At 31.6% G+C, this 60,948-nt stretch overlaps 2 protein-coding genes across 4 annotated transcripts in view; one reads left to right on the top strand and one right to left on the bottom strand.

Annotated features, from left to right (window-relative positions):
• Positions 1 to 23,311: 23,311 nt before the first annotated feature.
• LOC126888351 (uncharacterized) lies at positions 23,312 to 47,271 on the top strand. The gene is made up of 6 exons (XM_050656524.1): positions 23,312 to 23,510; positions 23,565 to 23,622; positions 23,707 to 23,862; positions 34,665 to 35,024; positions 42,173 to 42,579; positions 46,754 to 47,271. Exons 1-6 carry the CDS (start codon positions 23,394 to 23,396, stop codon positions 47,174 to 47,176), a joined length of 1,521 nt encoding a protein of 506 aa, XP_050512481.1. The 5' UTR covers positions 23,312 to 23,393; the 3' UTR covers positions 47,177 to 47,271.
• A 10,238-nt stretch (positions 47,272 to 57,509) lies between these two features.
• The window catches only part of LOC126888350 (hippocampus abundant transcript 1 protein), an 89,355-nt gene continuing 85,916 nt past the window's right edge, over positions 57,510 to 60,948 (bottom strand). For all 3 annotated transcript variants that reach the window (XM_050656520.1, XM_050656522.1, XM_050656521.1), the window contains exon 7: positions 57,510 to 60,948. This exon is cut by the window's right edge and continues 12,654 nt beyond it. The gene's annotated coding sequence lies outside the window, so the exon portion shown is untranslated.

The raw sequence follows: 60,948 nt of genomic DNA, 5'->3' as shown, positions 1-60,948 counted from the left end.
ACAATTTTAACATTTGTTTTCGATGCAGATTTCAATCCTCTACAAATAGTTTTTCATGTCTTTTGATGTAAAATAACTAGCGATGCAGGCATTCAACAGTTTAGAATTTTACATTGAGTTTCCTATGGCCCGTTCTCCAATTCACCACCCCTTATATGTGGATTGCAGAATAGGGGTATCCCGGTTTTTGTACAATTTGTACATTATACAATGTACCGGGTGTCCCAATAAGAATGGCTCTCGGCCATATCTCAGGAACCGTTATAGTACAGCTTTGAGATAAAAATATATTTAACAAAAGTTGCCTCGGGAAAAGCCTGGAAATTATTTTCATAATTGTAGGTCCTCCGCCAGAGGGCGTAATTGAATATCAAAGATAAAAAATCTAAATTTTCCAAAATTTACCTAATGAAAGGGCACTGAAAATCCAATTATCGTATTTTTCATATAATTCTGCGCATATTTGATTTGACAAGTTTTAGTCTAACTTTGCAAATAAGAGGTGGGGGTGAGTGGGAACCTTCTTATGAAAAAATGGCTGTAAGTCCGGTTCTGCTAAATCGAATTTTGCATACTTGGTCTTGTTGAAAACAGCTCTTTTTCGTCAATGTAAGTGTCTTATTTTCGAAATAATCTAATAACTAATATGCAAGCTAGGAGGCGATATTTAATTATTTTCAGAAATCTAGTTTTCTTTGGAAAATATTAAATACAAGTATGCAATTCTAAACCTGCATTACAAAATTAGACCAAATTAGCAACATAATACCGAAATCTGCATGTCGATACCTTTTTTCTATCTCGAGATATCTTAAGAAATGTGTACATTTTAAACATAACTGTTACTGTCACCGGTAAACGAGGTTAAGGAAAAGTAGTGTGCTGTGGAAAAAACAAATAAACATTTTCCAGATGTAAACGTATTTAATTAATGAAAACAACAATAAGACAAACAACACTATAAAATATAACAAAGAAATAAAAGGAACTACTTACTTAGTCTTAGTGACTGCCTAAATGTTCAAATTGTTACCCATCATTGTCGATGCAAGCATTTACTCTTTCAAGAGTAGATTAAATAGCAACAGATTTAACTGTTTTAGACTTATATTTATGGGGACGGATTAAAAACCTTGTTTTTCCCGCTAGGCCCACTACTCGAGAAAACATGATCTAGAATCTAGAGAATACGAAAAGTCATTCAAACCATTGCGAAAGCAGAAATTGAGACAGCTGTTCAATCTACTCTTGAAAGAGTAAATGGTTGCATCGAAAATGATTGGCAACAATTTAAACATTTAGGTCGTCACTAAGTAAGTACCTAGTTGCTTTTATTTCTTTTTTATATTTTATAGTGTTGTTTAAATTAATTATATACGTTTACACCTGGAAAAAAATGTTCTTTGTTTTTTCCATAGCACACTACTTTTCCTTAACTTCAGTTACCGGTAACATTAACAGTTGTTTAAAATTTACACGTTTCTTAAGATATCTCGAGATAAAAAAAAGGTATCGACATGTGGTTTTCGGTATTATGTTGCTAATTTGGTCTAATTTTGTAATACAGGATTAAAAATGCATACTTGTATTTAATATTCTCCAAGGAAAACTAGATTTCCGAAAATAATTAAATAACGCCTACTAGCTGACATATTACTTATTAGTCTATTTCGAAAATAAGACTCTTACATTGACGAAAAAGAGCTGTTTTCAACAAGATCAAGTATGCAAAATTCGATTCAGCAGAACCGAACTTACAGCCATTTTTTGATAAGATGATTCCCACTCACCCCTACCTCTTATTTGCAAATGTAGACTTAAACTTGTGAAGTCAAATATGCGCAGAATTTTATGAAGAATACGAGGATTGGATTTCCAGTGCCCTTTCATTAGGTAAATTTTGAATTTTTTAATTTTTGATATTCAATTACGCCCTCTAGCGGTGGACCTACAATTATGAAAATAATTTACAGGCTTTTCCCGAGGCAACTTTTTTTATAAATATTTTTTTCTCAAAGCTGTACTATAAACGATTCCTCAGATATGGCCGAGAGCCATTTTTATTGGGACACCCGGTACAAGATCTCATTGTAATATTATTGACGCCTGCGTTTGGTCGACTAGATTGACAATGCTATAGTAATTCTTGAAAAGGCTCCGTCCAGGAATAATTTACAACAAACTACATGATTATACTAGATAATGTAATTTAATGGAAATAATGTTCACAATATTTTCTAAAAAAAACTATAAAATCGTCACTTTAGTAAATTTAACTGTCAAAAATACTAGAGAAATTGCAAAGAATGGGCATTGATTTGGTACTTGATTTCAGGAATTAAACAGTATTTAAGAAAAAGTGGAAAAAGCTACATTTAAATACAAATATGTACTTGAAAAACCTCACAAACAAGAAATCTTTTAGTTGTTATATGATTCCTCATGGGATTGCTATTTTGAAGTGGCATCTTAATGCAAATTACTATTTTTGTTGGGATAAGCCACAAATTTACTATAAAATTAAGTTTATTTGTCATTTCGATTTCCACTTCGGAAATCGATAACGATTTCTGAAGGCTAAATCGAAAAGTCAAATAGACTTAATTTTAAAGTAAAATTATGGCTTATTGCCAACAAATAAAGTAATTTTTTCTTGAAATTACTTTATAATAGTGATATACCTTGAATTTAATTCAAAAAGGACTATTATTAAATGGTTTAAGATATTTCTTACAATATGCCAAATGTTTTAGCAATACAAATCAAACGTTTTTCGTAAAAATATACAAATTTATAATAGGAATAGCTTTATTTAAAAAAATTACTTGCTTAATAAACCAAATCAAATAACTAGTCTATAAAAATTTTCATCTTCCAATCACAAAATGTACAAAAAACTTTAAAATAAAGTTTGTATTTTTTTCTAATTAAGCTATTTAAAATTTTTATGTAGTATAAAAACGAAGTTGTATTTTAAATGCATTCTTAAATATGTATGACCCTAATTTAAGTTACTTTTCTACTACCACCTCACAGAAATAGTGACCATGACCGAGCATGAAGTGCCTCTTCCCTGGAGGGGTCAATGTTGCCATCCATATTATGTTTTCTATTTCACTTCTTTTAATTAATATGTGTAAAAAGTAAAAAATACAAACAATCCGGTGAAACCATAATAATCAAATACAGAAATCTGTAATCACAATAGAAATGGGTCTAATTATCTTTAACAATATATGTAAATAATGTTCCTATTATAAATCAAAAAGGTTTTCTCATAAAATATATGGGTTTTGCTATAATTCTGTATTGTCTATTAAAACAGATCAGATGTATTTAGGACTACAGCAAAATACTAATGAGCCAAAACAATGTTGTCGGTTATATACTTTTTGTTTTTAATAAGAAAAAACTTGTTATACGTACTAAATATACAAAAAAATAATATATTTACAAAACTTTAGGATTTCAGCAAAAGCTAGAACCTCCAAAAAGTGCGAAGAGGAATCAATCTTCAGAAAGAAGAAGTCCAAATATCGACAAAAAAAACTCGTTCACCAAAAAGTGATAATCTAGGACTAAAAGGTACACATATATATTTTCATGACTTTTTGGAGGACGAGTTTCTTTGTCGATGTGTGGAGGTCTTCTTCTTTCTGCCTCTGACTGTTCATTCTTTCCGCACTTTGTGGAGGTTCTACATTTGAGAATCTCGTTTGGACCTCTTAGTGTAGGAAACGGAGGTTGAACCTCGCAAAATGGACACAGTTTTATTTTTTTTTTCTGGTATATCGAGGGGTGCTTATTTAAGACTAACTTTTTCTTAAAAAATTTCGCCCCGGAACCCCCCTTTTCATCCCTTTAAAGGGAATAATTTGTGGTTTTTGCGAAACGTAGCCCTTCCTGTACGTTTTGCAAAAAATTTACTTAATAGTAAAATGAAGAGGACTATATTTCCTACTATTTATTTCCCAACAGCATATGTCTATCACCCACCGTTTAGCGGGGGTGGCGCCCCAAAGTTGACAAGTTTTTAAAAAAGATGTTTTTAAAAAAATATATATTTCCCGAACTGTAATGAAAATTAAGAAGAAACACTGGGGAGATTAATCACAAATAAGTGGCTGATTTTTTGGTATAGGTTTCATTTAAAGGCAATTGCCCATTTCTTTATTACAGAGTGTTATATTTTAAAAAACCCCTTTTTATACCATCTGAACCGCCTATGCTAGAGTAAAAAAACTTTCGGCGATTATCCATGTACTGGTGTTATTTACAAATTTCTATAATGCACCCCCATTGTTTTCCGGAACCACCCCAAAAAAGGAGAATTAATAAAGAGAATGATTTTCTTGGAATCCTTCACACACCATGCCATTTATTAAAATGCTTCACATATCATTTTGTGCATGTTCTTATTACCCATGCATGGACACCAAAAGCGATTTCTTGATGAACCCCTGTAGCAAAAAAAATAAATAAAGGGAGGGGTTGAAAAAAAATTTTTTTTTTTTGCTTTTTGACCCATATGGACATATGCTCCATCAATAGGGTTTTTCATAAATATATATGATTATTGCAACATCCATGCGGAAACTACCCCTATCCCTTGGAGAGCATGTTTTGCCGATTTTCTTATTACCTATACATTTTTTTAAAACAAAACTTATACAGAATTAAAGACCACTATTTTCTCTACAAATAAGGTCCTATGCATTTTTTTTTGTATAAGCAACCGTTACGGCACAGAGGCGCCGTAAACCTCAGAAATGCTTTGGCGGGCTCCAGTTTTTGTTTTTTTTTTTCGTCGCCTATTTATTTTATAGATAACGTACTTATGAAAAATAAAAGAACACACTATCTGCTACACATTATGACCTATGCATATTTTATTTTCTTTGCACCCTAAAGCCACAGTGGTGGCCCAAAATTAATTTTTGATTATTTTCTTTATTAATTCTCCTTTTTTTAGGGTGGTTCCGGGGAAATATGGGGGTGCATTATACAAATTTATAAATAACACTAGTATATGGATAATCGCTGAAAGTTTTTTTACTCTAGCATAGGCGGTTCAGATGGTATAAAAAGGGGTTTTTTTTAAATGTAACACCCTGTAATTTAAAAATTTGTAATTTCCCTTAAATGAAACCTACACCAAAAATCAGCCACTTATTTGTGATTAATAGCCGCAGGGTTTCTTCTTAATTTTCATTACAGTTTGGGAACAATAATTTTTTTTAAAACGTCATTTTTAAAAATTTGGAAAATTTGGGGCGCCACCCCCGCTAAACGGTGGGTGATAGACATATGCTGTCGGAAAATAAATAGTAGGAGATATGGTCCTCCTTATTTTACTATTAAGTAATTTTTGCAAAACGTACAGGAAGGGCTACGTTTCGCAAAAACCACAAATTGCCCCCTTAAAGGGATGAAAAGGGGGCTTACGGGGCGAAATTTTTTAAGAAAAAGTTAGTCTCATAATAGGCACCCCTTGACTTACCAGAAAAAAAAAATAAAACCGGACTTGTGTCCATTTTGCGAGGTTCAACCTCTGTTTCCTACAGTATCTGTATACTTTAATCCTAGATTATTATTAACACTTTTTGGCGGACGAGTTTTTTTTTGTTGATATTTGGAGGCCTTCTGCTTTCTGCCTCTGATTGTTCATTACTTGGACTCCACAAAGTGCGTAAGGCTGTCTCGAGATAAATCTCGGGATAGCTAATTTTAGATTTTAGGATTCTGACTACAAATACTGAAAATACTAAAAGTGCGAAATTTGGTATGTGAGGTTTTAATAATAGTTGGAACAACTTTTGAAGCAAAATACTGAAAATTAACCCTGTTTGTGGATTCGCAGTAGGCCGCATTTAAAATTTAAATTTCAGTTGACTATCTTAAAAAATGTGAATCATCAACCTGTGTGACTGTGCAAAATTTCAAATCTGTATTTATTTTGTTAGCTGAAATAAATAGTCGGAAAAATGAAAGATTACCCATGAACGATCACATGAATCACTTATTTTGTATTTGCTGTCTTTTTCTATAACAAACGTTTGTTATTGATAGAAAAAGACAGCAAATACAAAATAAGTGATTCATGTGATCGTTCATGGGTAATCTTTCATTTTTCCGACTGTAGGGGCGTCTTCATCTTAAACGCGACACACTGTATAATGTTCTTACGATCTTTAAAAAATTTCAGAAATTAATTTGGTATCTGTAACCGACCACATTGATCCCTAAAACTTAAGATCTAATAATTAAAACTAAAGCAAATGAGATTATTAATGGTAAGGTCTTGGTAAGTTTTAATTCCAATATTATGCCACAGTTTAATGCTAAATAATCAGTAGGGTCACTCCGTGACGGCGCATCAAAAATTTTAGTCCTACGCGCAGATGAATGACGGCTAACGGCATCCTACGTGTACCGTGATTGGCCCATAGACATATTAGGGGTAGACAAGGCATACTGAGCAAAATACCGTAACGCGCGGGCAGTCGATCGCTGATCTGTCTATCTCTTTTTACAAAGCGATCCTGCGCGTGTGACAGACAAAGATGGCTAGACCACTCAATAGAATACATATTGTCCATTGATGGGGCTTTTCATCGATTGTCATTTGTTTCGAGCTTCTGTCATATGTTGAATAATCTGTGTACATTAATATTATGCACCGATTATACAACATATTATATGACAGAAGCTCGAAAGCTCGCTATTCGCTGTGTGCAAGCAGTTGGAGAGGATACGAGAAACGATCGTGCGCTTATAGCGGACAAATTTTGCAACTTTCTTTACATAATACTTCTTAAATAATTCATATTGTTAATTGAAATTGTCAAATTGACGTATATTTCATACCTACTGACATTGAAGAAAATGGGATTTCGCAAATGATGTATTATAAATTGTAAAAATTATATGTTGCTCCACAATATTGATATGATATGCAATTATTAAAGTGAATTTAATTAATGGTATTTTGCTTGTACATAGTACAATGTTTACCTTTTAATAACGTAACCTTAATCTTATTTTTTCTTCTTATTCTTTTTTGGGCTATGGCCTTGACAATGGACAGCCTAAGTCTGACGTCACAAATGTCACAAAATTGGGAGGAGCTTATATTGACTCCAAACAATTTTGTTTGTAACGTTAAATGGTCATAAGGAATTTTTCATTTATGTGCTTTGTGTGGCAAAATAAGACTTCATTTAGGTATTTCGTTAAAGAAACGTGTTAATTAACGAGATTTTTATTCGTTTTTGCTCAGGTGGTTTTTATTCCTTAGTGGTTGAAAATAAACATAACCTCAAAACTGTTTACGTTCTAATCATTGCATTAAATTAACTCACCTGGGCAAAAACGAATAAAAATCTCTTAATTGACACGTTTCTTTAACTAAATACCTAAATGAAAAGTCTTATTTTGTCACACAAACCACGTAAACAACAAATTAAAAATTCCTTATGAGTGTTTAACATTATAAACAAAATTGTTTGGAGTCAAATATAAGCTCCTCCCAATGTTGTGACGTCAAGACTTAGAATGTCCATTATCCAGGAACCAGGACTAATATAATTGGCCAATATAATTAAAAGTGCTAAAAATGTTGCCGAGCTATGAAACCAGGTGTCGCTCTTCCTAACTTGCACGGTCCCAATATTGGCGTTACACTTCAATGCACAGAGCGGTCCATACCTTGTCTGGTCTACCATTTATTATGTCTATGGATTGGTCGTTATCGTCGACCATTCAAAATTTTGTCTCAGCAGTGGATTACAAGAATTAACTGATTCTTTAGCATTAAACTGTGATTATGCTCTGTAATATTAACAATGAAACTGATTTCATCTTTTAACGGCTATTTTAAGGGACCATAAGGTTTATAAATGAACTTCAAGAAACATATCGTATGCTAAAAAAAGTATTTATAAAATCGGAACCACTATCGACCAAATTATTATAAAATACGAATTTTACTGCTTTAAATAAATTGGTTATCAATTTTGTTTACCGTTTGACATCACTTAACAAAAATATGAAGGGTGAACTTTGATAGAAATAGTGTTATTCTGAACGCCACCAAATTTACTTCACTTTAAGCGTTTTATTAGCCGCAAATATATTTTGGAATTAATTTTTGGATGTTTCCCTAATAATTGATGATTATCTAAATGTATAATTAGATAATTAATAGTTAACTGCCAATATTTTTGCTTTTTAATATATCTACGAGCTTTTTATATCGAACCTTATCGAATGCCTTTTCAAAGTCTACAAAACATAAGTAAATGTCCTCGATGCATGTCCATATTTCTCTGGACCAGTACATTCAAGCCAAATATAGCATATCTTCTGCCCATACCTGTTGCTCCTTCCACCTTGTTGAAGATGTCTTTTTTGTGTCACTAATTTCACATTCAACAGTTTAACGATTCTGCTGTATATTATTTTCAAAAATGCTTTAATGTGTGACTTATTAAAGCTATTGTTCTTTATCTAAGCAGGTTGTTGCACTTGACTTTTTGGGAATTGCTACAAAGGTCGATTGCAACCGATGTCTGGTGATTGTGGCAGTCTGATAATAATATATCAGATTAAAGAGTTCGACCATTATATCAATAACATCTTCTTCAATGAGTTTTAATAAATCGATAGGTATATCATCCGTTCCATCAGCTTTACCCTATTTTGTGTTTTTAATGGCATAAATGACTTCTTGTAATATTGGTGGTCCGGTTTCCTCTGTGGTTTCGAATGACAGTTCTTTTATTATTAAATAGTTGTTGGATGTAATTGGTCCAGTGACACAATTTCTCCTTCACATCAGTAATAATATCCCCTTTATCATTTTTAATGATATTCGTTCTTGTGCTTTTTTATAGAACCTGTCATTTCTTTGATTTTTTTTTGTTTAATATTGCTCTGAAGCTACTTCTTTGTGGCATATAGGTAATTTATTATTCTAATTGAAAAATATGTAAGCCACAATTTAAGTTGGAAAAATGATTTTATTGGCGTTTCGACTTCCACTTCGGCGGTCGTTAAGTTTTTTGTTTAAATTTTGATCTTCTATTTCCTTGCGTTTTTCAGAGAGCCACTTCTATTTTGCTTCTCTAATTTTCTTGCTGGTGCTTTTCTGAATTGCTCTGCATTTATTCAAGTCTTTTTCTTTATCCATACTTTTCTGTTTTATAGATTTTTTTGTCTTTTATTTGATTTTTATAGGATTTTATTCTAGCGTTTGACCATTATTTTTTACTTTGTTAACATATATTATACTTACAGTAAATTTTAGTTTATTTTCTTCAAATATATCCCCACTACAACAAATATCCAAGGTATTTATTGCAGGCCTAAAAACCGTTTATTACAATATAATTAGCCGTTTTATTTTATTTATTAAAATCTACAGAGCCAATGTGTATTTATATTCCTCATATTGAGAAATATTTCCGTAAAACAGACTATTTGGAGCTGTTTGTTATTCATATTTATACTGTCATTAGAAATTTGTTTCATTGTTGCGAAAACTTGAATCAGAATAAGTTGTAAACGATACGTAACATTGTAAAATATTTAGAACTGTGTTTTAGAATGCAATATTTTCAAAATCTGTTTTGAAATTAGGATATTTTTACTTTCGCAATTATAAATTGTGAAATATCACTTTTATCATTCAAGCGTTGGTATGACAAAAGTTAATGTGTCACAAATTTGTGACAGAATGTGTTTTTTGCTAATTATGCCGTTTAGTAATTATTAAGTAAAATGAATCTAAGAAACTTACTTTTTAAATTCTTGTGTTTGTCGGTTTGTTATAAATAAATCACTTTATTATTGCTTAAACGTTTCGGCTATTTGCCTTTATCAGTAAACACTATTTTACAAAATAAATTAAATTTATTAAGTTGTATATATTGGAGAGATCCTGGATATCGGTCTTGTTATTGATACAATTTTGATCTTTCTTCATGTGAATCATCTCCAAGATACATCTTTTGTTGTAGTATATAACACTATTCAAAATTAGGCTAACTTGACATATTAACAGTTGTTGTCATACCACTAGAAATTTATTCCTATTTTATTTTTATAACAAAGTTCTGCCAAATTTTGGTGAAATTCTTTAAAATTGATGTATTTGCAAAAGTAGAAGTATCTCTTAAATATTGTTTTGGCGCACTTTTAAGAATTAGAAATTATTGTGCATTTTATAGAGATTGGATATTAATTACTGGTTATGATTTTTTATATTATATATTTTTTTAAAAGTGTGTCACAATTTTGTAGTATAAAAATTTTGCAAACTTAAGTGACAATTTACAATACACGATACATGATAATAATAAAGCATCATTCTCTTTGCCTATATATTTATGAGGATCAGATTTTCTAACCATGTGTTTTCATGATTCTATCTTGGATCATACATATATTAGTTTTCTTCACAGACATAATCGTGTTTACCATCCCCACCATATTTTTTTGGCATTCTGCTATTCTTTTAAAAAATATAACGTCTAGTGATTCTTTGTATTGGATGTATATTCTTTTGAACGTTGAGAGGTTCCCTAACCATCGTAATCAATGATGTATCATTTTGACATCAACTGATGCCCACGCCTAGACTTTTCCTAATTTATTTCTTATTTAATTTAATTACATTTTTTTGTCACTCTATGCATTCATCCTTTGTTTTTTACTGTTTCTCCTACTTCAGTCGATACACATAGGTCGCAGTTGTCACATGCAGTGGCGATATTATCACATCCCGAAAGCCTCTATACGTTTACATATTGATTCCGAAATTATCCATGCTTCCATGCCATACAGCAGTTTTAAAAAACTATCAGCTTTTTCCTCTTGATGTGCCTATCCGTAGGTAGCTGTAGTGCGTGGGTCTTTCTTCTGGAGCTTCGTTGTCCATTAGTTTGAGTAGTTCTGGGGGTTTATTATCCTAGACTGCTGCTTTACCATCCTATTGGCCCATCCCGTATTCTTGGTCTAGCATTTACCTCCTCTTCTAGATCAAATCATTATCTCTTTGGCCTTCAAACAGGTTCTCTTCCCAGAGAAATCTCATTTCTTTATTGCCATAGCAATTTCAATCAACAAGTTCTTTGAACTTTCCATAAATATAACTCTTATTATAATTCATTTTTAGAGCTTTTAATTTATTTTTATTTTGAATTTAATGTTTCCATTATCTTTTTCTGATTTTGTAAACTTTTTAATTTTTTTATAACGGTCGGTGTTTATTCTCTCACTTAACTGTACAAGGTTTAGATTGATATATTCCCATGTACAGACCACTATTCGAACGATCTTGAAACTTAAGATTGAAAAATGTTTATATTTATTTATTAATTTTCTTTTAAAGTCAAATTATATGTTTTTTATCGCAAGGTACAAATAACCCAAAATACTATGATTTCCATTTTATAATATATTCGTGTTATTTTTAGCAGTTGATAGTTTTATTTATATTGAACTAAACAATGGACTGATATTTCAACTTCCGCTGTATTATACGCTTAATAAACAAATAAAAAATATTAAATTATCACGAGGAAGGATTAGTGCTGTCGCCAGGGGGTACAACGGCCTCCTTTATTTAGATGGACTTACCCAAGTTTTTATATATTTTGACCTAATTATTTGACCCGTTATTGGTAGATCACGAATTTTTTGGGTAACAGTTGATCCGGATGTCGATAAGATTGTTATACACAAAGAACTTGCAGAAAGAATTACATAACAGCGATTTTTTGCAAAACAAAATATTTTTTTGTATCTTTTGGGTCATCCAAAGAAAAAGTATTCTTACAACTTTTTTCGTAGGATGCATAGTTTTCGAGATAAACGCGGTTGAACTTTCAAAAAATCGAAAAATTGCAATTCTTGAACCCGAATAACTTTTGACAAAGAAATAAAATAGCAATTATGCTTGCAGCATTTGAAATTAATTTTTTTATTGCTAAACAAAGTTATAAACACGTAGTGCTTGAGTGATGTTTTCAATGCATCTCTCATTTAAAATCGAACGAGTAGGAACAAGTGCAAGCACCTGTAAACAGGATATTTCTACGTAGCATGCATTAAGACGCATGCATTGGATACTCGTCAAAACGCTCAAACACTACTTGTTTTTAGCTTTGTTTAACAATGAAAAAATTTATTTTTACCAATGCAAATAATGAAAACCGGTATAAATTGACTTGAACTTTCAAATGCGGTAAGCAGAATTGCTATTTTATTTCTTAGTCAAAAGTTATTCGGGTTCAAGAATTGCAATTTTTCGATTTTTTGAAAGTTCAACCGCGTTTATCTGGAAAGCTATGAATCCTACGAAAAAACTTGTAAGAATATTTTTTCTTAGATGACCCAAAAACACAAAAAAATATTTTGTTTTGCGAAAAATCGCTGTTCTGTAAGTCTGCAAGTTCTTTGTTTATAACAATCTTCTCGACATCCGGATCAACTGTTACCCAAAAAATTCGTGTTCTACGGATCAAAATATATAAAAAAAACTTGGGTAAGTCCATCTAAATAAAGGAAACCGTTGTACCCCCCTGGCGACAGCACTAGATGCTAGACGAAATGTTTTATTGTATTGGATTTTATTTAACCTCATTCTATGGTTATTTTATTAGATCTCTTAGCTTTTATTATTTAATTTTTATCATTGTACATAAGGTGTCAGTTCTACAATGTAAATATTAATGTTAAGGTGTACATACATAGTTAAATCTTTCTCTTACTGTAAATACATAAATAATCCCATATTATTTTGGGAAATATATGAAATAAAAATTAAGTATTTATGTTTTGTTTTATTGGTAGACCATCTGGAGTTTTGCTACAGTCAACCTAAGAAATCCCTTTTTTGGTATGAAGAACATCATTTTTAATATGAGGCTAATAGACAGAACAACTGCTGACAATTCAGCACTATACACACTGCATTTTCCTGACGATCAGGCGGTGCTTGCCAGGATAAAGATGATCTAATATTTATGACAAACCGGCTGTTTCTAGAATACAAAAAATTAGGCATATAGGTCAATATAGATGAAACCAAATATACTGGGTTGGGATAAAGTATGGAACCAAGCAAATATCTTTGAAACGAAAAGAACAATATTTATGAAACTTTGCATGCAAGTACAGTGACGCAAAAGACAACTGTTGCCATATTTTTTGTTACTACTCCACTTCCGGTTTTACCGGAAATACCCTTAACTTATTTAATTTAAATAAAACACCCTGTATATTTTTGCGGATTTTAAAAGAACTTGCTATTTTTAATTCATACATACCAAATTTGGTAAAAAAAATGTTAAGTGTCGTAGATAATTTTTTGTATTAATACAATGTAGTAGGAAATAAACGAGTACCATCTATACTGTAGACTAAAATTGTTGTTTACATGCACTGCATGACTTATTTGAATTTAGTATAGTAGGTCATATTGTTACTGAACTAATTGACAGAAATAAGTTATATTAAAAATAGTTCATTTAAGTGGAAAATATCGTATTGAAATATTAATGATAATAGGTTGTGGTGAATTTTTATTTTTTGGAAGTGAATTTTCCAAATCGATGGATTGGACGTAGAGGATTCATAGAGTGGCCCGCTCGTTCTCCGACAAAGAATAATTGATGAATGTGAATACGTGTAGAAATCTTTCAAAAAGTGACTCACGAATTTATTTATAGGCTTGCACGTTGTCAGGAGGTGAACAGCAAACATGTTCAAGATTTGAAATTATTTTTTTTTATTTTTAATATCATTGGTCTAACGCTAACGTAAATAAATTAACCTATTTTTTAACTGTAAAGAGATTTATTTCTTGTTTTAATAGTTTTTTCTTCCAAACTTGGTATGCATGAATTAAAAATAACAAGTTCTTTTAAAATCTGCAAAAATATACAGGGTGTCCCATTTAAAGTAAATAAGTTAGGGTATTTCCGGTAAAACCGGAAGTGGAGTAGTAACAAAAAATATGGCATCAGATGCCTTTTGCGTCACTGTAATTGCATGCAAAGTTTCATAAATTTTGTTCTTTTCGTTTCAAAGATATTTGCTTGGTTCCATACTTTATCCCAACTCTGTATGTGTATAGGAGGACAGAAAATGAGTTACAACTAGAGGATGATATGGTTATAGAGCCAAGATCTGATTATGTATACTTTGGAACGAGAATCCAACAAAGTGGAAGGGCATAATTCGAAATAGAGGAAAGAAAGTAATAAGAACTTTGAACTCACTACTTTGATCAAAAATTATATCGAAAGAAAACAGCTATATAATAGCATTTTTAAAAGCATGGTACTGTATGGATGCGAAATCTGGCAACTGAGTAAGCGAACAGAACAGAAGTTGCTCGCACTGGAAATGTACTTCTGGTGAATATCGGTCTGCATCTCTAGAATCTCCCACAATGAATGTACGAGTTATTATGAATAGGAAAACAAACATAGAAGAAATCTAAGAAAAACAACTTTGATGGTATGGCCATGTACAAAGAATAGAGGAACATCGACTCTCAAAGTTGATGATGGAATGGCAATCTCCGGAAAGAAGGAAAAGGGGGACCGGAAACTACCTGGATAAGTGGAATCCAAAAATCAATGTCTGAGAGAGCTCTACGACCAGGAGATTAGACAGATCGACACAGCTGGAAAATAAACTTACGTGCATAGAAATCGGCCAACTTAAAAATTTAGTCATTTTGATTTCTTATATTTCCTAAACCTGTTGGCCATTTAAGTGATTTTTTGAACATGTTATAGCCTGATTCTTTAACAATACCACTGTAATAGTATTGTTGCTAAACATGTAAATTTTCATTGTATACTGGATGTACCAATCAAACTGTGTTTTTTTCTCAAAGTTTGCATCACCCTGTGGAATATTCTAGCATTTATAAAATACTGAAATTAAAACCCAACTATAGCCTCAGGATTTCTTAACATTCTCTTTTTTGATTTATTCGTTTATGTTGGATAATAAAAAAGTTAGGTACTTTAACAACTAGACATGTTCTTTATCAATACACGATGTTTCTAAATAAGTACGACAAACTTTAAGGGATAATTGTGCATGAAAAATAATGACAGTTGGCTTTATAAACGTATGTCCGCAAATATTTCGTTTCCGAGATACGGGATGTTGAATTTTTTCTTACAAGCTGAAAATTTATTTATGGCTTTAAAACCAGTTAAGATATGCAAATGAAATTTGGTAGGTTTTAAGAGATAGTTATTATTGGGGATTTTTTAACATAAAATTAAGAATTTTATATTCACCATTAGCGTGTATACGGGTAATATGATCGGTCATATTACACGTATGCGCGTTAGTGGTGAATATTAAATTCTTAGTTGTATGTCAAAAAATGTGCAACAACTACGTCTTAAAACCCACCAAATTTCATTGGCATATCTTAACCGGTTTTAAAGCAATAAAATAAATCGTGAGTTTGTAAGAAAAAATTCAACATCCCGTATCTCGGAAACGGAACATTTGCGGACATACGTTTATAAAACCAACTTTCATTATTTTTTCATACAGAATTATCCCTCGAAGTTTGTCGCACTTATTTAGAAACACCGTGTATTGATGAAGAACATGTCTAGTTGTTAAAGTACCTAACTTTTCTATTATCCAACATAAACGAATGTATCAAGAAACAGAATGTTAAGAAAATCTGAGGCTATAGTTCGGTTTTAATTTTAGTATTTTATAAATGCTAGAATATTCCACAGGATGATGCAAACTTTGAGAAGAAAAACACAGTTTGATTGGTACACCCGGTATACAATGAAAATTTACCTGTTTAGCAACAATATTATTACAGGCATTTTGGCATATATAGGATATTAAAAGAATTTCCATGTCGGGAAAGATATACCTACAATATAAACCAAAAATGTGCATGCTGAAAGCATAAAAATCTCACCAGGGTCAAAAATTTTTCGTTTATTATAAATTAATAGATTAATTAATTTCTGTCCTTGTGGGATCGGTACTCACCGGAGGGACCGCAGACGTTCGGATACAATTGGCGTCTCTTTGCAAAGACAATGACGTCGACTTTGCAAAGTATCAAGACACTTACTCAACACACACACATGACACTAGCGTACCTAACTGCAAAAATTCACCTTACCTACAATGCCAATGGCCATTAGTTGTCGAGGCATTAGCTAAATGAAAAAAAGCATAAAAAAATGTTTTCAAAGAAAACGAAAAACAATAATATAGAATATACAGTAATAGGTCTGGACCCCGCGTATGAAAAAAAAAGAATGTGTGTGTACTTTGTGCGCACGAAATAAGTTATACTTCTATTATATAATTTCAACGAAATAAATATAGTTAACAGTTACAATACCAAAAATTAACAATAGTTACCAAAAATTAACCAAAACTTTTTTTTTTTTTTTTTTTTTTTTTTTATTTAATGGCATAGACATTAGTCATTCAGCCAGTTGCAATAAACAATATACAATCCTATCCCTAATACAAAATTAAACAGAAACAATATAGTAATACAATAAATAATACAATACAACAATAATACAATAAAAACAATAATGGAACTCTGATAAAGTGATAAAACATTTATGACAAAAAAAAAAAGATGCAAATCTGAACTTAAATCATAAAAAATATCATGCCAGCGTACAAATCTTATAGGACCGTGCGTGTATCTGACAAGAAAGCTATAATAATATTGTATATTTGTTGTGAGCCTGTAGCCAGCAAAGACTGTATATTGAATGGTGCATGCATATCAAGTTTAATTAAATTTTTATAGAGAGAGTTTGAATGCTGCTGAAACTTAGTACATTCAAAAAAGATATGATCAAGATCACCCTGCTTTCCGCAATGTTTGCAATTATTGTCTTCAATCACATTTATTTTATATAAATGACTTGGATAGCAAGCATGCCCAAAACGTAATCGATTTATAGTTGTTATATATTTACGTGGAGCTTTAAAACTCTTAAACCAGGTACTTTGTGGAATCACTGGTTGTAAAGTGGTGTATCTTGTGGGGTTTGTTAAGCAATAAAGATTCCATTGATCTTTCCATATCGATAGTTGGTTTCTTTTAAAAATAGTAATAACATCTGATACACATAAAGGATATGACAATAAAGTGCCTGATGTTATACTGGATTTAGCTAAGTAGTCTACATACTCATTATCTTTGAGTCCAATATGTGCCTTAACCCAAATAAATTTTATATTGAAGCCAGAGTCTTCTAACTGCTTTAACATATCCTTTATTAAAAATATGTAAGGATTACTAAATGTTTTGGGCAAAAAAGTATTTTTGATATTCTGTAAAACTGATAGGCAGTCTGAAAGAATTAACGTTTTTTTAGTATAAGAGTTTTTAATGTATTTCAACGCTTCGAGTATGGCCAATGATTCCGCAGAGAAAATTGAAAACTCATTGGGAAGTTTGTACTTGAATTCGAAACCTCCTGAGGGTAAAAAATAAGCACAGCCAGATCCTTCTCTTGATTTAGATGCATCTGTGTATATAACTGTTGCATCACTGTAGCAGTTCAAAATAGATTTCAGGATATTGTTGCTGATTATGTTGTTTTCGTTGTATGTGGGTATTATTACATCAGTTTTATGGAAGAGAGCAAAGTAGTCTAAGTTTTTGTCTACTGTGTTTAATTCATTTGAAAAAATAGGATTGTTCTGTAATGCAGTACATAAAGGCGGAGATGGTTTTTTAATCCAATACTTGTGAGTAAGATCTGATTCGTTAAGATGACATATACTGGAAAATAATTCGAAATTTGTAGTGTATGCTTTAAGTACCCATTTTTCGCTTAGTAAATTTCTTCTAATCTCTAAAGGAGGCTCAGAAGCTTCAACATGTATTGGTTGTATAGGAGTAGATCTCATAGCACCTAAACAGATTCTCAAGGCAGAATTTTGGAAAATGTCAATTTTTCTTAAAAGGTTTTTGGAAGCAGAACCGTAGAGAGTAGCACCATAATCTATAATGGATCGTATATAAGCTCTATAAAACAATAAAGATGTTTCAACATCGCAGCCCCACCACACTCTAGTTGTCATTCTAAGGAAATTAATACCTTTGCTACATCTATCCAGCATATATTGTATGTGTGGTTTCCAAGTTAGTTTTTTGTCCAGAATGAGTCCCAGATATTTGACATTATTTTTAAATGTAAAAGATTGATCACTAAGTAATACATCTTGGTTTATAGGAAGATTGTGTCTTGTAAAGACAGATACTGCTGATTTGTTAATTGATAAATTTAAGCCGTTCTCTAAGAACCATGGAAAGAGGGAACTACAAACTGTACTTAGGTTTTGCATACCGTTTTCATATTTCTTGCTTTCCATATAGACACAAAAGTCGTCTGCATATTGTATGATTTTGAATGGGATGTTGTTTATTTGCATCTTATGTATATCAGAGGTGTACAGATTAAATAAAATTGGTGATAATACTGAGCCTTGTGGTATACCGTAATAATTATGTCGAGGTCCTATTAGTTTGTTATTATGATCTCTGATGTAAATTACCCTATCTGTATAGAAACCGATTATTGTGTTAACGAAAGCAATTGGCATATGAAAAAAATTTACCATTTTATGTTTTAAGGTTGATAAACAAACTGAGTCATAAGCTCCTTCAATATCTAAGAATAGTGCTGCTAAGTAGTTATTTTTAGTTAAGTTATTCTGTACATCTACAACAAGTGTTGTTAAAGCGTCTAGAGTTCCAAAACCTCTTTTGTAACCAAACTGGTTTACTGGAAGTAAATTCTCTTTTTGTAACCACCAATCTAATCTAAATTTTATAAGCCGTTCTAAAGTTTTAAAAATACAAGACAGTAAGGATATTGGTCTATATGAACTTACGATGTTTGGGTCTTTTCCGGGTTTAAGGATAGGAACAACTAAGATGTCTTTGAAAGAATCAATAACTATATTTTTTTGGATGATATCATTGAAGACATTTAAAAGAAGTTTTTTAGCAACATCTGGTAGGTTGATTAACATGGGGTATTTTATATGATCGATACCAGGAGAAGTATTTATGCGGTTTTTAAGGGCAAAATCTAATTCAGTTTCAGTAAATGGTTTTAACAGGAAGTGATTATTTGAATGATGACTTTGTGTAGATCGTGTAGGTGAATTTTGAGCAAAAGGAGGACATACTTTATTAAAAAAGTCGTCCAATAGATTATCATTGAAGGGTTTTATACTAATAGATGCTTTTCGATTCATTTTGTTGGCCTGTGACCATATCTCCTTAGAGGAGGTATTTTTGCATAAATTAGAACACCATTTAATCCAACTAGCTTTGGCTTTTTGTTTCAACTGCTTTTTAGTATGAGCAGTAACTTTCTGACAATTTAGATAATTATCAAGGCTTGGTGAACGTTTATACAATGCTAATGCTTCTTTTCTGTCATTGATTATCAGATCGCATTCTGGGTCCCACCATGGTGGAGGCGATCGATTTTTAGATTTAAAAATTTTGTATTGAGGAATAGACCTAATTGCAGCATCATTAATGCAATCTATTAGAAAACTATAATTTTGATAAGTATTGAAAGAGTTATTGTAGTTGGAAAACATGTTTTCAATTAAGGATGTATACAGGGACCAATTGGCTTTCTTGATATTCCATTTGCTTTTTGGATAAATTATTTCTTGTGAGGTGTTGGTTATTGAAAATTTCATAGTTATAGCAAAATGATTCGAGCCTAAGGTGTCAGATAAAACTGACCAAGTAAATTTACTGGCTATATTAGCTGTGCAGAGTGAAATGTCAATCATAGATTTTTGAGTACCATATCTAGGAAGATATGTAGGTTCTCCATTATTCAAAATTACAAGATCTAGGTCTTCGATACTGCTAACAATTTGGTTACCAACTGGATCATTACGCAGTGAGCCCCATAGTGAGTGATGAGCATTCATATCTCCGCCAATTAAAAAAGGTGATTTGATTTGTGAGAAGATATTTATCCAATCGTTTTTGGATGTACTAATATTTGGAGGTCTATATATAGATAAAAAACTTAGTTCTATTGTGTTACATTTAACGATAGCACCGCAAACTAAAATTCCCTCATTAAAATTGTTTCTAATATTTATTTCACGAAATGGTATAGTTGTTTTAATTAAAATTGCAACACCTGCATACCCGTCATATCTATCTTGGCGAATTACATTATAACCTTTAAATGTATAATTTTGATTTGGTTTGAACCAGGTTTCACTTAATAATACAATATCAATATTTTCAGTTATTAAAAAATGAATTAAACTATTTTTATTCGAAACAACGGATCTACCGTTCCATTGCAAAATTTTTAATGATTTAAGTTCTGGGAACATGTTATTTATGAGTGATATCCTCTAAAATCGTTTTTATACCATGGTAAATACTATCTTGACTCATAGTTTTTATATCATCTACAGTTTGAATATTTGTAATCAAATTAAAAATATAATTGGAAATGAGTGTTTCCAATACTCTCTGATCTGATTTGTTTTGACAAATTGGGGGTTTTAAATTAGCAGGAAGGGGTTTGGAGGGCCCAAAATTAAAAGGGAACATGGGTGAATTGTTTTGTGATTGGTTTGGTGATATTTTTCGTTTTTTAGCTATATTATAGTGGCTTGAGGAGGGTTGGGATTGGGATGTATTATTTGAAATGTTTTGATTTTTATGTGTGGTAGTAGAAGGGGATGATTTTTTTGAAGATGTTGGGAGGGGAGGAAAACTGTCTTCGATATTGTCTAGTGTGGAATATCTATTCTGAATAAACAATCCCGAGAAGGACGATTCGCAGTAATTTTTTGCCTCGATAAAGGAAATTTTTTGCTCAATCATCACGTTCTTTATCTTCTTTTGATCTTCGTATTTTGGACACTTCTTGGATATGGAAACATGATCTTTACTATCACAATGTATGCATTGAACATCATTATCTTGACATGTATGATCTTCATTTTTGATTTTTCCACATTTTATGCAATGTGCTTGTGGACTGCGACACTGCTTGGAAATATGTCCAAATCTTAAGCAATTGTAACACTGTGTTACTTTGCCAATGTAGGTTTCAACAGGAAAAAATACACTATTTATTGAAATGTAGCTAGGAAGAATATTCCCTTCGAAGGTGACTATCATTGTCCTTTTGGGTACATAGTTAGTTTTTCCATCGGTGTCAACTTTTCTGTAAGTTCTTTTAAAGGCTATTATGGGGGAGGGAGATTTACTATTATCTAACAAATACTTTTCATCGTATTGAGTATCAATATCTCTTATTAGGCCTCTAATTTCTAGTAAATGGTTAGGGACATATGCTACTAAGTTTTGGTCTTTTAATTTTATATTTTTAACCAAATTATTTGCATCTACGATTGACCTTAACAAAACTTTAATTCTGTTTTTTCCAATGGCTTTTATTTCAATAATATTAGGAATGTTCAATTTTTTATGCAAGATGTCCGCAACAGTAAGTGGATGTAAACGGCCAATATCCTGATTGTTTGATTTTTCTATATATACATAAACGTTATTAAAATTGTACTTATCTGATGCAACGTTGAACAATTTTTTCTCTACAACTTTTTGCGGAGGTGGGATTTGTTGTGTCGGCACTTTAATAAAATCTCTGGTTTTAGTTGTAATTTTCGCAGTAGAATCATCCAAATTTTCGATTAAACTTGATTCAATAATATCCATTTCACTATTCTCACTAGCACCTGAAAAGTTTTCACCTAATGGTGTCCCTGGGGAAAAAGCTTCCCCCATTGGGGGTCGCTTATAGCACTGTTTATCGCACTCAATTAATATCAGTTTTTAAATCACACCAAGTGTCCTTTTTTCTACTAATTAACTCGCTAAATAGTTAATTTTATTAAGAGCAGATTTTAATGGGCACTGTCAGTTTGACGTTTTTGAAGAGGTAACCAAAACTTAACAATACCAAAAAAATGAATATGAATCGTCCGGATTTGAACCCGCGATCTCTCGATCTCTGGTCCAATGCTATACCAACCGAGCTGTCAAGCCCCGTGCTATATTGACGTGTGGGATATAATTACACATCACGGTGACAAATAGATCAAAGTGAAGTATAAAAATAGATATTTTATTATCTTACGCCCGAGGAAGACAACTCGAAAGACACAAAAATTATAATAAATAATACATTTACTAAGAACACTAATATATTCTTTTAATGACTTATTTAGTCGCTGATACATACATAATTTGAAAGATTAGCAACGAACTACATACTGTCTGTTTGCGCATGCGCCAGGTAATTATAAAATTTCACCCTCGATCGTAAAGAAGTATAACTTCAAAAAGTTGATTAATAGCAAGCTGAAAATTTGTGTTAATAGGGCTTTTCATTCACAGTCATTTGTTTCGAGCTTCTGTCATGTGTTGTCTAATATTAATATATCTATGTCATACGTTATTGGTATTGCCAATGATACAAACCAAAGACGTATGACGTAGATATATTAATATTATGTGACACATGACAGAAGCTCGAAACAAATGACAATCGATGAAAAGCCCTATAGCTTTAGTGTGTCTAGTCAGACAAACTTTGATATATGGGAACACTGGAACAGGGGAAGTTTTAATTGTGGATCAGGTTAAATATTTGGAACGGTCAGACCACGAAAACCTCACATGTATTTTGTCCGACAGAACTTCCAATTGATTTGTTACCCTTTCAGTAAACTCTCATGAAAAAATCAGGCTGCTATTTATCACCAATTGGGCATTATAATGAGTGGAACACGTAGAAAATGTCAAATGACAGGAATTATGACAGGTGATAAATAGCAGTCTAATTTTTGCATGAGAGTTTAATGAAAGGGTAACAAATCAATTGGAAGTTTTGTCGGACAAAATACATGTGACGTTTTCGTGGTCTGACCGTTCCAAATTTTTAACCTGTTCCACAATTAAAACTTCCCCTGTTCCAGTGTTCCCATATATCAAAGTTTGTCCGACTAGACACCCTTAAGCTATTTCAGCTTGCTATTAATCAACTTTTTTCATACGCGGGATCCAGACCTATAATGTGGACTGCAGACATAAATAAAATTTTACATAGTTTTTAGCTACCTTAAGCCAACCCTGTTTACAGGCAAAACGTCATTCCTTCAATTTTCTGTCTTATTTTATTTAACAAAAAAAAGTGAGACAAAACATAAAGCCAGCTGATTTTTGTACACATTTTGACAGTTGGAGTATATTTTAATTCATATAATTAAATTTTAAGTATTAAATTAATTTTAAATCTGAATTATCTTATATTGACACAAAAATCATGTATAAAGTGCGGAGAAGAACTTCTAAAAAGAAGAAGGAGAGTGTTAAAACAGTTGACGGAAATGGTGGGAAAATTAGAAAAACCGAGGGAAATATTGTCCCTAAAAGAATCACGGTGAGTTCAGTTACGAATTCTCCCGGGCTTTTCTGAGATATAACTCATTTTTAGATCCCTCCAGATTTTTTTAAAGATGAACCAGCTTTAATTTCCTCTGCTAGACGTTTAAGTAAGTTTCTTGTTTATTAACAAAATGTAAAATAAGAAATATATCCATTAGATCGCGCATAAAACATTTTCATTTTCATAATAGAAACAGATTTCCCGATAGATAATCTTCATGGTCTCTTTGATAAGTGTGTAAACATCAGAAGATCCAAAAGAGTGTACAATAAAAATCACAGGCAAAATATAGAAAGTGATTATAGTCCAATAGGTGAAAGTAGCCAGAATGGTTTAAAAAAACCGGGTAAGTCTTTATATCCATTTTAAAATTTTTCCTGAACTTCATTTCTATTTTACAATTATTCCCAAACCTCATCATTTAAAAGAAAGTCCATATCAACAGTTAGCAGAGCAACAAGACTGAAAGATCACAAGGTGCATACAAATTTTCCTTTAACCCTTCCAGCTCAGGTTACCTACTGCTGTATTTTTTGTTTTTGCTGCCCTGCCCTAATGTATAGGTTACAGTTAGTTCAGATGGTGTGCGGTGTGCCTAAACCTAATTGAGGTGCTCACAGCAACAGTGGCCTAACCCACAATCCTTGATCCACTCTGCATCTGAAAATACTTAAGTAAGGAATAACTTTGATGTAATAAAAGTGTTTTGGTAACATTGTGGATTGTGGGTTAAGCCACTGTTGCTCAGAGCACCTTAATTATCTCCTGAGTGTATCTGTAGGTACTATTGTTAAGCCGTTAATGTTGTTGTTTAATAGATCTTTAGATACTTCCATGTTTCCAGCTGCTTGGAAGAAGAGTTTTATTGTACCTGTTTTTAAGAATGGGCAAAGAGATAATAGAAAATGATCGCAGCATATCCATTCAATCTGCAATACCAAAGCTTTTCAATAGTCTTGTTGCTAAGCAGCTCTCTTGGTTGTGTAAGGGTTTAATTTCTGACTCACAGCATGGTTTTTGAATGAAAAAATCAACTGCAACAAATTTAGTTTTCTCTCACTCAAATGGAATGCCATGGACTCTGCCAAATGGAAGTTAGAAAACAAATACTTAGATCAATATACACAGATTTTTCCAAAGCATTTGATCTTGTTGACCACCAAATTCTCTTGGAAAAACTGGTATTTTCTGGTTTTCATATTAAATTTGTTGAATGGATTAAAAACTTCTCATCTGGTAGAACTCAGCGTGTAAAGATAGAGAGTTATCTATCTGACGCTATCAAAGTTAGCTCTGGTGTTGCACAGGGTGGACATACTTCTCCTCTACTTTTCAACATATTTGTTAATGATATCTATCTCTTATATAGTAGAAGTTTGATGCTAGCTGATGAATTAAATTTTTGGAGAGTTGTGGATTCAGCTTTGTTGCAAGATGAGTTAGATTAACTACATAATTGGTGCATTTAGAAGAGACTCTATTTCAATGCTAAAAGACTTCATCGTCATAATGTTTTCGTAATACCTTTTCATAACACATCCTACAGTGTACAGGGTACAGGGTGTAACAAAAATACAGGTCATAAATTAAATCACATATTCTGAGACCAGAAATAGTTCGAATGAACCTAACTTACCTTAGTACAAATATGCACATAAAAAAGTTACAGCCCTTTAAAGTTACAAAATGAAATTGATGATTCTTTATTGAAAATGAACATGTGGGATTCTTATGGCAGGAACATCTTAACGAAAAATTATAGTGAAATTTGTGCACCCCATAAAAATTATTTTATGGGGGTTTTGTTCCCTTAAACCCCTCAAACTTTTGTGTACGTTTCAATTAAATTATTATTTTAATACCATCAGTTAAATTGAATATTTTTAAACATTTTTTGCTTCTTGATATTTTTTCAATAAGGCAGTTTTTATCGAGTTGCGGCTTCTTTTTTAATATGTTTACATACAAATTTTATGGGGGTTTTGTTCCTTTGAACCCCAAATGTTTGTGTATGTTCCAATTAAACTATTACTGCGGTACCATTAGTTAAACACAGCGTTTTTAAAACTTTTTTGCCTCTGTATTTTTTCGATAAGGCACCTTTTATCGGGATATGGCTTCTTTTTTAATACGGTTCAAAAGTATTTTCGATGGGAAATAAGCCACAATTTTATCAAAAAAAATGAATTTATTAACGTTTTGACGCCCAAGTCGGGTGTCGTTGTCAAAATACAAAATAATACTAGTATAAAATAAATACAGTATTATTTAGTATTTTTACAACGACACCCGACTTGGGCGTCGAAACGTTAATAAATTCATTTTTTTGATAAAATTGTAGCTTATTTCCCATCGAAAATACTTAATTATAAAAATGCCACAAGGAAATAGCTTCAGAACAACACGGTTCAAAATATACCTAAATATGTAAATCATAAATAAATTTTCATATTATTACCAAGTCTCTATAATCGTACTCAACCATATACAAATATGTGGTGGATTTGGCAAATATTCAAAATATCTCGATAAAAACTGACTTTTCGAAAAAGTACTAAGAGGCAAAAAAGTTTTTAAAATATTTTGTTTAACTAATGGTGCTACAAGAATAATTAAATTTTAATGTACACAAAAGTTTGGGGGGTCTAAATTTCACTATAAATTTTTCTTAAGATACTACTGCCATAAGAATGCCACAGGTCTATTTTCAATAAAAAATCTCTAATAGTTTTCGATATATTGGAAAAAATCGATTTTCATTTTGTAACTTCGAAGGGCTGTAACTTTTTTTATGTGCACATTTGTACTAAGGTAAGTTCAATCGAACTATTTTTGGTCCCAGAATATGTGATTAAATTTATGACCTGTACTTTTGTTACACCCTGTATATGGGGTTCTGAAACAATTATGATATTGATTTATTCAACATAACATTAAGATGATACAGTAGTGATCAACAGGTAGTCAAAACGCGTTCCAAGATTGCGGCTGTAATTTTGAATATTTTTTCGAGATATTTGGCACACGTATTCGTAATATAATAAAGAATGGCGGTACAGAGCCCAATTTGAAAAATATATTAATATGTGGAAATTACTCTGTAATTAAATACAATATTAAAAAAAAACGAGCCTGTACCGCCATTAAGAAGAACAAAAAAATACACTTTTTTCAAATAAACTTTTTTATCCGATGCCTAGATTTTGTGTCATTTTGGAACTACTAAATGTTTTTATTTCATTAGTAGTTCCAAAATGACACAAAATCTAGGCATCGGATAAAAAAGTTTATTTGAAGAAAGTGTATTTTTTTGTTCTTCTTAATGGCGGTACAGGCTCGTTTTTTTAATATTGTATTTAATTACAGAGTAATTTGCACATATTAATATATTTTTCAAATTGGGCTCTGTACCGCCATTCTTTATTATATTACGAATACGTGTGCCAACTATCTCGAAAAAATATTCAAAATTACAGCCGCAATCTTGGAACGCGTTTTCGCTACCTGTTGATCGCTACTGTTTCCTCTTAAGACAGTTAAAAAGATCTCTTGCTTTAGGATAATTTTGTTAGTTCAAGTGTTACTTTTTATAGTCTCTGTTGTATTTACCTTTCAAATTTTTTTTCATTGCTGTTTATGTACCTGCACATTTGTTTTTATCACTATGCATTTTATATCTTTTATTGTAATTTTCCTAATTTAGTTATGTGAAATTTAATGTTTAACCTGTATTTTTTAGGCATTTTTTTATTATTGCTGTTAATGGGGATATCCCGTATAAATAACTTGATTATCCAGTTAGAGTTGACCATTCCTATTCCTATTGACATTGAAATTTCTAATTCATTACTTGTTTTATCATTTTTGGTGAATGTATTTTTAATTTCAATGTTTTGATCTTCATTACTGTTGGAGTTTTCATTTTGTGCCTTTTTGGTTCTGCATTTCATCCTATAGAAGTAAAACTCACTAACTAAACTTTTCAGCCAACCAACAGAGTAACCAGGATGATCCCAAGGGGGGAGGTTACAACTACTGGAGGGACTCTGGGGGGTATGGAACAGTAATGGTGTTAAGAGTATAGAGCTTGAAGTAGGGTTATAACCCCTAAACCCCCTCCCTGATTACGCCACTGTTTTCAGCAATTGGAGTAAAATTGATTTAAAGGAACAAATTGTTTTTTAAATTCACCTGACTTAAATATTGGAATTTTTATAATGCAACTTGAAAGAGTAAATAAAAACAAATTTTTTATGCTTGCTCCACAGGAGCCCCCCATCAAAGTTTGTCGCGGGGCCCTGTTCCACGACTGATATGGTATAGTGCCAAAAAAAATGTTCAACAAAAGCAGCAAAAACGCTTGTATAGAATAGAATAGAAATATACTTTATTGTCACTGAAAATTTTCCAATTTTATGGACAAAGCGTAGGTACATACAAAGAGTAGGAAAAAAACAACAACAAATACAGTTTACTGAAATTACACAAATCGTCAATATTATTGCAAAATAAAAGATAATGAAATAAAGCAAAACAATACAGGGTGTTTCATTAATAATTAGAAATATCTTAACTGTAGATTTCTGGGCTTAAAATATTACGGTTTAACCCAAATCACCTACTCCGAAAAGGCTGCTTAAGGGAGCTGGAGCTGTTTTAAGATGGTGCCTTTTAATTAGTTTTTTTGAAATACCTCTAGCACACATCTATTTAGAAAAATTAAAACTGGTACGGCTATTTATTTTCCGGAGATAAATCTATTTCATAAATTGCGAATTTCTAGTACCGGTCATATGCATCCTCTTTGGGTAGGGCAACTGTTATTTTATCGCATAACTTTTTTGTCTTTAACTTTTAAGCATTTTTGACACTGGATTATTAAATTGTGTGGTATTCTAGTACTAAAAGTTACTCTTACTTTAGATACACCGTTTTCTAGAAAAATCAATTTGAAATTTTTTCGTTTTTTGAATTAGACCCAATTTAAAAAAAAAAGTTAAAAAAACGGTGTATTTTAGCGACCTAAAGCAAGAGTAACTTTTAGTACTAGAATACCTCATAATTTAATAATCTAGTGTCAAAAATGTTTCAAAATTAAAGACACAAAAAATAATGCGATAAAATAACTGTTGACCTACTCAAAACGGACGCATATGACTGGTACTAGAAATTCGCAATTGATGAAATCGATTCATCTCTGGAATAAACGTACCAGTTTTCGTTTTTTGTTTCCATAGTATTTTTTTGAAAACTTTTTTCACATTAAAAAAACAAAATTTTCTAATCGACATTTCTAGAAAACGGTGTATCGTACCGACTTAAAGCAATAGTACCTTTTATTACTAGAATGCCTCATAATTTAATAATCCAGTGTCAAAAAGGCTTAAAAGTTAAAGATAAAAAGGAAGATAAATAGGCGTACCAGTTTTGGTTTCTCTAAATAGAAGCGTTCTGGAGGTATTAAAAAAAAACTAATTACAAGACGCCTTTTTCAAAGAGCTCTAGCTTCTGTAAGAAGCATTTTTAGACTAGGTGATTTGGGTTAAATCTTAATACATATTTTGAGCCTAGGAATCTACAGTTAAATTATTTCCAATTATTAATGAAACACACGGTATATTGAAATATTTAAATAAATTGCAAATTGCATAATACAACCTTAGGAACTAATAAGTTCAGCGTATAACACTCAAATATAGATAATAATAATAATAAATCTAATAAACTCTAATAATCCAAAGTCGAAAAACAGATTTGAATTGAGACTCATTGTTTTAAAACAGATTCAGTTTTTTCAAGCCAAGGGTGAATAGACATTGAAAAGTAGAGTAAACAAAGAAGTTCTGTTTTTTAACGACGAGCGACCGGCAAATAGATATACCTAAATACAATTTATAGATAAAGAACAGGTTACACGAAAATATACGCAAACAATACACAGTGCAGCGATTACAAATATTGTAATTTCGCATTATACATTATACAATGTCTAACACAGCCAACGGTGAATAAACAATAAGAAGTAGCTTGAAAACAAAAAACCTCTGTTGTTATAGAACGGCGAGAGGCAGAAAATAGATAGGTACCTGTGCAGTACATAAATATAGTTTATAATAAAGAATAAACGAATCCATTACACGAAAATGTCGATATCCCAACAATATATGTACACCTGGTTCCAAAAAAAACTGATACGACTCTTGACGCGTATTTTGTAGAAAATTGAGCAGTGTATTTTGAAGGATAAATACTTAATATTTACATACTGTCAATGTCACTGCCAAATCTTAAAATTTGTCAGATAGCTTATTCTGTTCCACGGTTATTAGACTTTATTATTAATCTTTATTATTAAGACTTTCTCCGCAACTGAGGGTATCTTATCAACTGTATTGTTTTTAAACAATAGATGATAAAATAAAAATATTGACAGTTCAAAAATGTGAACATTATCGCATTGTGTGTGGCCTAAGTTTGGGCTGAAAACTGAAACGTATTACATTTTTACAAAATTTTGGAATATGCTTAATTACGTAGAACAATTTTAACAGTTGTTTTCAATACAGATTTCAATCATCTACAAATAGTTTCTAATGTCTTTTGATGTCAAATAATTAGGGAAGCTGGAATTCAACAGTTTAAAATTTTACATTGAGTTAATGCAAAATTGTGGCGCATGTCAAAATTCTCAATGTATTTTAATTGTATTCATTTTTTTTCGAATCCTGAGAAAACTAATAAATATTTTTGAAAAATTTAAACTCAGAATGAAAGACTACATTATTACCGAGGGCTGAAAGTCCCTGAAAACTTCTATAATATTTATTTTAATAAGTTACAGGGCTGAAAATAAAAAAAAGTGTGATATTTAATTTCAAATATTTCATTCAATAGAAATTGCTTGTTTATTCTAAGGGGCTTTCCGCCCTCGGTAATAATGTAATCTTTCATCCTGCGTTTAAATTTTTCTAAAATACTTATTAGTTTTTTCATGAATCAGTTGTTTGTTGTTTGTTTATTTTATTATTTGTCTGTCATAATTAATATAATGTCAGATCAATCAAATACACTGCTCAACATGATCATATCTTACTAAGAGTCGTATCAGTTTTTTTAGGAACCGGCTGTACATTGTTTCAAAGCGTTTTAATAGTGAAATAATTGCAGAATATTTTGTTTAATTTTTTGAACGGAATTTTGTTTCGACATGCCGCGTTGGGGCCCCTGAATGTCGGGGACCCCGTATAATTGATACGGCGGTAGCTACGCCTCTGATTTTATGCCATGTTTCGTCACAGTAACTACGGTTTATTAAATATTAGATCAATTTTTGTACTTCATGATTTTTTCCATGAACAAAAGTCCCAAAATTTATATTCTCAGTAAAATTCAGCATGTTCGTATGATCTTTTTGAGATTCAGTGGCTTTTTCCTCTCAGATGACTGGACTAGTATGCAACCTAAGGCAAAAAATATATACATATCTCTATTCTCTCAACATTAGAACATCGTCAATTTGTAAATAATTACGGAGAGGTTAAAACTTTTGAAGTTTTTAATGTCGTTCTTGTCAGTAATATGCAAGTACATATATCATCTAGAAAAATATAATAATTTTACAGAAATCTGAGAAAATATCCACGTGATTTATTAAACAGAGGAATGAGGTACCCTTAAGATATTCATAATATAACAAAATCATCTTTTACTTAGTCATTAAGCTCTGTATGAGATCTCTTTTGACCATTTTGTCGCAAATCAAGATGATTTTATAAACAAAATCAACTTGGTTTTAATAAAATAATTATAGCATTCCTAAAAGTAATTGAAATGTATGATTTGATGCTTGCAATAAAATCTTTTTTCAAATTGACAAATTGAAGAGTCTCAGATGCAGAATCCACCAATTTAATAAAAATTAAAATGGTAAATAGTGATTTAAACCTGAGACTTTTCGCGTTGAAAGTTCTTACTGGTACATCCTTAATCTGCGACTTTTTCAATTAATAAGACAGCAGACGACGAATATAGAAAACGAAAGGGAAACGATCACATTTCGCCTTCATTCGTCTAGGAAAAGGAAAGCAGAGGAACTTTCAGTACTCAAACCGAGTAAAGGAAATAAAATAATAAATGATGGTTTTGCTTGTTTTCGATTCAGAGGGTTGCACACCCGCTAGACAGGCTGTTTCTACCATTTCAGGCGTCTTCAGTAGCGTTTGTTAGCGTGCACACCTCTGAATCGAAAAATAGCTCCACCATCATTTTAAAGGGAATCTGAAAAATAATTCAAATTTCCCATTAGACGCGATACAGCGACATCTCATAACAAATTGAAGAGTCTCAGATGCAGAATCCACCAATTTAATAAAAATTAAAATGGTAAATAGATTTAAATCACTATTGAACCGACTACAGAACTTGTGCGTAGTCGGTTCAGTTCGGCTATTCCTATTCCGTTCCACGGAACCTTAAGTTCGTTTTACGGCTACTGCTAGCGTAGATTTGTCGCCCGTGGAGCCTTAGCCTTAGGCAGCTAGGGTTTATTAAGAGGCATACAAGAGATTTTCATAACATTTTTTCACTGAGAATTTTATACTGTTCTCTGGTCCGATCTCAGCTTGAAAATTCCACTGTAATCTGGTCTCCCTTTGTCCAATCCTCTATTCAAAAGTTGGAGAGAGTGCAAAGACGGTTTTTTATGTACTGTGCCTAAATTACACAGACCTTATTCATATTCTGGTATGATGAGATACTTAGAACTTGATCCTCTGTCTACTAGACGAGTTAATTTCGATCTCATCTTCATTTTTAAATTGGTTAACGGAATGATACATTCACCTGAACTGCTTCAATTGGTTTGTTTCCACATTCCTTCCCGTGTCCTTCGTGAGAATACACTATTTCATATTCCTTTTCGTCGAACTAATTATTCTGCGAATATAGGTCTGGTCAGACTTCTTGTTCATGCTAATCGGTTGCCACATGAGACAGATTTTTTTAAATTGTCCTTAAGTGCCTTCAAGCAATCTCTGAAGCGTTAAAGGGTACCCCCCGTTAAGATAGGCAAAATGCCCTCACTCCCAGAATTCTATTTTATTAATTTTTTTACGTTCTATGCAACTAAAAAATGAGATAACGCGGATTTTTAGCTCGCCACCCTCCTTACCCCTCCCCCCACAGCAAAAAACGTAGATTTTTAGATTTAATTTTTTTAGTTGGGTTGCAATTGATTTAAAAATTTCAAAAAATTCACACGTGTAGCTGAGGCTTTTACAAAACATGCCCATTTTTTATGGACCCATAGATCGAGTGTACATAACCTCAATTTTTTTTAACTTTTTTAAAACCTATAACTTTTTTTTGAGAGGGCTGCAGGTCCATTTTTTTTGCATTTTATGTATCTTATCAAAAGCTATCTCTCTGATTTTTTTCAGATTTTTCCGTCAGGTGCGCCATCTTCAAAAATCAAGAAAACTGTTTTTTTTTAGGTTTTTCGATTATATTATTTTGTTAATAGATTATGTATAATTTAAAATAACTGAGTATATTAGGATATTCAAAAATTGGGCGAAACAATTTTAAACCCACCAAAAAACATGTTTTTTTAAAGTTTTGGAAGGATTATTGCGGGTCTAATTATATTTTTTGAGATCGATACAGCCTGAATATTTTTTTTTTAATTTGTTTACGTTATGTGATTAAAAAATAAGACTAATCGCATTTTTAGCCCACCACCCCTTCCCCTGCCCCCACAAAAACGTCAATTTTTCTATTTTTTTTTTGTTTAGTTAAGTTGCAATTAATTTAAAAATTTTATGAGGCTTCTACAAAACATATCTATTTTTTATAGACCCGTAGGTCGAGTGTACAATACATATAACCTCAAAATTCTTTTTTTTATTTTTTTAAAACGTATTTTTGACTTCCAATCGATATTTTTTTAAAACGTCCAATGAATTGTACATCTCTCTCGCGGACGGCCGGTTCAATACGTGCTTACCGCTCATTTTTAATTATTAAAAATAATAGTAATAAAATAATGACAAAATTTCTTCAGGCTCTTGCAGGGGGGGAGGCTTTAAACTTTGAGTTGGTCACTTTATGACTTTCATAATAATAATTATTAATCGAGTTAAGTTATTCAGAATAACATTCATAATTTAATTGCAAACCAACTTTAAAAAAAAATAAAATCGAAAAATTGACATTTTTGGCTGTGGGGGAGGGGGAATAGGGGAAGTGGGCTAAAATTGCGGTGAGTCTTAATTTTTTAAAATCATATAGAACGTAAAAAAAATAAAAAAAATATTCAGGCTGTATCGACCACAAAAAATATAATTAGACCCGCAAAAATCCTTACAAAACTTTAAAAAAACATGGTTTTTGGGGGGTTTAAAAGTGTTTCGCCCAATTTTTGAATAACCTAATATACTCAGTTATTTTAAATTATACATAATCTATTAACAAAACCTTGAGTTGATCTATGTTGCAGTCTATAAAATGGAGAAAATTCCCAAAAACCCCACAAAAAAACAGTTTTGTTGATTTTTCAAAATGGCGCACCTTATGGAAAAATCTGAAAAAATCAGAGAGATAGCTTTTGATAAAATACACAAAATGCAAAAAAAATTGGACCTGCAGCCCCCTCCAAAAAAAAGTTATAGGTTTTAAAAAAGTTAAAAAAAAATTGAGGTTATGTACACTCGACCTATGGGTCCATAAAAAATGGACTTGCTTTGTAAAAGCTTCAGCTACACGTGTGAATTTTTTGAAATTTTTAAATCGATTGCAACCCAACTAAAAAAAATTAAATCTAAAAATCTACGTTTTTGGCTGTGGGTGAGGGGTAAGGGGGTGGCGAGCTAAAAATCCGCGTTATCTCATTTTTTAGTTGCATAGAACGTAAAAAAAATTAATAAAATTGAATTCTGGGAGTGAGGGCATTTTGTCTATCTTAACGGGAGGTACCCTTTAATCGTAATTCTATATATGTACATATTTATTTTATGATTTTGTATTTTATTTAGTATTTGTTTGTAATGTTTATAAATGTTGCTTAATTGTATATTTTTTGTCAATGGGCTTGCCCCGTTTATTAACAATAAATAAATAATTTAATTTATCATATTTTTTTACCGTTTTTAGACAATCCAAAGTCACTCAGGAATGAAAGAAACCTAATTTTTAATAACTTAACAAGTTACCAGGAGAAGGATTTAAAAGAATTTGAAACTTCCAAAAGTGATAAAAAACACGAACGTAGCAAGCAAAAGCAATCAACAAAAAAATCGAAAAGTATATTCGAACAAATAAATCAATTATACGCAAGATCTAGTCAAGATTGTAATTTTGGTAATACTTCCAGAGGAGAGTCTTCCAACCAAAACTTTTGTGATAGACTAGCGAAGCAAATAGGTCATAATATTGACTTGGACCATCAGACAATAGTTGCTTGTCAATCAAGAATATTGTCGGAAATTAAAAAAGTTAACGACACACTTTCAGGTAATTTTTTTTATTTTGCAGAAATAGTCCCATCAACCTGAGTTTAATTAGCGACATAATATCTTCTTCTTCCTAACTCAGACGAGACTACTTAGTCTCTGACACTTGGTCATAAGACCTTTGTACCATACCTTATTTTTTTCCTTAAACTCTAATAAGTTTTGTGGCCTCAACGAAGGCCAACATTTTTCTTATTGGTAGCTTTAGAATCTCTTCTGGTTCAAACCTCATTTGACCAGTAAATTCCTGCTTTACATCATCTAGCACACTGCAATGGCATCAGGGGGCCAAGCTCCTTGATAGTCTGAGCCATTTTTCAAAATTCGAAATTTTTCGAGAGCCGCAATTAAACAATAATTGTCTAAAAAGTGTAAAAAAGGGTATACTCTGGGCTAATTAGCAAAATTCATGGAAAAGTTATTTACCAGCAATTTTATTACTGGAATCGAATTATAAGATCCTATATATTAATAATATAGGTATGCAAAGTCCGCAGATAGTGTGCTACTTTTTTTATAAACAAAATGGCGCCGACAAATCGTATTTTTTTCAATTATTGCTCTATAACTCCGAAGATTTTAACTTTACAACAAAAACACCCAAATAAAAATTCACCGCAATTAAATTCTGCATAGAGATATGTTTTTCACGATTTGCTCCGACGAAAATTTTCCTCGGAAAATGCGGGTTTTCCTAACAAAAACTATAATTTTCAAATAAAGTTTTAGGTAAGTAATTATTAATCAATGATTAAATAACTTAGTGACATCAAAGATTTCTTGGTATAGATTGTAATTCCAGAAGCTTGTGAAAATTAAACGAATATTTTAGCAACAATTCAATTGTTAATTAACAATTTACGATCGCAATAATAACCAAAATAATCATGATACATTGATCAAACTTATAAAGATTATAAAGATGAGATGCTTGTTTAATATTTTATCGACAAAATATAAATTTTTCTTTTTTTGCATAATCTTTAAATTTTGAAAAAAAAATAGTTATAATACGTTGGTCTAATTAGTAAAGTACAAAGAAAGGTTATTTACCAGCAATTTTATTGCTTTAATCGAATTATAAGATCCTATATATTATTAATATAGGTAAAAAAAAGTCCACAGATAGTGTGCTACTTTTTTTATAAACAAAATGGCGCCAACAAATCGTATTTTTTTCAATTATTGCTCTATAACTCCGAAGATTTTAACTTTACACCAAAAATACTCAAATAAAAATTCACCCCAATTTAATTCTACATAGAGGCATGTTTTTCCCGAGTTGCTCCGACGAAAATTTTCCTCGGAAAACGTGGGGTTTCCCAACAAAATCTCGAATTTTCAAATAAATTTTTTGGGCCAGTAATTATTTATCAATAATTATATAGCTTAGTGAAATAAAAGCTTTCTTGGTATAGATTATAAATTCAGAAGCCGGTTAAAATGAAACGAATATTTTAGCAACAATTCAATTGTTAATTAACAATTTACAGTCGCAATAACAACCAAAATAATCATGAGACATTGATCAAACTTAGAAAGATTATAAAGGTGTGATGCCTATTTAATATTTTGTCGACAAAATATAAATTTTTCATTTTTTTGCATAATCTTTAAATGTTTAAAAAAAATTGTTATAAACAAATTAACATTTCTTAGAAATTGTTTATTATATTCTAATTTTAAAAAATTACTTAAAATGCGTATTTCATAGGTCTTGAAAATGAATGCTTTAAAAAAATTTTCCAACCATTTGCAAAAAAACTAGGAAACATCAAAATAAATATACGATATCTCCATTGTTTACAATTTGTTTTAATTGTTTCAAAGCTTAAAAGTGAGTCTATGGTACAATCTAATTACTCACAAAGAATGTCAAAAATTAGTGCAATGGTTATATTTTAATCAAAGATGAAAAATACGTTTTTTTTGTAATTTTTAGCGCGAAAGTAGGCTTGATACAGAGCCGGAGAAAAAATGTTCACTCGAAGCGACTGACACGCTTAAACTCGCGCGAGTTGTGTATGTGGGCGGGTAGCTACGGTACTGTATTATTCTACTTTCGCGCGTGTAAATTACAAAAAAATATATTTATAATCTTTAATTAAAATATAACCATTAAGCTGATAATCGATATTGTTTTATAAATAATTAGCTTGTACTTTAAACTCACTTCCACGCTTTGAAAGAATTAAAAAAAAAATATTAACACCGTAGTAATCGTATGTTTACTTTGCTGTTTCATAACTTTTTTGCAAATGGTTCCAAAACAGTTTTAAAGCATTCATTTTCAAGATATTTGAAATGCGCATTTTAGCTGTTTTTTTAAATTATAATATAATAAAAACTTTCTGAGAAACGTTAATTTGTTTGTAACTATTTTTTTTAAACATTTAAAGATTATGCAAAAAAATAAAAATTTTTTATTTTGTCGACAAAATGTTAAATAGGCATCTCATCTTTATAAGATTTCAAAGTTTGATCAGTGTATCATAATTATTTTTGTTATTATTGCGACCGTAAATTATTAATTAACAATTGAATTGTTGCTAAAATATTCGTTTAATTTTCACCAGCTTCTGGAACTATAATCTAAACCAAAAAGGCTTTTAAGTCACCAAATTATTTAATTATTGGTAAATAATTACTTATCTAAAACTTTATTTGAAAATTAAAGATTTTGTTGAGAAAACCCGCATTTTTCGAGGAAAATTTTCGTCGGAGCAGATCGGGAAAAACACGTCTCTATGCAGAATTTAATCACGGTGAATTTTTATTTAAGTGTTTTTGTTGTAAAATTAAAATCTTCGGAGTTATAGAGCAATAATTGAAAAAAACACGATTTTCGGGCGCCATTTTGTTTATAAAAAAAGTAGCACACTATCTGAGGACTTTGCATACCTATATTATTAATATATAGGATCTTATAATTCGATTCCAGCAATAAAATTGCTGGTAAATAACTTTTCCCAAAAATGGCCTATTCTCCGATAATCAGCCCAGACTAGTATTACATTTTTCTCTCTGATTGAATTTCACGAATTTTATAGTGAAATAAAATGGTTCGTCACTGTTTCAAATATGCAAAAAATTATACAAGAAGCCTTTACTAATTCAGGATACTTCGACTCTTCATCATCCTTCCATCATCATCCATTTCTGGGACGACCTACTGATCTGTCGGCTTTCAAAAAACACCGTCTTTAACACTCTGTATTTCTTTGATCTACCACATGAGCTGCCCATCTTATCTTAGCTTTTATATGTCTGACAATGTTTTCAGTACCATACACAGTCACAAATTCAGCTTTGTGGCGCCTTCTCCTAGTCTAAGAGCTAGTGAACCCTCCGACTAACGGTCGTCCTGTAAGGCTAGACATTTTTCTAGTGATAATTCATAGCACACCAAGGCTAAAAACCATGACCTGGCAGGCCTCAGTGGTGCACGTGTATCTACCAGGTGAATCGAAAAGTGCAAATTTAGGGGGTAAAATAAACTCTCCTGTAAGGTTTAAATTTAAGTATGTGTTTGAGTAAGTCATTTAGAAGAAATGTGTACAATGACAGGCGATTCTGAAGAGCATAAGACCTTGCCAGGCGAGGGGAAAGATTAGGGGTTTTTCCTAAAATTATTCTTTTTGCATCGAACAATTTTTTTTTAGATTTTTTGAATCTTTCCAGACAGAAAACGTCTTTAGTGATTTTTCTCTAAGTTAATAGTTTTTGTTATATATAAGCGATTGAAAATTTTGAAAATTGCGAAATCGGCGATTTTTAACCCTAAATCGGACATTTATCTAAAAATTTCATGTTGCCAAGGTACGTAGATATTCTTTAAACATTGATTGATGAAATTCCGAAGAGTTTTTTGCAATAAAATATCGAAAACCCCTTTGTTTTTTTAAATGCTAGTCAAAGTCAAGCGGGCGCGACACTGTAGTATAAGTGAGGACGTTTGAGTTTGCATAAATTCATTATCTCGAGAATGGGCAAATTTCAAGAGAAATCCTTAGACAGGTCGATTTTTATTTTTGAATTAGGACTTTTTGGCATATATATAATACTAGTGACGTCATCCATCTGGGCATGATGACGTAATCGATGATTTTTTTAAATAAGAGTAGGGATTGTGTGATAGCTCATTTGAAAGGTTAAGTAATATAAACATTAACATAATTATTTATACAGGGTGTACAAAAAAAATTTTTCTTCTATTTGTCAAATTTAATCAAAGTTAATTTAATAAAAAAAATTTTTGTACACCCTGTATAAATAATTATGTTAATGTTTATATTAGTAAATAGATAATTAAATAACCTTTCAAATGAGCTATCACACAACCCCTACTCTCATTTAAAAAAATCATCGATTACGTCTGTTCTGAAGCTATTTTCTTGTGGCATTTTTACAATTTTAACTATTTATAATGGGAAATAAGCCACAATATTATTAAAAAATGATTTTTATTAACGTTTCGACGCCCAAATCGGGTGACGTTGTCAAAATACAAAATACATACTACTAACATAAACAAAAATGTTGTTGCTTAGTAAAAAAAATTCTTCTAATAATTTATTTAAATACAACAACATAAGCAACAACATTCAGCAAAAATCATTTTTTAATAATATTGTGGCTTATTTCCCATTATAAATAGTTAAAATCGATTACGTCATCACGCTCAGATGGATGACGTCACTACTATTATATATATGCCAAAAAGCCGTAATTTAAAAATAAAAATCGACCTGTCTGAGGATTTCTCTTGAAATTTGCCCATTCTCAAGATAATGAATTTATGCCAACTCAAACGTCCCCCCCCACTTATACTACAGTACAGTGTCGCGCCCGCTTGATTATCAATTAAAAAACAAAGGCGTTTTCGATATTTTATTGAAAAAAACTCTTAGGAATTTCATCAGTCAATGTTTAAAGAATATCTACGTACCTTGGCAACATTGAACTTTTTAGATAAATGTCCAATTTAGGGTTAAAAATGGCCGATTTGGCAATTTTCAAAATTTTCAATCGCTTATATAACAAAAACTATTAACTTAAGATAAAAATCACTAAAGACGTTTTCTGTTTAGAATGATTCAAAAAACCTAAAAAAAAATTGTTCGATGCAAATAGAATAATTTTAGGAAAAACCCCTAATCTTTCCCCTCGCCTAGCAAGGTCTTATGCTCTTCAGAATCGCCTGTCATTGTACACATTTCTTCTAAATGACTTACTCAAACACATACTTAAATTTAAACCTTACAGGAGAAAGTTTATTTTACCCCCTAAATTTGCACTTTTCGATTCACCTGGTAGATACATGTGCACCGCTGATGCCTGCCAGGTCATGGTTTTTAGCCTTGGTGTGCTATGAATTATCACTAGAAAAATTTCTAGCCTTACAGGACGACCGTTAGTCGGATGGTTCATTAGCTCTTAGACTATCTACTCTCCTATCAATTCATCTCTTTGAGGGCCAAATATTCTTAGAACTTTGCTTTCAAATAACAGCAGTTTATTTATTTCCCGCTGATGTAGAGTCCATATTTCACTTCCATATGTAACAATTGGGCGAATAATTGACTACTGTCTTAATTTAGATTATTATTGTTAATAATGATGATAGGATATAACGCTATATTCCACCCAGTTGTCCTTCCTGAAACCTCCTTTTATATATGGTTGTCATCTGTGATTACCGCCCCTAGATATTTATACTCTCTTAATACTTCGAAGTTGTGGTAATTATTAGTTATGTTCTGCCTAACTCTTGGTCTTGGATTTTTGGTTACTATCATGTATTTCGTCTTGTCTTCATTTATTCGAAGACCCAGACTACCTGTTTCTTCGTCGAGTTGTGAAAACAGCTCTTTCACATCTCTTGTAGAATGAGAGATTGGACTTATATCATCAGCAATGGCCAACAGTAGTTTTGATCCTCGATTCGCAAATCCTCCTATCAGCTCAGATGATATTTTACTTATTACATATTCTATGACCAAATTGAATAGCAACAACAGTGATAGGGGTCTACTTGTCCAAGTCTTGATGTTACACTTCCTCTTTTATATTTGTTGTTAATAATTTAAGACATTTTGAAACACAAAAATTAAAAGTAATTCAGGCACCTATATTTATTGAGAGCCACAAATAATCCTTCAAAGAGCCACATGTGGCTCGCAGGCCATAGTTTGGCCACTGCTGGATAGTATGTGTATATCATTTCGCACTTTCTTCACCATGGTTTATTCACCTTACCTAGTTTGTATAGGTGATTTCTTAAACGACAATGTCCAGTCTCCATTTTAGTGACCGTTTTGATCTCTCGTTTATTGAGGTTCATCAAACTTTCGAGAGTTTTTTATTGATATTCTTGATTATTTTTTAGTCTGGATTTGCCCTTGAGTGGTTCTCTATTTCTTTTGATGATTCTTTATCAGCCATTTCTGAACCTCGTTTTTCGTAGCATCTTTAGTGATACCACAGAAAGGTTTCTCGAGCCTTGTTTCGCTAACATATCTGCTGGTTTATTTTTATGACCCGACTAAAGACACTTAATTGTCTTTTGCCATGTTGTTGAGGAGATCTTTGCAGTTTCTCACCAGTTTTGATTTGCTGAGAGAGTTCTTTATGGCCATAATAGCCGATTGGCTATCTGTGTAAATGTTGATTCTCTTAGCTTTAGGGTCTTCATCAATGGAAGCTGCCAAAACAAAAAACTTCAGCCTGGAACACAGTTGTATGTTGACCAAGGCTGTAAGATTTATTATATCGTCGGTGATTCCGCAAAATCTTGTATGAGAATTTTTTCAGAATTTGGTTTTTTTGCCCTGTCAGAGCCCTCCGTTAAGGTGTACAAATGTTAACGTAATGAAAATGTCAAGAAACCTAATTACGTTAACATAGTTACGAAATGACAGGGCAAAAAACTAAATTCTGGAAAAGAAAAATTCTCATACGAGATTTTGCAGAAACACCGCGACTGACGATATGTAGTTGCATGTTTGTCCAAAGACTCCTGATCCAGTACCAGTACAACGGGCAGTAAGGATTTTATGATAGTTTTTACTTTTGACATTTAAAAATTTGTGGGGAACTTTGAAAAAAGCGTATTTGAACTTTGACAGTTTTTTGACGTTTTTTTTTCAGGTAAAACAAAGATGAACCAAACTCCTGCTGAGTCAAAATGTACATACTTTTATCCGCAAGACAATGCCTGTGATATAAATTTTTCTCTCTATAACAAATCAGAATGGGTATTTGAAACGCCCCCTAGACAAAGGATTCCTAATATGGTACTTGAAGAGTCTGAATTACAACCTGCAGTTTTATGCACTACCAAAAAGGAAAAACAGCTGTTTGAATGGAAGAAGAAATTGCAAATAAAACCTACGGATTTTAAGGACAAGGAAAATATTCCGATCAGCAACTATATGGACAATGTAGCTACTACTTTCAATTTCAATGGAAATATGCGGTCACCCAAATCACCTACCTTCAGTCAAGCCTTTGCCAGCGCTTATAATTGTGATGCAAACCAACCAACTAGAGATACGGTAAGATTAATTAAATGAAAATATTGTATATTTCTTCTTCTTTCTCCTCTTTATAAGCAATTTTTCTTGTTCATTGGCGGATGATACCTCTATGGAAGGTTGTCATTCCATCTTTTGCACGGTCGGCCGATACTTCTACCGATTGGTGATTTATCTCTTGCTATTTTGACCACACGTGTCTACCCCATCCAGGTTATGTGGTTGTTCCATTCTCTTTTTCTATTTAGTGTCCATTCGTTTATACTCTGTACGTTACATTGTCTTCTGTTATCTTCACTCCTCTTTCGATCTCTCAGTGTATTTCCTACAATTCTTCTCAGTACTCTCATCTCTTCAATTTCCAGTAGTCTTTGTGTTGTGGCTGTATCGGGTCTTGTTTCTGATGCATATGTCATTATTGGTCTTATGCTGGCTTTATAAATTCTTGACTTCATCTCAGTGTTAATATGTCGGTTTCGCCATAGAGTATTATTAAGGCATCGTGCCAGTCTATTTGCTCTTTGTACTTGATTTGTCACTTCTTTTTCTAGGTCTCCGTAACTTGACAATGTAATTCCAAGGTATTTTATTTTCATTACTTGTTCAATACTGATACCATCAATTTCTATTTTACATCTGATTGGTTCTTTACTGCTTACTGTGATTACTGTTGTTTTGGTTTTCTGAGATGAAATTGTCATATTGAATTCTTTTGCTCTTATGTTAAATCTGTGGACTAATCTTTGCAGACTATCTTCATCTTGGGCTATCAATATTGCGTCATCTGACGCAATGAGTCTGCCTGTCTTATTCCGCTGCCTATATCTATAGGTTCTGTAAGTTGTCCATCTATTCTGACTTCCATTTCGTTGTTTTGGTAGATGTTTTCAATAGTTTTTATCAGTTCTAGGAGGACTTCTCTATTATACAGAAGATGGATTACGTCTTCTCTGTCTTCTCAGTCTTACTCTGTAAAATGCTTTCTTTAAGTAAGTCAATCAGACACAGAAATGGTGGTCTTTTGTACTCTAGTGATTTCTCAGTAATTTGCTTTATGACGAATATTGCATCGTTACACGATCTTCCAGTACGAAAACCCTGTTGTTCATCTGCTAAACTTATCCTCTGATTCATTAGGTCTTGTAAAATTTTAGTTGTAAGTTTTAGTTCGCTCGTTCTCCATTCTTCCGGTATTTTATTGTGTTTTATGATTTTGTTAATTAATGTTGTTAATTGTTCTGTCATTGCTGCTCCACAATATTTCAGTAATTCGTTTGGTATTCCATCCTTACCTGCAGCTTTTCTGTTCTTCAGCTTTTCGAGTGTTTTTCGTACTTCCTGTGTACTTATATTAACATCTCCATTTGTGGTAATTTCTGGTGTTTCCCGTTCTACCATCATTTATTCTTCCTCTGCATAGAGCTTTTTTAGATAGTCAATCCATGTATCCCTTTCTGTGTGTTTTGGTTCTTGATATTTCTGACATCTGAAATTGTCCTGTCTAAGCGTCTTCCCCCAGTCTTCTTTGGTCTTCCTCTCCTACTTCTTCCAGGAACCCGCAGTTCAGCAAGTCTTCATATTGGGTAATTAACCTCTCGATGTTGAACATGACCAAACCATCTTAACCTGCATCATTTTGGCATCACTTGGTGTCACTCCTAGACTTCTCCTAATATACTCATTTCTAATTTTATCATTTTTCGTTACTCCACTCATCCATCTAAGCATTCTCATTTCTTAGTACACATATATTCGTTGTTCCCCTTTCTTTTTAACTGCCCAACATTTAGTTCCGTACATTACAGCATGTCTTATGACTATTTTATAGAATTTTCCCTTCAGATTTATTTCCATCCAATCCCAATTCTATTGCATGGATTACCATATATTTCCCCATTACTCTGTAATACCGATCCTAGGTACTTAAAACCTCACTTGTCACAATCGTTTCACCATCCAAAGATATCTTTTCATTTGTAGTAACTCCTTCTTTAAGCGAACATTCCAAATACTCTGTCTTTAAGAGCTTGTCTCCACTGTTCCAGTTTTTGTTCTAAGTGGCCTTCACTATTTCCCATCAACACCACTAGACCAGGGCGCATCTGTAAAAAAATTAGTACATTTGGACGTTGAGAGGTGACTAATTTTTTTTGCAGAAATTGCTTGAAAATAACTCTTATAATAACATTTGAGTTATCCTCCCACTCAAAAAGGTCCGGATCATTTTTTTAAAAATCAAAATGTCAAATAATGAAGGAAAAATTCGATTTTTTTCTTGGTTTTTTGATTATAACATTAAAAGTATTCATTTCCGAGAAAAGTTGCACTAACATAAAAGATGCGTAATTAAATTTCCTACAATATAGGATTGGTTAAAATTTTTAAAAATTGTCACCCTTGCTGCAAAATAGCAATAATTGCGAAAAAACCATAAAAAACAAGTATTTGTATTTTACGTTTTTCAACCATTTATGCTACACTTATCACTTATTTTATCCAGAAATATTTTATGATATAATAAAACAATACTGTAAATTTCATTATTTCGGTCCAATAGATTTTGCAAAATAAATTTTGCAATCCAGCTTTCGCAAAAAAAAATCATTTTTTCAAAATGTTACAGGACTGAAAATAAAGCAGATAGCAAGTTGAATTTTTTTACTTATAGAATAATACTGTACCTTTCCTTTGCAATTTTCAAAATTAAAATCGGTTAACTATCACGGCGTCAGGAATTTTTTTAAATAAACAATAATTTTTGGTGCTACGCGCAGGACAGCGGATACGTTCGCTCTGATTGGGCATTCCAATGACCTTTGATAATGATTGATAAATTTTTATTTTAGTACATTTCGATATAAATAAATTAAATTTGTTTATTGCAAAATAAAAAGACATACTCTGTCCTTTGAAATACCACTTTTTTTTAGCAAAAACTTTATTTATTGTTCATATATTTTAACTTAGAGTATAAAAGTTTATTATTTTTAAACATATGCAATTGTTTAAACAATATTTCGCAAACAATAATCAACTAAGTTTGATTTTTGTGGAATTAAAATATTAAAATACAACAAAATATAGAGTAAGAAAATAATGTATTAGATAAAGATTGGAAGAAATTTTGGTGGAAATCAACTTGTGTGAATCAAACACCGCTGTCCTGCGCGTAGCACCAAAAATTAATGTTTATTTAAAAAAATTCCTGACGCCGTGGTAGTTAATCGGTTTTAATTTTGCAAATTGCAAATGAAAGGTACAGTATTTTTATAAATGTAAAAAAATTCAACTTGCTATCTGCTTTATTTTCAGTCCTGCAACATTTTGAAAATATGATTTTTTTGCGAAAGCTGGATTGCAAAATTTTCTAGTATTGTTTTACCATATCATAATGTTTTTCTGGTATAGCATAAATGGTTGAAAAACGTAAAATGAGAATACATGTTTCTTATGTGTTTTTCGCAATTATTACTATTTTGCAACAAGGATGACAATTTTGAAAATTTTTAACCAATCCTATATTGTAGGAAATTTAGTTACGCAACTTTTATGTCAGTACAACTTTTCTGGGAAGTGAATACTTTGAAAGTTATAATCAAAAAACGAAGAAAAAAATCGAATTTTTCCTTAATTATTTGACATTTTAATTATTTAAACAATGTTCCGGACCTTTTTGAGTGGGAGGATAACTCAATTATTATTATATGAGTTAATTCTAAGCAATTTCTGCAAAAAGTGAGTCACCTCTCAACATCCATCTCAAAACAGATGCGCCCTGGACTACACATCAGCATACAATAAACATCAGGGAATATTACCCTGTAGTTTCGCTGTTGTCTGGTCCAAAATTAATAAGACTAAATAAGGACTAAGCACCGATCCTTGGTGGAATCCTACTTGCACATGAAACTTATCAGTCTCCCCCACACCTGTCCTACCACTAGTTGTTACTGCCTCATACATATGTCTCACAATCTTTACATATTTACTGGGGACTACTTTCTCATTGAGAGCCCACCAAAGAATCTCTCGAGGAACTCTATCATATGCTTTCTCAAGATCAATGAATACCATATGGGCGTTTGTTTCTTTATGCCTATATTTTTCCATCAAATGCCTTATAATGGTATTATTATAAGTATTAATATTATTTTACCTCGTAACAAAAGTTGTTTTCATATTTTCTTTTTTCCAGGACAATTTTCTTAAACCGGCGACAGTGGATAGGGGCCATCCATTAATGACTGTCTTAACTAGACCTCAGAAAAGCACCATCAAGAAAGCAATAACGTTTACTCGAGTTAAGAGAAAATTCGATACAGCAATGGAAACTACCATCGATTTAAATTCTCCAGAAAATAAAAATAAGCGCACAAATGGAAATCTGTTTGGAATAGAAGAAAACGAAGATTTTAAATTTCACCCAATGGAGACTGTTGTCAACGAATATCAAAATTTGCCTCTCTCATCAGCTTCTAGCCTAAATAATTTGTTGCAGAAGAATTTCGACTTTTTACCAAAAAATAGTTCGTTTACAATGGATATTGATATGGACGAAAACGAAAATAGTTTTACTTTTGACAGTTTACAAGTAAAAACATCTGATTTTCATTTTTAGATATAGTTTTATCATTCCTTTTTTAGTCATACTTATAATGACGTTTTTACATTGATGTAAAATGTTTGTGTATTAAATACACAATATAGTTGGTCCTTTTTGGTTTTGACTCATTGCATTCTTTTTATAGAACGTAGATTGGTTTTGTACGATGTATTCTGCAAGCAGTAAATACACTTCTGCAAGCAGTAAATACACTTCTCCGAGAAATTAACGCACCACCTCAAAAATGGGTCATTTTTGATGTCTCGAATTTCCTAAACCTGTTGTTCGATTTAAGTGATTTTTTAACATGTTGTAGCCTTATTCTTTAACAATATCGCTGTAATAATATTGTTGCTAGACAGGTTAAATTGTCATTGTATACCGGGTGTAACAATCAAACTGTGATTTTTTTTCTCAAAGTTCGCGTCACCCTGTGAAATATTCTAGCATTTATAAAATACTGAAATTAAAACACAACTATAGCCTCATGTTTTCTTAACATTCTATATTTTGATTCATTGGTTTGTGCTGGATAATAAAAAAATTAGGTACTTTAACAACTAGCTTTGTTTTTCGTCAATACAGGGTGTTTTTAAATAAGTACGGCAAGTTTTAAGGGGTAATTCGCCATGAAAAAATAATGGCAGTTTGCTTTATAAACGTATGTCTGCAAATCTTTCGTTTCCGAGATAAGGGGTGTTGAAATTTTTCTTACAAACTGACGATTTATTTATGGCTCTAAAACCGGTTTGAGATATGCAAATGAAATTTGGTGGGTTTTAAGAGGTAGTTATTGTGCATTTTTGGACATATAATTAAGAATATGTTCACTATTGGCGCACATAAAGGTCATACTACCCGTATACGCGCCAATTGTGAATATGAAATTCCTAATTGTATATCAAAAAATGCGCAATAAGTATCTCTTAAAACCCACCAAATTTAATTTGCATATGGTTTTAGAGCAATAAATAAATCGTCGGTTTGTAAGAAAAAACACCCCTATCTGGGAAACGAAGCATTTGAGAACATGCGTTTATGAAGCAAACTGTCATTATTTTTTCATGCAGAATTATCCCTTAAAGTTTGCCAGACTTATATTTAAAAACACCCTCTGTATTGACGAAAAATAAGGCTAGTTGTTAAAGTACCTAACTTTTTTATTATCCAACATAAGCGAATGAATAAAAAAACATAATATTAAGAAAACATGAGAGTTGGATTTCAATTTCATTATTTTAAAAATGCTAGAATATTCCACAGGGTCAAGCGAACTTTGAGAATACAATTATAATTTACCTGTCTAGCAACAATATCATTACTGCGATAAAGAATAAGGCTATAACATACTAAAAAAAAATCACTTAAATGGGACAACAGGTTTTGGAAATTCCAGACATCAAAAACGACCCATTTTTAAGGTGGTGCGTTAATTTCTTGGAGAAGTGTATATTAGTATGTATAAGATTATTATCCATGCATCAATGTTTATCATATGAGAAAGAAATAAACAAAATTTCTCTTCCGAAATTACCTAGATTCTACCTCTATGAGGAACGATAAGACATAATTTGCCATAAGAAAAAAATTATGTACATTAATAAAACAGTTATAATCCTGAGTTCTTATGAGCTCGCAGATATTAGTAAAAACAAAAACGAATTAAAATATAATTTAAAGCAACTGCTTCGCAACATTAAAACCTTTTGTAAAATTTGTTTTAAAATTTCTTAAGTTAGGTTTTTTTGGTGCATTATTAACCTTATAATGTGCGATTTTTTGTATTTTCACAAAAAAACATATATTTTTGTGTGTTGTGTTGGATATTGAGGAATAAAAACAATATAATAAATTTAGTTAATCAAAAACATTAAATAAAAATGATTGTATCATTGTTTTTGATACATTGAATTTAAAATATACAATAAGTCATAAAAACTAAGTAGTTTGGAATTTATAAAAACATAAGTACAATTAGGCACCTTGCATCTTTGTCTAACATTTGGATATAAAGGTCAGTGTGACTGTTCATCAAGCCTGATTTTCTTAGGTAGGACGTAATCCTCTTCTTAAAGATTGGTGGGTTGTGTCCGTTTTTCCATTCTACAGGCATGTTTTTGTCCTTCCAAATTTTTACCATTAGTTTGTACCGGGTGTCCCAATAAGAATGGCTCTCGGCCATATCTCAGGAACCGTTTATAGTACAGCTTTGAGAAAAAAATATTTATAACAAAAGCGGCCTCGGGAAAAGCCTGGAAATTATTTTCATAATTGTAGGTCCACCGCTAGAGGGCGTAATTGACTATCAAAAATTAAAAAATCAAAATATTACAAAATTTACCTAATGAAAGGGCACTGTAAATCCAATCATCGTATTCTTCATAAAATTCTGCGCATATTTGATTTCAGAAGTTAAGTTTACCTTTGCAAATAACAGGTGGGGGTGAGTGGGAACCTTCTTATGCAAAAATGGCTGTAAGTCCGGTTCTGCTAAATCGAATTTGGCATACTTGGTCTTGTTGAAATCAGCTCCTTTTCGTCAATGTAATTGTCTTATTTTCGAAATAGGCTAATAAGTAATATGCAAGCTAGGAGGCGTTATTTAATTATTTTTAGAAATCTAGTTTTCTTTGGAAAATATTAAATACAATTATGCATTTTTAATCCTGTATTACAAAATTAGACCAAATTAGCAACATAATACCGAAAACCGCATGTCGATACATTTTTTCTATCTCGAGATATCTTAAGAAATGTGTAAATTCTAAACATAACTGTTACTGTCACCGGTAAACAAGGTTAGGGAAAAGTAGTGTGCTATGGAAAAACAAATAAACATTTTCCAAATGTAAACGTATATATAACTAATTAAATCAACAATAAGACAAACAACACTATAAAATATAACAAAGAAATAAAAGCAACTACTTACTTAGTCTTAGTGACTGCCTAAATGTTCAAATTGTTGCCCATCATTTTCGATGATGAAATGATGAGTTCTGCGATGATGCCTTCTTTCAAGAGTAGATTGAATAGCAACAGATTTAACCGTTTTAGACTTATTTATGGGGACGGATTAAAGACCTTGTTTTTGCCGCTAGGCCCACTACTCATGCTTGCATCGAAAATGATGGGCAACAATTTGAACATTTAGGCAGTCACTAAGACTAAGTAAGTAGTTGCTTTTATTTCTTTGTTATATTTTATAGTGTTGTTTGTCTTATTGTTGATTTAATTAATTATATACGTTTACATCTGGAAAATGTTTCTTTGTTTTTTTCCATAGCACACTACTTTTCCTTAACTTCGTTTACCGGTGACATTAACAGTTGTTTAAAATTTACACGTTTCTTAAGATATCTTGAGATAGAAAAAAGGTATCAACATGCGGATTTCGGTATTATGTTGCTAATTTGGTCTAATTTTGTAATGCAGGATTAAAAACGCATACTTGTATTTAATATTTTCCAAAGAAAACTAGATTTCTGAAAATAATTAAATACCGCCTCCTAGCTTGCATATTACTTATTAGGCTATTTCGAAAATAAGACACTTATATTGACGAAAAAGAGCTGATTTCAACAAGAGCAAGTATGCAAAATTCGATTTAGCAGAACTGGACTTACAGCCATTTTTGCATAAGAAGGTTCCCACTCACCCCTACCTCTTATTTGCAAAGGTAGACTAAACTTGTGAAATCAAATATGCGCAGAATTTCATGAAGAATACGATGATTGGATTTCCAGTGCCCTTTCATTAGGTAAATTTTGTAAAATTTTGATTTTTTAATTTTTGATAGTCAATTACGCCCTCTAGCGGTGGACCTACAATTATGAAAATAATTTCCAGGATTTTCTCGGTGCAACTTTTGTTATAAATATTTTTTTCTCAAAGCTGTACTATAAACGGTTCCTGAGATATAGCCGAGGGCCATTCTTATTGGGACACCTGGTACATCCGTTTTGTCAGTTTCTCTCCTCAGTTTATAAGTTCGTTGTTAATTTAATCTGGCCCCGGAGTTTTGTTTAATTTTAGTTGCTTTACGATATTTATGAATTTTAGGTAGGTAGGTGCGTCTTCCTCTGCATTCTGTTATGTCTTCATCTTCTGCATGTGTCGTCTTGGCTGGTTTTGTACAGATCTGTAAAATGTTTTTCCCAATCTTTTTATTTATTTTTATGTTTTTTTTGACTATATTGTTTTATATATTCGAACTGTCTCTTGTTGTCATTGTTGATTTCTAACTATTACATTTGTTCAGAGATCCAGGTCTCTTTCTTTCTTCTATAGAGTTTTGCGACTTCTATCTTTTCTGTTCGGTATTGTATCTTCTTAGTTTCTGTCCCAATTTCTCTTCTCTCCAACGTTGTAAGATATAATTATAATTTATTGATGGTAGTAGTTGTTACGATTATTGTACAATTATGTGTCCATGTTTATCTTGAGAAGTAGGGCCATCTTCCTGAATGTTTGTATGTAATAGACTGAATGAAAGACTAACAATTCTTTGTATAAAGAGAATAAAGACTTTACTTAATAACAAGCAATTACTCGATACAACATACACAATTTACAAGAAACCAATTGGCTGAACTGCTACAAAATTGTATACAACAATGTATATGGTACGTTCCATGTCAAATCACTTCCAGATTTTGGATCTCCGATTTGTCTGAAAATTGGTATATAGCTTCTGCGGGACGTAAAAATAAGATATTTAAGGTCAAAACATCTTCTTCTTCTTTTTTTCTCAAAATGTTATTTTATGCGATTTTACAGTGATTTGGTGTTTATTTAAACAAATTTGCATTTTCTGTCGTAAAGTATCAATGAAAAACATAATATTTTAATAGAAAGGACTCAAAAATGTCATTATATGGCATTATAACAAGTTATTTTGAGTCAAAACAAGTTTTTGATCAAATTTTATAGTGTAAAAAACGTTAAAATACCGTTTTTTACATTTTCCTCCATTCCCAAAATACATCATCATCGATTTGGCTGAAAATTTGCCCACAGATAGCCAAAAGATAGGACTTTAAGTGGTTAGAAGGATTTGAATTATATTACAATACCAAAAAAGTTACATGCAGTAATATCAGACTCAAAAGTATATATTAGTCCAGTAGGAATAGCATTTGACCTTGAATGCCGAGCTGCCCAAAATTTTATTTTTCTGATCTTTAGGGGAGTCAATAGTAGCCTAAATTTAAAATCACGAATGAATTCCTCCGTTACGTTAGCCGCCATCTTGATTTTCAAGGAGAACCTGTTTTGCTCAATATCTCCGCCATTTTTAACTTTTCGACAAAAATGGTAGGAACTGAAATTGTTCCAAATAAATCGTATTTACAATTATTACAATTTCTTTTGAACAATTTTTGTCGTGATGTCGATATTTTCGAGTTAATTGTACTTACAGTAGACGCCTATATTTTTGACTATAATATTGCATGTAATTTTTTTGGTATTGTAATATAATTCAAATACGTCTCACCACTTAAAGTCCTATGTTTTGTCTATCTGTGGGCAAATTTTCAGCCAAATCGATTATGATGTATTTTGGGAATGGAGAAAAATGTAAAAAACGGTATTTTAACGTTTTCTACACTATAAAATTTGATCAAAAGCTTGTTTTGAATCAAAGTAACTTGTTATAATGCCATATAATGACATTTTTGAGTCCCTTCCATTAAAATATTATGTTTTCCATTGATACTTTACGATAGAAAATGCAAATTTGTATAAATAAACACCAAATCACTGTAAAATCGCATAAAATAACATTTTGAGAAAAAAAAAAGAAGAAGATTTTTTGACCTTAAATATCTTATTTTTACGTCCCGCAGAAGTTATATACCAATTTTCAGACATATCGGAGGCCCAAAATTTTTTTTGCTCCAAAATTGAGTGATTTGAAATGGAATGACCCATATGCATCCTACCAGCTAGAGATTGATATGTATTTCTATTTCCATATGTATCTAACGTTTTGTAAATTATTTTGATGATTTTGTTTTTGTAATCCATCATAAATATGTTACAGCAACATAAAACCTTGACTTGTTACAACAACTCAATGAATCTCATTGTTTTTTATATTATTGTACATACATAATATGATGTATGTGCAAGAGTCACTCTAGACTAGACAGTTTATTTAGTTAGGTATTAAAACAATTTAATGTAAATATTGAGAGTTTAATAAAAATTCTGTGATTTATAAAAACATGACTAGGATAAAATAACTTTAAATACGGACAAAGAAATTATTCTTAAAAATTTCTTAAATAAGAAATTAAAATACGAATTATTGTTGAATTATAGTTTCTAAGTTGTAAAAAGTGTTTGGAATAGATATATGCTTAGTTTTAATATACGTTTTGGATTCATTCCATAAAATATATATATTTTTGTTTTGTATTTTTCAATTATATTTTGTTTTTGTAATGTGCAATAAGTTAGAGGTTTTGTAGAAGTAAAATAAAGCTAATTTTTCTAGTAATATTTTGTATTTTCTTTTAGTTAATTCCAAATATACCAAATACAATTTTAAATATTTTGTTTTTAACACTGAATGTAAAATATTAGAAGTACCACAAAAATACGTAAAGAGCATTATAAGACAAAACGGAGAGAAGCTAAATGATTATGCAGGCAAAAGAAGAGACAATTAATGGAAAAACAACTAGAAATCATAAAAGGCAACTATGTTCGAAAAGAAGTTAAAAATTTTCATCAAGGAGTAAAAAAGACAAGAGTGGCACAAAATAAAAGCACAACTTTCTTCTTCATGTGCCTTGTCCTTTGCAGACGTTGGTTATCATCATAGCAATTTTAATTTTGTTTAGTTTTTTCATTAACATTTTCGTTATCCAGGAATCTGCGCCATACAGCAAGACTGGAAATACATATTTTAGTAGCCGTATTTTTAGTGGGAGAAATAATGTCGCAATGGGTGAATATACATATTTCTCATGTTGTTAAATGTTGGTCTGGTCTTTTCTCCTCTAGATCATATTTCAATTGTTTGATTCCATTTCGAGTTGACGACTGTTCCAAGGTATACATGTAAGTCTACGTGAAGTTATACTTCTTTACGATCGAGGGTGAAATTTTATAATTCCCAGGCGCATGCGTAGACAGACAGTATGTTGTTCGTTGCTAATCTTTCAAATTATGTATGTATCAGCGCAAATAAGTCATTAAAAGAATATATTAGTGTTTTTAGTAAATGTATTATTTATTATAATTTTTGTGTCTTTGGATTTGTGTTCCTCGGGAATAAAATATTTTATAATAATAGTAAGTATATTGACTTTAAATTTTAAAGTATTTTTATACTTCACTTGGTCTATTAAATTTGTCAGTATGTATGAGAAATCTTGTAACCTGTCAAAGCAAAGGGAGTATAGCTCAGTGGTAGAGCGTTCGATCGGAGATCGAGAGGTCCCCGGTTCAAATCCGTGTGTTAGCTAACTTTTTTTTTATTTTTAGTATTGTTTTAATAAAATTTTTTGGAAAGTAGTAAGTAAAAATTAGTTTAATCTTTAAATACAAATAACCTGTTGAAAGTATATTTATTTCATTGAAATCATATCATAGAAGTATAACTTCTTACGTGCGTACAAAGTACACACACATTCCTTTTTTATTTGTCCGGCAGGTTTTTGAGTTTTGCTTACCAGCATCCATTTGGTTTTATTTATGTTGAGATTAAGTCCTCTTTTTTTACTCGCTCTTTGTAAACTGTCCATAAGATGCTGAAATTCATCGATACTACTGGCAAGTACTACTCGCATATCGGATATTATTTGTTAATTCTCCATTGATTTTTATGCCTTCGTTTGATTCGTTGAGTGCTTTTTTAAAAATTTGTTCAGAGTAAATATTAAAAAGGAGAGGGGAGAGAATACAACCCTGTCGCACACCTTTTCTGATGTCAGTGCTCTCTGTGGACGAATTGCCAACTAGAGAAACTAATACGATTAGTTAAAATGAACTAGGACATACAATAGTCATGATAGAAGGAAGTCCTTCAAATAAGTATAACGTCAATAGAGAATTGACACTAGAGATCCACAAGGCAAAAGTTTTCTTGTAGTTGGCTGTATACCATGTAATACAAAAAACAATAAAATTCTTTATAAAAGGTTATATTTAAAATCCCTAAAAAGGGCTACATCACAGAACTAGTTTTCGATTGGTTTACCAATCATCATCAGTGCTTACCTAAAATGAATATAACCTGGTAAATTAATGCAAAGATTTTGAAATTTTAAGAAAAGTTATACTCACGTGAAATTTACATGCTAACCACCAAGATATAATTTTACAAAAATATGTGGGTCAAAGCCCTGTACAAGTAATCCGTCAAGGAAACATCCGTTAAAAATGCTAAATTAAGCATGGATGTTTAAAGTATTTTTCATTAATATGCCCCAGGTAACAGCTGAGCTGTGGTTTGACTTGTTCACATGGTGAAAGTATAGCAGCAAGTGACAATGAAATGGATAGAGACTTCTGAACGATGACATGACAGAAATGACAGTTCCACAGGAAGTTAAAAAATTAACCTGTCATATTTACAGACTATGGTGTACGAAATGAAAAATACTTTAAACATTCATGCTTAAGTTAGCATTTTTAACCGATGTTTCCTTGACGGATTACTTGTACAGGGCTTTGACCCACATATTTTTGTAAAATTATATCTTGGTGGTTAGCATGTAAATTTCACATGAGTATAACCTACAACTTTTCTTAACCGTAGTCAAAATTTCAAAATCTTTGCATTATTTTACCAAGTTATATTCATTTTAGGTAAGCACTGATGATGATTGGTAAACCAATCGAAAACTAGTTCTGTGATGTAGCCCTTTTTAGGGATTTTAAATATATACCTTTTATAAAGAATTTTATTGTTTTTTGAAATTAGAGACTCCCTGTCAACAGAGTTATGCAACCTAGTACTAGAAAAAAAAATAATTAGAGGAGCTAAGATCCAGATAAGATTCTGAACAAAAGACAAGAGTGCATGGGTTTCGCAGATTTCTTGGTATGTCCGACACATTCAAGAATAAATATAACTCCGAAAAATGTTCACAAAATCTGAAGAAGCTAAAAAATATGGCCCAACTATCTTCTTCTTTTGGTGCCTATTCGATTCGAATATTGGCGATAATTCTGGCTATAATTATTTTATTAAATTAAATTATTTTATTAAATTATAGCGTTGATTGAAATATTGATATGGGCTCCAATATCTCAATCAACGATTATAGATTAGTTGTGTAGAACCATTTCCTCAGCTTAACTATGATCTTCTCCAAATTTCTCGCTTTCCGAATACTTTGTCTTGAAATCTGTATTTAGGCCCAACTATAAATCAAGAAAATCCAAGTATGTGGAAATGAAAGGGGAAAATGCAGAAGAAAATAAATGGATCACTCCTACGGATGATTAAGAGAGAGTATAAATTTGAGAAGGTAACAGAATTTGAGTACCTTGGAGTGTAACAGTTACAAATAGAGAAGACGAAGAGAGGGAAATAAATAGGCAATTGTTGAATGGTAGCAGAGGAGTAGGATCATTAAACGCACTTTTCAAGGCAAAAAACGTGTCAAGAGCAGCGAAGATTCGAACTTATGAAACAATAGTGAGACCAACGGTGTGGTATGTATGTGAAACTTTAACAATGAAATAGAAAGAAGAAAAAAAGTTATGAGATTCGTGAGGGAGAATCTTAAAAAAGTTTTTGGTGGTATAAAGGAGATTAACAGGGAATGATGCAGAAGAATAAACTAGGAGCTAATGCAGATGTATGAAAGACCCAAAATAACACAGAAAATCAGGGCACAGTTAGATGGTTGGAACATGTTTTCGTCTTCCAGCTTCAAAAGTCCACTGCTGAACATATGCATCTTCCTCCTGTGTCCAACCTTGTCTATCTTGCGTCAAACTGCATGAGAGCGACACACGAACATGTTTTACGAATGTAAAAAGAAAGAAACGTCATACAAGTTTTACAAGCAGAAGAACAAAAGAAAAAAGAAGAGGGAGACCACGAAGGAAGTGGTTTGAATCCGTCCGGTCTGACATAGAAGAACTGGGAACAAGGAAATGAAGAGAACATGGGAATGACAATAATCTCGTTGCTTTGTATAGTCCGTTTGGTGAGATGGAGTCGTACACCTCTTTAAAATCAATAAAAAACAGCATTCATGTTCCTACTTTCAACCCATGTTCAATTTGTTTGTTTCCTTTCCTGTTATCTTCTTTTCCTTCCGCCAAAATTTGTTTAACTACGATATAAAATATTCATGAATAGAAGGAAAAATAAAAACACTTATTTACTTAAAACAATTATTTATTCTTATTCATCTTAGATATACTTTTTACTAAATAGCTAAAAATACTTTCGGTTCTTAAATATATTCATCTGCAGAGTCAATTGGCGATATAAACCTAAAAAGGGAGCAGAAATATAAATAAGTCTTACAGTTACAATCAACAATTTGGTTTCTAGACAGCAATTCTAAAAGCTCTTTTTTAACAAAATAGAAGTAGAGCATTTACAACTAAAAAGGACATAAATTAAGTAACAACTATCAACTTTATTAAAACACCCGCCCCGTTTTAGAAATGCATACATTTATTGGCTTTCAGTACATTTATTTTATATCTTTTTTTTTTAAATTAAATTGTTCAGGAGAACCTAACAAAAAAATTAGGTGAATTACCGTTCGTCTATTCTAGTACATGCTGTGAGGCCGCTCCCATGATGAAAACATTTTCTTTTTTTCTGAAAAGAGAAACTTCAGTTTTTCTTAAGAAATTGCTCAAACAAATTTTGTCCAAAAATATCCTTTCAATTTGTTGAAAGGGGACAATTTTAACAAAAATCCGTAAAGAAACTGAATCAGAAAATTTTTCACACTAGACCGCCCTCACAACATGAATTATATTCTTTATTATTCACATATCATTATTTTTTAACATAAATAACAAAAGATCATTTTGGGGTTTAATGTGTATCACTATCTAAATATTTTTACTGAAATGACTCATCTAGTAATTTACATTTTGCTTTAAAAAAATAAATCCTTATCATTTGATACATTTGTGCGACAAAGTTTTACATTATTACAGAATATTAGCTTTTTATTCACTTTATTACATTAAAAATTTATCAACATATGAGAGGCATCATTTGATACCAATTAACAATAAAATTGTTTGTTGTTATTATAAAAAACTTATCTTTTTTGTCCTGTTTACTCATCGATAGTTTTAGATGTTAATGTATTATGTAATACTTTAAACAATGTAATACTTTAAACAATGTTAATACTTTACTACTGAAATCGTGGATACGATAGATAGGTACAGTATGAACATATTCTTAATGTTGTTCTGAAGCTATTTCCTTGTGGCATGTTTATAATCAACTATTTTGAATGGGAAATAAGCCACAATTTTACCAAAAAAATGATTTTATAACATTTCGACGCCCAAGTCGGGTGTCGTTGTCAAAATACAAAATAATACTAAATTAAACAAAAATGTTGTTGCTAAGTAAAATATTCTTCTAATAATTTATTTAATCTGACTCATTTATATCGGCAATTCAGACATGTATTATACATTTTAAAGTAGAAGACTTTAAAATGATATTGCCAATATTGATGAGTTGCGTTCCTGGGACGACTTTACTAAAAGATAGTTCATTCGATTACATGAAATCAACCAAACTCAAGAATATCCGCCACAAAAAATCATAGCATGTGATCTGTCTTTAAAAAGACAACCAAATGCAAACCAAAATATATTCTTGCCTTCTTTCATCGCTGATTTTCGATAGTACTGCTTTTCTTTCGCTCATCCATACATTTTATTTGGATTTTTTCAGCATGGTATTTAAAAATTAAAGAAGAGAAGCGTAGAAAAAGAGAAATAGGAAAAGGAGAAGCGTAAGGAGATGAAGGAGAAGAGTGGACAATAAGACGAAGATCTGAAGGAGAAGCGTAGACAAGATGAATAGAAGGAGATGCGTAGAAAAGTATAGCTATAAACCATAAGCGGTTTATCTCATGTTCACGAAAATTTTCAGTTAGATGTAATTCAAATTACTAGAAGAATACACAAATTAGAAGAATATCAAAAGGTTTTAAAACAACAAGAAAACGATTTAAAATCTAATTTAGAAAGACAATAAGTTGCGTTAGAAAGAAAAATTAACACCCAAGCTCTTTTATCTAACATTGTCTCGGTAGCTAATGTCGAATCTGAACACACAGCTTCATCATCTTACATCGTTGAACGTTTTCAATTCGAAGCTGCAGCTAGAACGAATGGTTGGACTGAGACAGAAATGTCATCTTTATTGGTAGTGTCGCTTCGAGGACAGTTATACCTCTCTCGTTCAAGTTTTAGAGACAGTATATGGCCAGCAGCATCTAAACCAGGTTTCTAAAGTCATCTAAAAGTTCGATACCAAAAACAACGAAAGTGTGCAAGAATTTGAAGCCGATATCAAAAGATTGCAGCATTTGGCGTACCCTCAGGCACCTTAAGATTTTCTAGAACGAATTGGTATAGCTATAGATGTACTACAGGTTGTCGAAATACAAGTTCTCTGATTACAGTAGTAGAAAGCGGCCAAAAGCATTTCCAGATTTAGCCCAAAATTAAAAGAAATAAGATTTCGAGAAAATGAAGAACTCACGCAGATAAGCAACAATCTATTTTATCCCAAATTTTAAACATACTGCAAAATCTTCAACAAAAGCTCGAAATAAAAATAGATGTTTTAATTGCGAGGAATGGGACATTTGTAAAACAATTGCAGAAGCCGATCCCGAGCAAGGAAAGAAGAATAAAAGATTAGATGAAAAAATCGCCTAGATCGATATCCAGAATCCCTTTACATAGCTTTATTAGAAAAACTAGTAGAGACAGTAGGAGATACTAAGAAATCGATCTCTCACAACTGACCAAAGATATCCAAATAATAGCCAGGGAAATGAATAAAAGTTGACACTAAGGGGCGGGCGTTGGATGTATCTAATAAAAGCCCCCAGATTCGTAGTTATACTTTAAATAAAAATAAACAAAATTTAGTACTTAAGGGACTCAGAACAGAATTCGAATTTTAACGTATGAACAAATTCAGCTCATTTTAAATAGTTTAACAAATTTATAAATGTACTGTCAAACCTTATGTAGTCTTACAAATTCGGTTCTTCGAAGGGTAGATTTAAGAAATTACTCATGATTGTTTATTTCGCAAAAGATTGCAAGTTTTCTAAAGCACATTTGCTAAAAGTACTATGTACTAACTTATGAATGCGTATAACAGCATAGTACCTTGTATTGTACTCTGGATGATTCTTTAAGCTACTAATGTACTATTGAATTAAAAATAATATAAAATTTAATGCAAATTGAAATGTCAATTGTCAAGTGATTCGAGAAAAAGTTCGAACAATATTCAAATGTTTCGTAGCAGGTTTTCGTTCATCTTTTCTAATAATTGCTGAAGCTTTGTAATCAGTTTAGCTTCTAGTAACAATTAAATAGATTAATAGATTTAATTCCCATCTTCAAAAAAAAAAATGAATACATGTTCGTGAATCACTATTACAAATATTTCTTGTTTCAAAATGAGCTCCTATTTCAACATTTCTATACAAGCTAAGCACAACTTCGTAAACCTACGCCTTCTAGAATCCGTCATAAAAAAATAACACTAACAAAAGTATTCCGCAACAAATTTTTATCTTATA

This window comes from Diabrotica virgifera, chromosome 7 (assembly GCF_917563875.1).
Source record: "Diabrotica virgifera virgifera chromosome 7, PGI_DIABVI_V3a".
NCBI classification, from domain to species: Eukaryota; Metazoa; Arthropoda; class Insecta; order Coleoptera; family Chrysomelidae; genus Diabrotica; species Diabrotica virgifera.
The sequence above is the reverse complement of the archived record's forward strand: the minus strand, read 5'-3'. Positions and strand labels throughout refer to the sequence as shown.

Excerpts from the sequence above, each read along its gene's own strand:
- LOC126888351 (XM_050656524.1), top strand. The coding sequence starts at position 23,394 with ATGTATAAAGTGCGGAGAAGAACTTCTAAAAAGAAGAAGGAGAGTGTT. Across the intron at positions 23,511-23,564 it reads TTGTCCCTAAAAGAATCACG|ATCCCTCCAGATTTTTTTAA; the intron begins GTGAGTTCAGTT and ends ACTCATTTTTAG. Across the intron at positions 23,863-34,664 it reads GAATGGTTTAAAAAAACCGG|ACAATCCAAAGTCACTCAGG; the intron begins GTAAGTCTTTAT and ends TACCGTTTTTAG.